The 70,000-nt window shown below is 45.7% G+C and overlaps 5 protein-coding genes across 7 annotated transcripts in view; 2 read left to right on the forward strand and 3 right to left on the reverse strand.

The window, feature by feature from the left end:
• The window catches only part of inpp5f (inositol polyphosphate-5-phosphatase F), a 17,542-nt gene extending 1,860 nt beyond the window's left edge, over positions 1-15,682 (reverse strand). Inside the window, exons 1-20 of the mRNA XM_080016958.1 lie at positions 15,370-15,682; positions 12,824-12,904; positions 11,959-12,095; positions 10,598-10,726; positions 10,212-10,379; positions 10,052-10,108; positions 9,307-9,505; positions 8,401-8,580; positions 8,209-8,276; positions 7,153-7,277; positions 6,964-7,041; positions 6,725-6,845; positions 6,388-6,516; positions 3,917-4,034; positions 3,593-3,791; positions 2,906-2,977; positions 2,743-2,816; positions 2,443-2,571; positions 2,227-2,314; positions 1-2,109 (exon numbers count right to left, since the gene is read on the reverse strand). The exon at positions 1-2,109 is cut by the window's left edge and continues 1,860 nt beyond it. Coding sequence (XP_079873084.1) covers positions 972-2,109; positions 2,227-2,314; positions 2,443-2,571; positions 2,743-2,816; positions 2,906-2,977; positions 3,593-3,791; positions 3,917-4,034; positions 6,388-6,516; positions 6,725-6,845; positions 6,964-7,041; positions 7,153-7,277; positions 8,209-8,276; positions 8,401-8,580; positions 9,307-9,505; positions 10,052-10,108; positions 10,212-10,379; positions 10,598-10,726; positions 11,959-12,095; positions 12,824-12,904; positions 15,370-15,466 — 3,387 coding nt within the window. The 5' untranslated portion in view covers positions 15,467-15,682 and the 3' untranslated portion in view covers positions 1-971. The remainder of the gene's footprint in view (positions 2,110-2,226; positions 2,315-2,442; positions 2,572-2,742; positions 2,817-2,905; positions 2,978-3,592; positions 3,792-3,916; positions 4,035-6,387; positions 6,517-6,724; positions 6,846-6,963; positions 7,042-7,152; positions 7,278-8,208; positions 8,277-8,400; positions 8,581-9,306; positions 9,506-10,051; positions 10,109-10,211; positions 10,380-10,597; positions 10,727-11,958; positions 12,096-12,823; positions 12,905-15,369) is intronic.
• A 1,686-nt stretch (positions 15,683-17,368) lies between these two features.
• bag3 (BCL2 associated athanogene 3) lies at positions 17,369-23,467 on the reverse strand. Its single transcript, XM_080016613.1, has 4 exons — positions 23,206-23,467; positions 20,509-20,853; positions 19,971-20,294; positions 17,369-19,633 (listed from the first exon to the last, which is right to left on the reverse strand). Exons 1-4 carry the CDS (start codon positions 23,425-23,427, stop codon positions 18,845-18,847), a joined length of 1,680 nt encoding a protein of 559 aa, XP_079872739.1. The 5' UTR covers positions 23,428-23,467; the 3' UTR covers positions 17,369-18,844.
• A 4,319-nt stretch (positions 23,468-27,786) lies between these two features.
• tial1 (TIA1 cytotoxic granule-associated RNA binding protein-like 1) lies at positions 27,787-38,427 on the forward strand. Of its 3 annotated transcripts, none has more exons than XM_080017259.1 (12): positions 27,787-27,988; positions 28,457-28,553; positions 29,764-29,862; positions 29,979-30,033; positions 30,156-30,243; positions 32,384-32,459; positions 32,732-32,840; positions 33,292-33,387; positions 33,567-33,651; positions 33,876-33,999; positions 34,161-34,306; positions 35,833-38,427. In XM_080017259.1, the coding sequence occupies exons 1-12, from the start codon at positions 27,960-27,962 to the stop codon at positions 35,948-35,950; spliced, it is 1,122 nt and encodes a 373-aa protein (XP_079873385.1). In that variant the 5' UTR covers positions 27,787-27,959; the 3' UTR covers positions 35,951-38,427. The 3 variants fall into 3 exon arrangements, with proteins under 3 accessions (XP_079873385.1, XP_079873386.1, XP_079873387.1); XM_080017260.1 differs by having other exon boundaries at positions 34,164-34,306; XM_080017261.1 differs by having other exon boundaries at positions 27,954-27,988; positions 28,457-28,521.
• A 1,598-nt stretch (positions 38,428-40,025) lies between these two features.
• pkd2l1 (polycystic kidney disease 2-like 1) lies at positions 40,026-46,251 on the reverse strand (the record flags this gene model as incomplete). Its single annotated transcript, XM_080016454.1, has 15 exons — positions 40,026-40,112; positions 40,204-40,312; positions 41,189-41,322; positions 41,429-41,546; positions 41,659-41,780; positions 41,889-41,987; positions 42,097-42,217; positions 42,338-42,519; positions 42,651-42,821; positions 42,958-43,186; positions 43,752-43,976; positions 44,097-44,350; positions 44,465-44,592; positions 45,608-45,721; positions 45,972-46,251. 15 exons carry the CDS (start codon positions 46,249-46,251, stop codon positions 40,026-40,028), a joined length of 2,373 nt encoding a protein of 790 aa, XP_079872580.1.
• Positions 46,252-50,183: 3,932 nt separating this feature from the next.
• On the forward strand, positions 50,184-55,075 carry dact2 (dishevelled-binding antagonist of beta-catenin 2; the record flags this gene model as incomplete). The annotated part of the gene is made up of 4 exons (XM_080016457.1): positions 50,184-50,441; positions 52,136-52,268; positions 52,639-52,935; positions 53,202-55,075. 4 exons carry the CDS (start codon positions 50,184-50,186, stop codon positions 55,073-55,075), a joined length of 2,562 nt encoding a protein of 853 aa, XP_079872583.1.
• Positions 55,076-70,000: the final 14,925 nt, after the last annotated feature.

The raw sequence follows: 70,000 nt of genomic DNA on the forward strand, positions 1-70,000 counted from the left end.
AATGGGATCGGGCGCGGAGCCGGTCTCGTGACAAACGGGTCGGGTGTTACGCCGGCCCTCAAACCCGTTCTCTAAATGCAGACGCGGCGAGAAATCCGTTCAAAGGAACTGCACACGAGGTACAAGGGATGCTGAGACGTTTACATGTACACCGGCGCTCCAGCCACGGCGGCTCTGAGAACCTGAGAAGAACCGCGATGTCCTCTCTGACGCGGAACACCGTGCCATCAGCTGCGTCACCTCCGTGACTTGTTATCCTTGTGTATTCATACCCAATACGACTAGAATGTGATCCGCTCCAATATCGGCAGGATTTCGGGAGCTTTTTTTTTTTTTTTTTTACACTTTGGATGCACGTTAAACCGAGTACGGCTGTCATTCCAAACACCATGAACTTATCCCGCCGTCCATGTTTTCCCCCAGATGAGATCATTTGAATTAGGTTCAAATATTTGTCTGGGTATTCATATTGGCCAACCTTTGATATATTAAAAAAATAATAAATAAATAAAAATATCTGTGCTTAAAGAAAAAAAACCATGACCCTGAACGGAAGGAAAACAGATGATAACTTATATCAACTTGGGCCTGTTAACAGAAGGAGAGTGACACGCTTAAAAAAAAATAAAAAATAAAAAACGATGCAATGTATATATGCCATAATGAATAAAAATGGGGCTATAAACTTAATGTTGCAAAACCTCTCGTGTAATTATTTTCACAGAAGCAGTAACTGCATCGCTGTTTACATGTAAACATCATCATCCTCATCGTTCCATTGGACTTATTTACCGCGACGCCTGTTCAAGTCGTCGTGAAAGGTCAGACGGATTGATTTGAGGGGCAAATTTAGAAGCAACGTTCCCAACAAAGACGTGGCTACCTGTGAGGTTATGCTACCGCTACCGTGCTGGAAGCCTTCACACGTGTTACCGCTGCAGCGTCCTGCTCCCGGCTGAGACCGCCGCCGGCTAGATCTGGATGATCCTGGTCTGGCACTGTGTGAACATCGCCCTCAGCTCGCTCTCCTGGGTTTCGTTGACGGCGTCCGGCTCGGGGCTCTTCTGGACCTTCGCCACGGCAAAGTTGATGCCCTGGGTGAGCCCCGCCTGGGTGAGGCTGGCCACCTGCACCATGGAGCTCTTTATCTTGGCGAAGGGCGACACCACGCGGCTGCCGTTGCTGTCGGCGGGCGAGGGCCCCAGGCTGCCCTCCACCTGAGAGGAAAGGCTCCTCTGGGAGCCCCCCGAGGCGGCGGAGCTGGGCTTCTGGACGCTGAGGAGGCTTGAGCCGGAGGTAGTGGACTGGACGTCCAGCTGGGACGGCCTGGGGAGCTGCGACCCCTGATGCTCTGACTGCTGGTCTGAGTCCGCGTGGCCCCCAGGGGGCCCGGATGGGTTCTGTGGGGGCACTGCGGCCGGCTTCTGCTCTCCGAAAACCTCGACGGGTTTCGTCTGCGCGTCCTGGATGAACTGGTGGCAGTAGGCGTCGATGGGGGTCCCGAAATCGATCAGGATGGCCTCTTCTGCCACGGAGGCGGCCCCCGGGGACTTGTCGTCGGCCGTTGGGGAGGGGTCCTCCTGCTGCTTGTCGTCGCAGCCAGTGACCCGGATAACAGAGGGGATGTTTAGCTCCACGCTGTTGATGGACTGCGAGCGACCGCCCAGCCGCGGGTTCGACGCCACGATGCCGCAGCTGGGCAACACGTAGTCCACGTTCTCCAAGGACCCGGAACACGGGTGCTCCGGGTCCGAGTTGTAGGAGTCCGAGTCCGAGGACATCCCCGAGTGATCGTCCCTGAGGTCCTTCAGCGCCCCGGCGCCGGGATTCCCGTCCGCCGTCTCCAAGCTGCTGTCCGACTTCCACAGATTGACGTGCATGGTGGGCTTCAGGAAGTTGACCTTGACGTCGGGCTTGGAGAAGTTGCCGAGCCTCCCGAGGGGCTTGAAGGGCCCCATGTTGGTTTTGGTCTGCTTCACTTTCTGATTGAGGGAGGAGAACTTGTTGAGGAGGAAGCTTTTGCCCTGCGCCAGGCCAGAGCCGACCTGCGCCTGGTCTGTCGCCTTGGCCTGGATGCCCATAATGTCCTCGTGGGGTTTACTCTGCCGCCTGAAACGGGGGAACAAAAAATAAAAAATAAAACTCAAAACACACATTTCACATCCTTTCAAGACGGATGTAAAAGAAAGTAAGGGGGGAGGTGATGAGTCACCGCCTAGCGCCTACCTCTCCAGCCTCTTTTCAACCACGAGCAGGTCGAGCCCCGTGGCCTGCTTCGTGATGCGGAGCATCTCCGCTATGCATTGCAACGTGTCTGAAAAAAATAAATAAATACAAATAAATCGGGGCGACGGCCGCCGCACTATACCACTTGGGCGTGTGCCGTGTTTGGGTTTCGAGAAAGATCCCTTTAAACATCTTTTTCAACGGCTGCGCCCTCACCTTTACCGTCATCCTCCGGATTGCGCGTCGCGGCTCGCAGCGTGTGGAAGTATCCGCCGGTCTCCTCGTTCCTATAATGCAGACGCATACAGCAGAACTTTGGCTTCCCGAAGAGAGTGGGCTCCGGACCTGCCGACAAAGCAAAAAACGCAGACACTTTACCGCGTTTGCCGCTCACTTTCTACGCGCGGCGCGACAAGGGGAGTGAAAATGCTGAGGGGGAAACTGAGAAGCTGCTTGGGGAAGTGTCGAGTGACTGATTGATTTCCACTTCTCCTTCCAGCGAAACTGGCTGCTCACCGATCTCAATCTTCTCCAAACCCTCCAGATTAAGGCGCTGGTACTGGTTGACTTTATCCGCCTCTTCATCGTAGCTGCCGGAAAATGGATTCAAACTTTAATCGGGCTCGAAAAACAAACACACCCAGAACAAATGCCTTACATTCCCAGAGGCTTTACTCACTATGCGATGTAGTAAGCGTTGTTTGACAGAAGCAGCAAGACGTCCACATCTTTGTTGGCAGCGTCTATGATGCTGGAGAGATGCAGCAGAATCATGAGGACCAGGCTGCTAGTTTTCAACCCAGACCTTAACACCTCGCTGATCGCTTACTAGTGAGAAACTTGTCCGTCTTAAATTGTTTTCGGAAATGGGAAACGCGCAATATAATCCACAGTGTCTTGGCAGATATTTTTTAAACCTGTATTGAACCACAGTGATATCACATTTTATTCCGATCTTTTATTTTTTTGCAATTACCACAGTTCATACAAAGCATAACTGTGCAAAATAACAACATAAAATCAAATCCTGAGAAAATGCAGTTTGCAAGCATTTTATATCTTAAAACGTATAAAGACTGCCTGACTATATGGTGAGCAATTTTCCAAAAGGAGTAGATTTAACGTTAAGTTTTTTTTTTCTTTTACTTTGGCCCGTTAGACTGCATTTAAACACTGTGACAAGCTGACGCAGAGTGGTAAGTTTCTCAATAGTAAAGTGGGAACCACCATTTTAATAAAGGCCTGTCTTGAAAAACGACACGCTCATCCTTCAATGTAAGCAGACCAGAATACATTACACCTCCCTGTCCCCGATGTAAAAACACAAACTCCACCATCGCGGCTCAGTCTGAAAGTCTCCACCAACCTCATGTCGCAGTTGATGAGGGCCCAGCCCCCGTGGAACTTCTCGTCGTCGGGCAGCAGCAGCTGCATGTAGGTCTGCAGCAGGAGGCTGACCTGCTCCTGGGCTCCCCGCTGGCTCTCCTTCTCCTGCTCCTCGTGCTCCTTCTCCTTGCTGAAAATGGAGTACAGGTCCTCCGTGACCGGCAGGCCCATCATGAGGTCTGCGAGGCAGAGAGAGCGAGAGAGGCATGAGGCAGCGTTGGCGTCAGCCCTGGCGAGGCCGTTTCTGCAGAGACGACCTGGCCTTTAATGGAAGTTTTGGCGGCAGAACGGTTTTCATCCTTACCGATGACCGCTTGTCTGTACGCGTCTCGGAAGCGGTTTAGGTAGTAGCGGTTGGCTGAGTTCACTCCGTCCTTCATCACGCCGGCGAGTTTTCTCTCCCCCGTCCGGGTGAAGTCTCCCTACGATTATTAAAACACTATGACTCCTGATGCACGACTGTTGATCCGTACCGGAAGTACCACAAGCCCGGTGAAGCGCGTTGCTATTTTCTTTTAGGTGGATGAGTTTACGTAAGTGATGCGGCAATGTGGGATTTTGGGAAATGATCGTTCTGTATTTTCACCAGTGTCAAAAGGGGTTCCACAGGGTTCAATATTGGGTCCTATCTTGTTCACAGTTTATATCAACAATATTGCGGGTGATACGGTTCTGTGTCGCTTCGCTGATACTGCACATTCAGCCACTGAAATCCTACAAGCCTTTGAAAAATTGCAAGACACACTTTTTCATTTTGAATTAGTCCTGAATTCAAACAAGACTAGTTATATGTTATCCATCTAGAGCCAGTAATATTGTGGACAATAGTTGCACATTACCATTCTGAATGGACACACTATTGGAAGGGCCCCGAAGTACAAATACCTTGGTATTTGGCTCGATCAAAAGGTAACTTTTAAATTTCACACTGAGACACTTGTCAGTAAGTGGACTGGATATCGGATATTTGTATAGAAACAAAGCGAATAATTGAGGCCGTCTCCCCTCTCCTCTCTTTCGCAGCTCCCCCATCTGGAATGAGCACTACATGTGGTCAAGGTTGATAAAAATAACATATAAATACAATATTTTAGTGGTGATGCACAACACACTTTAAGACAGCTCTTTGGAAAAACTTTTTTTTTTTTTTTTAGTTTTCATCACTTTCACATAAATGGCCAGAAAGTGAATGTTCTATAAAACATAGCCTCAAACAGGCCTTTGAATAAAAAAAGTACAATTATTAGTACAATTATATATCCAGTATCTTTCAACATTGAGGTAAATTGTACATTGTATAAGATATTCGGAAAACGTCATATAAACACCAATCACATCAACACAAGCCAGCAACCAACTGGTTCGATACAAATATAATAATAATAGTTTAATGAAGACGTCCGCCATCCTGTTGTTTTCCACGGAGTACCGTGTGGTGGGCGGCGCTTGTCTTCTGCGGTATGATGTCATCAACCGACCAATCAGGAACCTTAAGCGACTGAATCTCTCTCTCTCTCTCTCTCTCTCTCTCTCTCTCTCTCTCTCTCTCTCTCTCTCTCTCTCTCTCTCTCTCTCTCTCTCTCTCTCTCTCTCTCTCTCTCTCCTCTCTCTCTCTCTCTCTCTCTCTCTCTCTCTCTCTCTCTCTCTCTCTCTCTCTCTCTCTCTCTCTCTCTCTCTCTCTCTCTCTAGCTAAAAATAAAACAGCAAAATGTAGACTTGCAGTTGAGAGATACAAATAGAAATGAGTGAGAATTATAACTGTCTCTCTCCGTCTATTCCCAGCCTCCTCTGTCCCTTTTCTGCTGTTCGATCCATCCCTGTTTTTCCTCTTCTTTCTCATGTGTCATGCTGATTTTTTTTCCCCCCCTCTGTACTTTTCCTCTCCTCTGCTGTTTCTTCTCCAACCTCTATCCTCATGATGCCAATAATGTGTCGACTGTGTATCCTGTAATAGCCATTTTCAATTATTTTCAAAGGATATAATTGAAAATGCTATTATAATAAAATAAATGAGATACACACATCCACACTTGAGTCACGATGTTCAGGTCACATAAGAAGCAATAAAATAAAAATTTAATAAATACGCAAAAAATTGCAGTCGCAAATTAAGGGCATTCCTGATTGGTCTGCGTTGTTGTCACTTGTTGATGACGTCACACCGCAAAAGTTAAGCACCGTCCACCACACCTCCTTGGAAAACAATAGGATGGCGGACTCCGTCATTAAACTGGTTGTTGGCTGCTGGTTCCAACTTGTGTTGTTAGTGTTGTTTTATATAACGTTTTCAGAATATCTTTTACAATATATAATTTACTTCAATGTTGAAAGACACATATCTACGAAACGTATATTTACGAAAAGCATAGTAAACTGCACAGTCAGCTGCTAATAAATGCTGTTATTAACACTTATATCATTTCATAAACACATAATAAAAGCTTAGTTAACTGTTAATAAGTGCATAGTTAACAGCTTATAAATGCTATTATTAACACAATAATATTAATAAGCATCTTTAAGGACCTCATTGACAATTAACCAATGCTTATTATAAGCACCTTAATATAAAGGGTTACCTTTGAGGACCATGAGTGCAAACTGCTTCGCCCATGAATGTAACTGTTTTAACTGTGTTTGACTGTGTTCTTTTGATGTTTTTTTGTGTGTATTTATCCTGGTATTTATTCTGATGTACTCTCCTCATCAATGTAAACGAGGGCATGTCCCCAATGATTTTCTATAGTAAATAAAGGTTGAAAAGTAGGAGGATACCTTAAGGGCGGCCGTGCCGGCGTATTGTCTGCTGATGGTGTCCCCGTTGTTGGCCCACATGACTTGGTAGATCCTGTAACACTTTGGAGGAAGTGGCTGCTCCGGAGGCATCACACCGAGCTTCTTCAGCTGCAGGAGGAAGTGGAAAGTCACTGACCGCGGAACATTTGTTCTTACTTCTAGGATACTTTATCAGTTATTTTCCTAACTCTTTGAAACCATTTGAAATTTACCAATTCAGGACACAACTTCACCCTCCTATGATTGGGTCCGGCCGATATACTGTATCGCTAATATTGTAGTTATAAAACGGGGGTGCAACCGAGTTAAAACTCACCTGTTGCTCCATCACTGCCCGAGCAATGGCCGCCTGCACCACGTTGGTCCTGTCGAGGCAATCCATGCAGTTGACCCTGAAGATTCCCTCCTGCTTACAGATAACTCCGGCTTGGTCCACCCTGCAGAAGAGGAGGCGCGCGCTCAAGGTGAGTTTAATTTGATTGCGAGTGAGGAAGGAGAGGTAGAGAGTTATTGCGGCCCAACATCGAAACAAACGTCAGTCAGGAGGACACCCACCATCCCCATCTCATGTCGGTGATGATGTCAGAGATGGCATCCGTCAGCGTTTGCACGTTCTCAAATTTCATACCGCGACTGGGGAACGGAAAGAATTAAGAGGAAGTGAATAAAAACATGAAAGGCAGTGATGTGGACTTTATATTTTTTCACTCATTGTTACTCATTCGAGAGCAGAGTGTCTCCTACCAGTGCTCGTGGAAGTCAAATGAGACGTATGTGAGGTTTGGATTGTTGCACAGGAGGACTTGTTTCAGATATGCATCACCGATGATCTTCTCGCGTCCATTTTGGTCCACTAAATTGATGATGACCTGATGAAAATGACAGTGGATCCTTTGCTTAGTGGTTGCATTAAGCCACTTGCATGTGGCCCGCGGAAAGAAGACCAGTTTACCGCAAGCCTTCGGGTTCGTGCCGACTGTGCGCTTTGTGGGGCTGCATTGCTGCTAAATCAAAGATGGTTTGGAGACTCTCTACATGCTGGTTCATTCCAGTAATCAATAACACTACGACCACAATTGACCTTCTAGTGTATTCCCTAACCAAATAAACCTGACCTACTAAAATAGCCTGATTATCTGTCCAAAAGGAGGCAACAAATGGACCGAGAGTCAGTTATTAGAGACTGAACTTGAGTTTTGACAAATTAAAGTATAGGCTGGGCGATATTGACAAATCAAATATCACAATATTTTTGGAAGAATTCTTTCATATTTTGCAGCGGGGGCGCAACTACCAGCAATTACCGACACAGTTTCCCGGGTTCCTGTGAACGCAGCATCACTTCCTGCTTGGAGCGCTTTCACATCCACCTGAACCAGAGAGCCGTGTCCATGCCTTCCAACGCAATACCAGCGAACAAGTCCACAAGTTAATCGATCGCAGATGGCGTCGTTCTCTCGGACTGATAAAGAAATAATAAAATATGTATATATATTTTTTTTCAAATGCCTAAAATGAGTGGCAAAATATACTTTGGGAGCTGTCAATATACCTGGGGAGGAAACACGGCAACATTTAGCCTGCGCAAAATTGACGCGACACACCAGATAAACCTGGCCACTGCCATCGGTGAATGTCATCGTATTTGCAGATCGGTCGATGAAGTCAACAAGGGGAATATCGGTCGATACCGATGTACAGCCGATAAATCGGTGCATCCCTACTATTATTAAACAGTACTACACAGCAAGTGTATTTGTTTTGAATTCACAGACCTCGATTGGTAGTGTTCCATCTCACCTGTTTTGTGTAGAGTTTTAGCTGCTCTTCAAAGTGGGCGGCAAAATAAGGAACCGTCTCCTTCTCCCCTGAAATGACAGGAAGGTACACCATGAAAACGAACTCTACAGCAATTACAAAAAAAAATAAAGAGATGTCAAAGCTGTAGCAGCCTGTCGTGAGGACGGCGTGATCGGCAGGGCCCACACTGACCTTTCTCCAGCCGAGGCCGGGGGTTGTAGCGGTAGCCTGCCTGGCTCCAGAAGACGGGCACTGAGCCGCGGGTCTGCACAAAGGACAGTGTGTGGCTGTGCACGTGGATCAGCTGCTCCGTCTCCACATAGTTGGCAACGTGTCCGTCGGTGTCTGCTCCTCTGCGTTTATAGCGCATCCCTTTGGCAGGAAAGGAGGGGGTGTATATTACTCATTACCTAGACAGAGCTGACGTAACTGAGCAGGGTTCCAATAAAGACATTTGGAGGCTTTGTACAACGTTTCACTGCAGGTGCCTTGATATGTCCGTACTAACCCTCACCCACTTTTACCGGAAGCTTCTGGGACAGCTGTGGGGTTTTTTTTTGTTGTTGTTTTTTTTCTTTTTTTTTTTTCCTTCCTCCATCCTTTGACTTCCATCGCAAATCCGAGTGTTAAAAAACACTTCTGACTTGAATGTAAAGACGAGTCAAACGCCCCAGGCAAATATAACAAATGTAGGCAACCAATTAGCGATAAAGGGAATAACTTTTCCCTTACTGTAGTTCAACAGTGAGGTGGTTTCTAATCAGCCAAGCAGCTTTGTTTGCAGTCTGAGCAACACACCTTGAAAAATAGCCCTTTTATATTGACAAGCGATAGCCTACATTGTACTAGCCAGTCCTTTTTAGGTGTCCTTGCGAGGGAAGGTTACGATCCATTTTGCATAAACAGAAGTACATTAATGATACTGAAAGGGAAAGAGCATCCTTGTTCTCCACATAGCAGCCACAGCAACTACTGGTGAAAGTGTGAAAGAGTTGGGGTACATGCCCCCCCTTATTAATAAATTAAACAATAGAACCAGAACATTTTTGGGGCTTTATAGGTATTCATCTGAGAGTGTAGCCTTGCGTCGCGCCGTACCTGCCCGGTGGCGGCTGCGCCTGGAGATAAGGGCCACGGTGAAGCGAGGGTGGATGTCGTCCACGCAGGTCACCTCCTGTGGCGGGGTCTCGGGGCTGCTCCGCTCCTCGTCTGGGCTCTCGTTGTAGTTCACCACCAGCTCCTCCACCTGGACGAAGCCCTGGATGATGGGCGTCACCCAGAAGTCCACCTCCGGGACCTACGGCAATTAACAGGTAAGATGAGAGCGAGAACGTTTGCGCTGCGCCAAAAGAGGGACGAGAGGTGACGTTTTTCACCCGTCTGGACCTGCTGGCAGAGAGAACTGAGACGAAAAATGCTTTCCGTCTCATTTCCTCCTCTACTCTGTCTCCTGGCAATTCTCTTCTTTGGAATAAAAGTTAAATGGTGGGCGTACCGGTGTCAGTTCTTCTTCAAAAAAATAATAACCTGTGCTTTTTCATGAGGTTGAAAGCAAGCAATATACAACCCTCTAATGCAAAAGAAGTGACAAATGTCACCGCTGGGACATTACGCAAGACGAAGAGTGACTTTTAATATTTGTCCTGATAGAGCTCCAGGTATGGGGACGTGCCACTGCCTCGGCTGTCTGTGCTTCATGAGCATTAGAAAACTTTTAGATGTACATATCCCCGAATCTAGCAAACAGCTGTTAGGGCATTTGGGGATGGCCAACGGCAAGCTGAGTACATCGGAGAAGCAGGGAGGCGTGTGATTCATAGTTTCGTCCCTTCACAGAAATTACCTGGAGGTCGATGAGCTCCTGAATCATGTGCTTATTCCAGAAGAAACGGTCGTCAACCTTTAAAAAGGGAGTAAAAGACCCCGAGTCAGACAGTGTTTGGATTTTGTCATTTTGTGGATGACTAGTTTTTAAATGCTTTGTGCGACTAATGGCATCTGACCTGCTTCCACAGAGGCAGCGCAGACTTGTTGGAGTCTCCCTGCCGCTGCACAGTGTTCGTGAGGTCGTAGGTCATGCTGTAGTAGAAGGAGTCTGAGTCCATGAATATCTTGTATAACTCATCGAGGAGCCGCTTCTCCAGGCGTTCCTTCTCCTTGTTCTCCTTTACCTGAAAGGCAGGGGAATACTGGTTTTGGGAAGGTGGGTGGGTGGGTAGTGAAAGTAAAGAGCAGTCATGTGACAGGGGAAAAGGAAGGAAGGAAAACATTTTAAAAATATTCAAAAAGAAAAAAAAATTATATGTCAAACATAACCTAAACAAAAAATGAAAAACAAATTGGGGGAAAAAGAAAAATGAGCACTTTAAGAACTGCGTGACAATCCTACCTTTTTCTTGATGGGAACGGCCACATTAGATTTGATCTGGCTCAAAGTTTTCATCAGAAACTTGGAGTCGTCTGGAGACTGGGTCAGTTTCTCCGCTTTGTCGATGCCAAAATGATGCTTCTTGCACAGCTGATATTTAAAAAATAAAATAAAATTTGTTTTAGAAATAAAGAGATAGATCACATCACTGGCTGTATAGGTTTCTTACCCTGTTAATCCATATACTTTTACCGCTAGCTTCCCTCCGACTTTCATTTGTTATTGCTCATTGGGGGTTATCAATTATCAAGAAAGCGACAATAACAATGAAACCGGTTCTGGCTAGCTGGATTGCTTCATTCACAATCTCAGCACAACATAATCTTACAGTATTTGGACCAATCTGTCGTAGCCAATAAAAACGATTAGGCCAGACAAATAGTTTCCTTTTCATGGGACAGTTTGAACAACAGTGTGTTGGAAACCACAGAAGCTACCAGTAAAAGTGAGTGGCAGAATATGGACTTAGATGAAGGCAAGGAACGTATTTAGCCAAAACAATAAACATACACATGTCTATATCCAACTTTTAACCACCACAAACAATACATGACTATATAAAGACAATAGTAAATAGAATCCTCAACTAATGCGTTCAACAACATCTACTCATCACACTGAGCTACAGGACTCCTAGCCAGAGGGAGAGGAACAATCGTTGTACTGTACTAGGAGGATGTACGCTACAGAAGAACGGGGTCTAGAGTGGCAGCGAAGCAGCGATTATCCACCTCAGATATTACTCACTTGAAAGTATTCTGTCTCGTCATCCATGACGCTGCCCTGAAAGACTAAAACCTTAGCAAGAATACTTTCTCTTCAGAGGTCACTTGGTTACCCTTTTATCTAAATTCTACAGCAATCTTAGTGTGCGTGGGAAAGGGAGGGAGAGAGAGGGAAAGTGAGAGAGAGAGAGAGAGAGAGAGAAAGGGAAAGAGAAAGGAGAGAGAGAGGAACGAGAAAGGAGAGAGAGAAAGGAAGAGAGAGAAAGGGAGAGAGAGAGAGCGAGAGAGAGAGAGCGAGAGAAAGGGAAAGAGAGAGCAAGAGAAAGAGAAAGAGAAAGAGAGAAATAAAGAGAGAAAAAATAGAAAATGGGGGACCACAGAACTGTTTCATTTTACACTGTCAGCCCATCCTAAGAGATGACTCATACTGACTCATGCATTGCAAAGACAAATCTGATATAATAATAATATAGAATTATAATAATAATTTATTAATAATAATAAAAATAATAATAACAATAACAATCTGACAAGCGCAGGTCTGAAATATCAGGAGAGACGTTTTCACATGTGGAAGCACAACATTTGCACGCGCACCTCCAGCTCCAGCTCCTGAGACTCCTCCTCGGACAGAGGGATGACAGCTATCTTGGTGATCTTGAACACCTTGTGGTTTCCTGGCAAATGGCCGACCAGCGCTTTCTGACGGATGAGCACAAGGCCGAGCGGAAGATCTGCCGAGGGGAAAGTGCGGAGGGGGGTAAGAAAGACACGTCACGGGTGCCAAATTCCTCACATTCCGCAAGGTGTGACGAAACCAGCTGCCCGACTGCCTCGAACGGACAAGCTCTGTTCGTTAGGAAACATGTCCGACGTGGAGATTTGAATCACGAGAAACTACATGTTCTATACGGGAGAAAACCCTGAAGCTTCTGTATATCTGGGGCCACTGGCCTGGGATGATCGACTATTACAAGTCTTTAAATGCACTATTATTGATTTTTTTTTTTACTGAATAGAGTGTTCTACTTACTCTTTGATTCGTTCTTTTGTTGATTTTTTTTTTTTTAATCGCATGCTTTTTTTTGACAATGGTTTCCTATGTGAATAAAGGTTAACTTGGCGTGATATTACTGTATTGTCTTGTATTGGAGAGTATTATTGCTTAACATCAACGTCACACGACTGAAAGTCTGAACCATGTGTCGGAGCAAAACAAAACTCATAAATAAGTCATCCTCAACGGAATCCTCTTCCTTGAGTCATTGTTTCCAAGAGCTTTTCATTTAAGTGGCACGAATCAAAAGGGATGTATGATCAGACCCCTCAGCTATTCAGTGCAGAATGGCAGAACGAAGGTTGCGTCCAAAGTGGTTAGAATTTCTCTCTACAGTGCAAAGGTTACAAAATATTTAAGTATTAACTGTTAAAACGTTTTTTTTTCCCCAAATTGCTGACGAACCTGTGTGAAGTTGGATCTTTCCGATGACACCCTCCACCAGGCCCAAACACACGGGGTTCCAAGCCAACAGCAGGTCCGTCGCTGGAAAGAAAACAGAGATTTAACTTCAGTACGAAGGTGTGTAAAACATGAAGCCGAGCCTAAGATCTGTTACAAGCTCATTGTTTGTCATTGGAGTATGTGGCCATTTTGTCTTTAGAATTATCCCCCAGATTCCCCACAAGAAGGTCTAGCATGCAGGTGACTCCATCTAGTTACAAAAACTACATTTATTTTTGTTTTATTTTATTTAACTTAATTTTAGTATCTATCTGCAGGGGGGAGGAGCCAGCACAGAAAACTGGCAGTGGACGCAGCTGTCGGATATTGGGGTTATTAGCACAATAGCCCTCCGCCTGTTAAAAGCTGCTGGATCTTTGGGCTCTCCCTCCTGACAGCAAAACTGGGATCCCGTTGCAGAGCTGTCTGTCTTTATTTCCAGGTCAACAAAACGCCCGACAGTCTGGTTTTCTGCCCAAATTTCTGCCCAAGTTTTCACACGGGGCGCCACTTTGACAACTCTCTTGTCGTTGCTGGCTCCTCCCAACCTGCACATAGCGCCAAAACCACTCCCCCACAACCACAACGCCTGTTTCCATTTGCTAGCACTTTATAAATGATGTGTTCCACTTTGATTTCCGATGACAAAAAAGGAAGACTAGTGGGCCCGGCATGGATAAACCCATTTAACGGCATAATGTGGAACCTGGGGAAAAATGTGAAGGGTGTGTCGCTAGGCAGAAAAACCTGACACGAACACACAGTACAGGGTGGAGAGGATCTCCTGTACGCAGCCCTAGACAATGGCTCTTCTTGTTGCATTCAGCCAAAAAACAGGGTAGGAGGAAATTGTCTGTGAGGGCTAGGGCTCCACCGCGAGAGGAGTCTTGATATCTCATTTTTTAAAGCACTTAAACAACACCAGCGCTGTTCGGAACGGGTAATATCGTGGAACATGTTAACCGTGAGCTATAAGTGTCAACAGCCCCAATGCGAAGTGGAAACCCTTTTCCAATTAAATAATGGAGGAGAGGTGCAACCCAAACCTGTTCAGGCTGGCTGCACAAACATATACTGTTAAGAAAAACACAAGATAACTTTTGCAAGCTTTCGCTGTCGCTTTCGCTGTCGCTCCTCAACTGTTTCTAAGAGACAGCGATATTCAAATGTAATATCCAAATGCGCAGCAAGGACATTTTATGACACCGCTGTGCATGAGTTGCTCTTTAATAATAACTTGGAGTGTACGTGTGAGTTGACCTGGTGAGAAAATATTACGAACTGACGTTGGCAAAGACCGTAGGTTCGATTGAGTTTTCACAGTAAATGACACTAGGCCACCATTTGAAGCATGTGTGTGTGTGTGTTGGATGGCGTCACCGCATGTGTTGTGGCGTGTGACAAATAAAGATTCTTCTTCTAGATCTTTTTTTGACAGTTTTTTCTAACCCCCCCCTCCAAAAAAATTTTAATTTCCCAAAATCTGTTTGTAATTGGAAACTTGTGCCGCATTGGAGACAGTTAAAGCAAAGCTTATGATTGTAATTTGAGCAATGTAATCGTCGGGTATTAAGCACTGTAGTACTGTGACTGTGGGTTGAACAGCCCTTTAACATTAGACACTGGGCCTCAATAGAAAAGCTTTGCATAGAATTAAGTGAGATACTGCAAAATTCAGCACACAAGCCAAAGCAGCGGCTGATCAGTCAATCAACACTGTGTGTTCACTGTGTGAACACCCTTGTTTTCTGTCTTTATTTACTTTGCCCCTGTCTCTCTTGAGAAATGATGCAAAAAAAAAAAAAAAAAAAGCTGCATATCCAGTTCTCTGGCTCCAGACAACAGTTGAAAACTCAATTATTTGAACTATTTTATAAGAGCGGAAGTAAGGGTGTGACTTCATCGACTCGGAAAACAAAAGTCTTAATGGTACAACCGCCTTGGGTGCATGAGCATTTCCAATGACCTAACATGGTGTGTGTGTGTGTGTGGTGTAGTAGTGTTTCGGGATTTCACATATCGATGAATTAAAATATTAAAAGCATATAATCCACCTTTAGATTTTGACTTGGGGTATTAGAAACGGAATATGGGCAATGGTAGAAGAGAGGCTGAAATATTAGACACACCCCAACATATTTTGCTGTACCATGGTGATGCGTGCGTGTGTGTGTGTGTGTGTGTGTGTGTGTGTGTGTGTGTGTGTGTGTGTGTGTAGGAAAAACCAATAACTTCGGAGTTGAACAACGGGGTGTGGGCGAATACAAGCGGCTCACCCGATAGATCCCGAATCCTAGAGATCGCATATTTGATCGGAGAGCATCCATCTGTTATATGTCAATACTTTAAAAACAAAAACACACACCGAAGGGAGGGAGGGAGGGAGGGAGGGAGGGAGGATGTCTCCCCGTTACGGCGAATACAGATGTGGACCCACTATCCAGCAACATGCTGTAATAATAACAACAATAATACATCGTGACGTATAATATGAAGACACCGCTCACCGGGTTTGACGGTCATGGTCCCATCTTTTCGGCTACACCACAGAGCCCGGTCTCCGCTCTGGAGAATGTAATGGTCTTTGGCTTGGAACAGCTCCATCGCGTCCGCTCTCCCGGCTCCCAAAAACAGAAATCCCCAGACAAATGCCCGAATCCCCGAAGTGTGTCGGTCCGCTCGGAGACCGCCTCGCCTTTCACGGTGAGCGCCCCCGCGCCGCTCCTCACAGCGGCTGCTCGGCTAGCCGGCTAACGCTACCCAGCTAGCAGGCTAGTAGCTGGACGCACGACGAAGCCGCTCGCTTGACGGTGACACATGACGGCGACCCGGTGTCCTCTCACTAGACGCGGCATCGCGGCCTCAGATACGGGCACCGACAGGGAAAGGGCGAACGTGTCGGCGGTCCCCCGCCACCGAGGAAGGAAACGGTCCCCGCCGCCGGTTTTCCATTACGCTCACTACGAGACTGTCGGTTTCCTGCTCCAAACAATACCACGTGACCCTTTACCTGCCTCCCCGTACACACGTCGCCCCCCGCGCCATGTTTACGACGCTCTTCTAACGTTGGTATTAATACACATGTGACAACAATGATGTAGAATAATCATGAATATAGATATATAATCGTAATTACTATAGTGATGATGACGAAGACGAAGATGGTGATCATGATTATGATGATGATAATAATGATGATGACGACGACGATGATGATGATGATGATTATGAGTGTTACTGTTATAATTATTATTACATATTATGTGATATTTAGTCGTTTATTTTTTATATCATTGTAATATTGGTATTACTACAATTGTGACAATAATGATATAAAATAATATAAATATAATACTAATAATAAATATAATAGTTATTAATATAATGATTATGATGATGATGCTGATGATGATGATGATGATGATTATTATTATTATCATAATATATGATATAATATTTAGTAGTCTATTATTGTGATATTGGTATTACTTCAATTGTGACAATAATGATATAAGAAATATATATATAGTCGTAATTATTATAATAATGATGATCATCATGATGATGATGTTGATGATTGTAATTATTATTATGACTATTTTATTAAATTACATTTACTAGTCTGCTTTTTAATTAATATTATATTGGTATTACAATTAATATAGAAATTGTAAATTGTATAATATAATAAAATAGCATATAGTTATTATAATAATGTTGACTAATAATACTGATTAATAATAATAATCACAATCATTATCATAATACTCATAATAATTATTTATCAGTATTATTATGATTAGTATTTTTCCACTGCACCTCCCAAAATATTAGAGCCACACACATGTGAAATACATCAAAACAACCTTTAACAGTGATATAACTTTGTGGGGGGTTTCAGCAAGCGGTTTACAAAATATTCTACTTTTTGTGCCAGTTATGACATTTCAGGCAAGATGAAATAGAAAAATATTGCAGCAGATAAATCCAGTCTTTGTGACATCACACCCCTCAAACAGTGTGGGTATACGTTTTCAAAAACACAGTACTGTGCAAAAGTTTTAGGCACTTGAGAATAAATGCTGTTAAGTGAGGATGCTTTCAAAAATAATGCCATGGAGTCTTTATTGATCAATTTACAAAGTGGGGTAAACAGAAAAAAAACGTAATCAAACCAATATTTGGTGTGATCACCCTTCCTCCGAGGTCCAGTTTTAAGGTTCTCTTCAGGCGGGTTGTTCAAAGCATCTTTAGGGAACGTGCCACAGTTCTGCAGATCCAGGCTCAGGTCTCAATTGCACAAGCATGTTGTTGTGATCAGGGGTCTGTTGGGGCCCGACCATCTGTTGTCGAGACATTGACACACCGATGCAAAGATTTAAAATAACCGTCCAAGACAAATGTTGTGAAACATCAAAAGTGCCTACTTTTACTGTATATGTATGAATATATACCTGAACATATATAAGTTTATGCAAAGAGCATGATCAAAGAAATGACTTAAAATCAATGTCAGGTAGATTTTTATTTGCAACAAGAACAAAGTGACTTAATTCAACAATGCAATAACCTGCTACATTAAAGCTGTGGTTAATAGCTTGCCACAATCATTAATGCCTGAAAAATAAGCGATCTTAGGATCCTGTTAGAATAACTAGCGCCAAATTAATATTTTAGTATGAATAATTGTAACCTTATTTGCTTATAAGTCCTTCAACCCCGAACAGCCATCATTTTTATTAATTGGGTAATTCCCCTTGGCCTCAATCAAATTTCATGCCATTTTATTGTGGATTGTATTCCACATTGTGGCTCTGATTGCATTCATAAGTACACCATGTCTATCAAAGATTCTTAGCAACAAGTGCTGATTGTCCCTGTGTCTTCAATAAGACACACCATTGAACTGATATTATCTGCTTCAAAATATATCCATATAAGTTTTCCAAATTACAAGTAAGCCAGTTCACAGAAGAAAAAAAACCTCAAAACTCAAAACACAAAACAATATATCAATCAAAACACGTGTAATTGTAATGAAGTGATGCCGATCTCTCAGCAAATGGCAAAAGTGCAGACAGTAAAATAGGTAATGCATCTCAAGCAGCGTGTAATAAACCAATCCACTATACCCTTTGACAAAGCGACGCCAACAAACAGCCGTGCGGCAATGAAGGGGGGTGGGGGGGCGTTCCGCTTGTTGATTTTTACAGTTTTGTGCGGCTGCTTGAAATATCCCGATGCAAACTGGTGTGCACTGGTATTCCCGTTGGTGTTCCTCCAACTGAACACGTTAAAGTCTTCGCGTGTGTTTCACGAGACGAGACAAAAGGCAACTTCACACACAAATTTCAAATAAACTTTTTTTTTTCCCCAGATAGTGTTCATCAATAAAAGGCCTCTCATGTCATATTTATTTTTTTGACTTGGATTCATTGGCAACACTGTAATCGTGGTCACTTCAAGTCTCCACTGTGCTCAAGACACTGGGCGGTGCAGATTGGGTGTCGACGCGGGGTTCTCACGCAGTATAAAAAAAAGGACGTCAAGAGGCCAAATGTGTTTTCAAGAAAAATAAAGTTCATACTGAGGACGTCGTACAACAGATGTTTCAGCCGCGAGCTTTCGTGAGTCTAGTCGAGTAGAAAAATACATTGCAGAAAAAGCCAGGACCCCCGCGCGGGTGCAGCCAGTGACATTGGCCGAAACCCCTGTGCGACCACTGTGATTCTGACAACTTTCCTGCTCACATAACAATGGCACTACGAAGAAAGGCAGCAATGTTGGATTGAAAAATAAAAACAATCGATGTGAGCAACCATTACTTATGTGGTGAATGCCAGGAAATACCAACGCCGTGAAGTAATCACTACATGCAACTCAAAAAGTTTAACAATTGGGCCTAATCAACACAACACTATACAGCAAATTTGCTCTTCCTCCTCCATTCCCTGTTGTGTTTTTTTCAAAGCTGTGCAGTCCTTAAGATATCTCCCGCGATATCTCCACGTTTTCCTTTGTGATCATGCTGGGCTCTCCTTTCTGCGCTGGGCCGTCGCCCTCCGCCTGGGCCGGCGCGCTCGGGCGCTCATCCAACTGCTCCAGTGCCTCCAGTATGGTCTGCACCCGCCGGACCCCGTCACGCCTGGCCTGCCGCACGTCCGCGCGCCCCTCGGGGTCCACAGAGTCCAGCGCTAAAAGCTCTTTGGTTAGCATCTCCTCCAGCAGCAAGTACCTCTTATCGTTCTTCTTCCCGTCGAAGCCCCTGACCTCCTGCTCTAGTTTGGCGACTCGCGCTACTATCTGCTGCACCTTGGCCAAACCCGGGTGGCTTGAGCACTGGGCGCCCGGCTCGTCTTCGTCCTTCCCGGGCGGGGCGGCTGCCGAGTCCTGGGGCTCCGTTTTGGGAGGTATTTGGACTGTGATATTCGCCGTCTGCTGTGCCTGCGGCGGTTGCTCGGGCTGCTGGGGCTTCGGGGGTGGGGGCGGGGGCGGGGGCGGCTGTGACTGTGCCGGCTGCTCGGGCTGCTGCGGCTGTTGTTGGGGCTGAGGTGGGACCTGTTGAAGCTGCTGCGCCTGTTGCTGCGGCGGCGGCTGATGGAGCTGTTGCTGTGGCGGCGGCGGCGGCGGCTGATGGGGCTGTTGAGGCTTTGAGCTGTCAGTGTCCGTGTGGAAAGACTGTGGAGACTGGGCTTTCTCCGGCCTCTGCTGACTGTTTGGCGTCTCTTGCTCCACCTTCACAGGTACGTCTCTTGATACATGCTGCTGGACCTGTGAGAAGCGAGGGAAAATAAAAGAAAAAACCTTCAATACCACGATAGTACTGTTTAGCCTCGTCCCACAACCCCCCCCCAGGGCTCACGCCATTGCGATTGGCTTTCATTAATCGAATATTTACTGATCCGATTTACTTACTGATCCCATAAATATTTCCATTAAAAATCCCCAAGAGAAGTGCATCATTTGCATTTTGAGATTAAAAAAAAATCCCATTCCCCCCTTGGTAGCAACAGAATAAATGGACAGAATGAGCTCATTTGTTATAATTTTTCTTTACTTCTATGGATACAAATCCATGTTAAGGAAGCGACTCTGCGGTTCAATTTACCTGCGGCCTCTCTCCCATCACCTGCGCTATGATGGGAGACTGACTTCTCATTTGTGTCGGGAGGTGAACGGGAGCGGCGTCGCGATGCCGTGGGGGCTGCATGGGCGCACAGTGCCCCGCCCATTCCTCTGGCTGTAGGCGATGGTGGAAGGGCTGCTGGTGCTCCGGGTACGTGACGCGCTGGGAGTAGACAGTGGGGTTCAACTGGGCCTGAGGTTGCGCTTGGACCCCGCCGCCCTCGTGGATCACCGGGATGGGGATGTAACCCGCCTGGAGGCCAGTGCTGCCGGGTCTCTGGGGTTGGTGAAAAGGAGCACTGTGCACCTTCGAGAGAAAAAGACCAGATCACAGCGATCAATAACTACAAATAATTCATGTATTAAATTTAAAGATTTCAGAGCAGTGCCCTTCAGTGTCATGTCTGTCTACCAAGGCGTACACATTGTTGTACTCTGTATTATCGGTTATCGGTCATCCAGCCTGCCTAGGCAGCCTCTCCCTCTATTGCTAAAGGAAAGACAATAAACTGCGTTCTCACGTCGGTTGTTTGTGAAGTGGGTGAGCAGGACTTGCTCGCCTCAGGGGAGCTGCCGTCTGGATGTCCATGCAGCGGGGATCTCGGCCTGCAGTGGAGACCCGGTGTGGGGGAAGGTGTTCGTCCATCCGTGCGAATATTCTGCAAAGTGGCCGGCTGGATGTAGGAAAAAGACGGGTGGTGCTGCTGCTGCTGCTGCCAGTGGTCTGCGCCCTCGTGGAAGACGGGAATCGGGACGTAGCCCTGGCGGAGGGTCGGATGCTTCATCTCCCTCACGAAGCTCTTCTGCGCCTCCTGGGGGCTCGTGTCCGGCGGTATGCTCGGTCCATTGGGAGACACCTGGTTTACCTGGACAGACCAAGGAAATAAATACAATTAAACACACACGAATAACAATAATAATCAGAGTGTGAGTGTTTAAGTCCCTGCTAGTCTGTGGAGTTATCGCTCTGTTTTTTTTTGGTCTTTTTGGATTGACTTTGAAAGAGGAAGCGCAGGTTCACCGTGGCTTGAGAAAGATTTGTCCAGTTATTTTTTGCCTTGTTTTCTTTGGCTTCACTGCGCGTTTCAGATCAGTTGGCGTCAGCCAACGCCAGTGTGTCATAAAGGTTTTGGTTTCACTTTGTGAGGTCACAACGCGCGGCCTTTTAAATAAAGGCACACGTTTACTTTTATCTTCAGCTCGTCAATAACGCCTCTGAATCACTGGGTTTTAGGGCAGTTTTGGTTTAAAAACCTGCACAGTTTGCCTTGAAATAGAAATTTGAAATAAAGACGTTTGGATGAAGGGATCTGTTATTTGTTGTCAAGTAGATTGGAGAGGGTTACGAGCCAAATTCAACGCACATTCCAATAGACTTGAGATTCTGTCCAAAGCCTTTTGTAAACAAGACATATTGTCACGAAAAATTGGTTGTTATTTCTAAATGTCCCCATCAAGATGACAGTGTAATTACTGAGGTATTAAAAACCCGGAGGAAGGTATGAATAACGCATGTAAAAAGTATAAAGTCCATACGTGTGTCAAAGACATAGCCAGATTTGAATCCTTGTTTACACTTGTCATGGACTGTGTTGTAATAATGTGATAATTTATGAAGTCGGGCTACAGCTTTGAAGGTGGACTACCGAGTTAGAGTTTCTGTTCCTATTTTAGTCAGGGTACACAAAAGACTAAGTGGAGCATTTATAGCGTAATGACAACCAATCGAGTGCTAAGAAGACACCTGCCAGTGACAACCAGAAAGGAGTAGAAGCAACAGGTCTATTGATAGCGCACCACTCAATGTTCATGAAATGTCCGCGACACAAAGTATGCACGGTGAAAGATCTGGCCTCTCCGGTCGCGGAGGAAAACACAAGCAGGCGCGACAAAAACAAAATACACGACTGCGGCGGTAAAATGTTTTTTTTTTGTTGTTGTTTTTTGCAAAACGCCGGGAAAGAATCCCAACGACCCTTTTTTGCCCTCTGCCATTTCGCTGTGGGACGCCACATGCCGCCGCAGGCACCGCGCCGTCTTTATCCCCCGACAGCTGGGTCTTTCCAGCGGATTCTTCGCGACACTTGTAATTTAGCATGGCGGCGAGTGCTGCCCTCCCGGACAGACGCCCTGTGACAGCCCGGTGCCACCGCACTCTTTTCGACATCCCGGGTTCGCCCTCGTGTTCGGTTCTCCCGATCTACTGATTTGTGTTTGGGTTTTTCTTCTCGGCCACACGAGGAGGCGGGTGGGGGTGGGTGGGTATTTTTTCTATCTGAGGGTGGCGAGTGTCCCCCCATAGCGACAGTTAACTGACCCCGGCTAGAGCCACAACGGACTATGAAATTCTTGCGCGTTCTCGCCGGGATAGGGAACTTGACGTTTGGTGGTTGCTATGGGTTGCTATGGACTCCAGTCGCCATTTTTGGAGGATCGCTTCTGTTCAATTGCGTAGAGAAATAGCTTGAATATGCGGAATGTGCGAAAGGGGAGAAAATGAGTTGTCGGGGTTTCGGGCGAGGTGGTGGCAAGATTCCCTGTGGCAGTTTTTCACCGAGAAAGACTTCCAAACCGTCTTTTAACCCCAAAAACGCCGAACGACATTCACAGTCAATGCGAGCGATCCACCACATATGGCGGCTTGCTCCAGGAATGTGACGCCAGCTTCACATGCCGGCTGTTTCTTATGAAGTGCCAGCGTAATAAATACGGCAAAGACATGAAATATGGGATTTATTTTTATCTGGGTCGTCTTTGTTTTTTTTTGTTTTTGTTTTTTTTACAAAATAATCTCACGGATTGCCACTTTAAAATAAGGGTGCTCCACTCGCCTGGAGCCAACAGGCGGATTAGTCACTACCAGTGTAAACAATCCTTGTAGGGAAAAAAAGTTATTTCCAAAGCGCAACGTGAACATACATCCACTGGCACCCAGTTTGGGGGTTTTATCAGCAAAGACACACTTGAAAAGGGTGGTCTTTACTTTACATAGCGCAGGCTGCGTCATCGTGCAACCGTTCGCTGAGATCATGAGCCAGGAATAACGGGGGTTAAAGCGGCAGGGTCCGCCCGCACGGAGAGGCGGCGGGCGGCGGGCGGCGGGCGGCGGAGGGGGAGGCCCGCGACTCAGCCGCGGTGGGGGGGGGTCCGTCCCCGCCGTTTACGGACAACACGCCGCAGAAGTACGACCGCTGAAACGAGCACAGCCCCGCGCCTACCTTCCCGGCGTCGTGCCGCGGGTCGTTCCAGGTGGTCGTGCGGTTGTTGTGATCCACGAAGAACGGCCAGCCCGTCTGCGGGTCGATCTTGATCTCCCACCCGAGGGGCAGGGGGTCGGTCTGGGGGTGGTGGTGCTGGGGGTGGTGGTGGTGGTGGTGGTGGTGGTGGTTGTTGTTGTTCGCCATCGCCACGACCGGTGACTGTGTCCTCATGCCGTCCATGTGGCTGTCTGGCTGTCCGGCGGCTGAGGCGTTTCGGGGCCGCTTTAAAGGTTCCTAGAAATTACGCACGAAGGAGGAGGAGGAGGGAGGGAGAGTGGAGGGAGGGAGGGTGGAGGTTTCTGGAAATAGCTCGATCATCAGCTCCCTGCGCTCCAGCGTCTTTAATAATCCAGCGGACTATTGGTGCTTTACCAGATTGTTCTACCACCAACGGGTCTATTTACACCAATATAAGTTGAATCAATGAAGTCGCAAGATGTGGAGGCTGTTATTTTGAATATTATTATTAATATTACGAAGTGATTTTATTGTCGCCCCCTGGCGTGGAATTATTATATATTATACGTTCAAGATTTCAAGGTTTCAGGAGGTTGGCTCGTCACATACATATACATACGTTCATATAAATATGCAGTGAAATGTATTTCCAACGCACCCGGAGATTATGCACAATAAGTACTAAACCGAACATAACAGCTAACCTAATTCCTACCTAGATAACTAACTGATTCCTAAAACGTAATGCAGTAAGTGAATAAAATAAAATAAAATAAAATAAAATAAAATAAAATAAAACAATAAGACTCAAAAAAAAATGTATATTATATATATATATTCAAGATTCAAGAGGTTTATTTGTCTCACACACACACACACACACAAATATATATATATATATATATATATATATATATAATAATTATATATACTACTTACTATTATTGACATTATTACAAATGATATATGTTTGATTATGATTATGATTATTATTGGTAGTAGTAGTAGTAGTAGTCGTAGTAGTAATAATAATCATAATAATAATAACAATAATCATTATTATCATCATCATATTTTTTATCCCCTCCTATTAATGTAAAGCACTTTGAGTTGCATGTTGGGTAAGAAATGTGCTACACAGATCAAGGTTATCTTTATGAATATTATTGTTATAAAGTGATATTATATTGTCGCTCTCTGGTGTGAGATTATTATATAGTATATATATTATACTATATAATCTATATATAATAATTATATATACTGCTCAATTGTATTGACATTATTAGAAATAATATTTTTTAATTATTAATTATTATTATTAATATGATTTTTGTAATATATTATTAATATTCTATTAATGTAAAGAACTTTAAGTTGCATGTTGGGTATGAAAGGTGCTATACAAATCAAGATTATCTTTATAATAATAATAATAATTTCAAAATATATAAATTCTAATAATGTCCATATTATTACACATATTACACATAAACATTATTACAAATTATATTTGTGTCAATTATTTTGTTAATGTTGTTATTATTTTTATTAATACTATTTTTTGCCTTCTATTAATGTAAAGCACTTTGAGTTGCATGTTGGGTATGAAAGATACTATACAAATCAAGATCATCTTTATGGATGTTATTGGTATTAATATTATGCGGTGATATTTTTTTGCCGCCCTCTGGTGTGAGATAATTATAGATTATATAATTACTGCAATTACCATTATTATTATTATTATTATTATTATTTATTATTTATTTTTAGTCTTTTTGCCATTTTTCAGGCTCAAACTATCTGGAGCACGACAACACACATACATGGTTAAGGTCTCAATAGAACCAGGACGTTTCAAACCTCCTGTCGTTCAAGTTTGAACAATATCAATGTATATTTGGTGCAGAAATTAGTGAAAACTGTCTAAATTGTACCAGAAGGAGAAGAACGTTGGGGGGATTTGATTAGTTTCAGGAACCCCTGCTTTGTGACATCATCATCCAAAGTTATATAAGTCCAGGCTTCGTTTCTCGTAACACATTTCATCCAGCCACTTGCAACCTGCGGAGAGACAACTTGCGCCGATGCTGCATTTAAATGAAACTTGGAAAACTGTAACTTATGCTGCTTTTAACAAATCCGCAAAAACTATAATCAGTCCCAGAAGGCGTCTTCGCACCGCATGAAGTTCTAAGGAGGAACCATCCCTTTCTTTTGTGTTCGCACTGCATGATCCGGTCAAGATCATAATTGAGGATGTAACGGTATAGATATATATTTTAAGGTATACCACTGCATCAAACAACCACGGTTCTGAACCGTGAGCCTTTCCCTCGTTTAAACCGGTATGTCACAAGCATCTTGTGGTTTAAGTTTCATCCAAATTGAAACTTGAAAAAGTTAGACCAACCAACGAGCAGCAGGTATGCAGCCACTCACCCAATCACAGTGATCCAGGTCAGGTGTGGCTGCTCAACCAGACCATCCCTGCACGACATACCCACAACACCAAACTGAGGCCAGGGAATATCCCCCCCCGAAAAACTTGTGGCCACGTCAAGTCGAATTCACTTGAATGTACAACTGAGTGATGCGTTCAAGATCCAGCGAGGCGCTGGAAAATAGAAGCCGTGATAATTACTCACCAAAATACCACAATGTTTTTCATATTTCATGGAAACAAATCTTATTGCAAATGTAATTGAAATGTAATTAATGAAAAAAGTCACCAGTAAAACTACGTAAGTTGGACTACTGTCGTAAATCTACATAGATACGTAAACCTACGTAAATAAGCCATCACACGAGACCCAAAGTCACCTGCCGTCACTGAGACTGCACATGAACTTACATACAACAAAGTAAGCTATAACAATGACAAAGTTTGGTTTAAAGTAAAAAATAAACGGTTGTTTTAAATAAACTTCATGTATAAACAGTTTCCTACAGCTAAATGAAGCAGACTTAAATGAAAAGACGGAAAAGTATTGACAAGTTCTTCCATAATAATTCTAATGCCAAATAAATATTAGTTTCATAAATGTTGTTTGCACTACAGTAAAGACAAGTCATCTATTAAAGTGAATTTTACAATTGTAGATTATTACCAGAAAAAATACAATGAAGTAGTAATTACAACTAACGTTTATTTATTATGTTTATAAAATAACATGTTTTTACTTTTATTGTTATGCAAAGTAATTACAAAGTTTGTTGTTATTGTTATTGTTCCTGATGCTGAGAATTGGCTTAAAGTCTAAGACAATAAAGAAGAAATTGTTCAGCTGTTCAAAAATCTAGACATAAGTCCACAATGTTTGAAACTCTTGTAACTTGTGATGTGTTTCACAGAAACCAAAAAACTGTAACACGTATGTAAAAGGAATAAACTGGATCCTGTGTATTGCTGCTTGCGGCTATATTATCATTATTATTATTATTATTATTATAGCAAAAGCTTGCCACGATATTCCCCCCACAGTTCAGAATCAGTTCATTTGGCCCAATACATTTCCATATACAAGGAATTGGTCTCGATAAGGATTGGTGCATTGTTTTACAGACAATTTGCATAGAAATAACCTTAACTAAAAATATAAAAACGACATATTACGGAATATACAAAATGTGATTCTATGCACAGAATCAATTAATCAAAAGGCCCTAACAGAGGCTAGACACACTTTATATACTATATACACGACATATACCAAATACACTATACACACTATATACACAATATATACTATATACACAATATACCGTTCAGTCCCAGTCAGTCAGTTCAAATGGCCACGCCATCGTATTAATCTCATAAATTCATTGTTATTTTTTAAGTTGAAAGATTGGATTTAGCCCCGTTTTCAACCTCAATCGTTTCCTTCGGAGCTGCTCCGACCCGCCCCGCGGCGCTGCCCCGCCACGCTGAACGAACGAACCCCGTTGTTACGGTTCAAAACAAAGCTCCCGTCTGTTCTCAACTGTTACTGTTACGAGGAGCGCAAGAGGTCGTCCCCCGTCGCGCAGTTTCGTGTGTTGTTAACCTGCGACGATTGCGTACTTGGACGCGCTTTGTAAATGGCGCAGAAAACATTGACTTATCTTAGCGCCGAATCTCGGCACAACGCGCTCAACGCGCACCGGAAATGGGAGATTCGCGTCGTTCTTTTAGATTCGACTCCCGACGCGTTCGCTCGGGGAAAAGAGTCGTTCGTTTGATACGGTTGACGTTATGGATGCGCGGGCGGTGAACGGGGGGATCCTCACAGTTATTTAAAACGGTGAAAAATCATCAACAATCTCCGTGGAAGAAGCAAACTGGACGTCAGGAGGGACGGATTTTTTCTTAAGTTCTCAAAAAACGACGACGACGACGACGACAACAACAACAACAACAACAACAACAACATTTATTTCAGTAGATAAATGCAAAATGCATGTTATCTCTATTAATTTAGTCCTCGGTGGTTAACTGAAAATGATGTCACCCTCCCAGTAACTCTTTCGCCGGAGTGACTCCCGACGCCCGAGTCATTAAAAAAAAAAAAAAAGAGCGAAGCGATCTTAGCGAACGAATCTTTCGCGAGTCTTACATCACTTGTGTGACGTATGCCCCTAACACCCGGTTAGCTAGCTACTAAGCTAGTTAGCTGCTTATTTTTATCCAGCTCCGAGTGTATTGGGTTTAGGTTAGCGACGCAGTTGGTTAATTAACCAACACAGCGTAATATTAACCCGCGTTACCAGCCATGGACGACGACAGCCACCCCAGAACCTTGTGAGTAACACCGGCTGGCTAACGTTAAACGGCTCCAAGCGATAATGTCGTAACGCCGCGCTAGCCGGCTAACGGCAACACAGTTGACAAGCCCAGCCGGAGAAGCTCTTTTGTGTTGGTTTCGGTAGGAATCAAGTTGAATGTACCCTTACGCGTTATGTCATACGCGGAGATAACGGACGCGATGTGTTGGCTGCGGCTAAATGTTGAGTTGTATTCCTAACGCGGTTACTGCGTTACAAGATGGGTCGATACCGCCGTTCCCCCCCGGGGGCAGGGGGAGCGCAATTGCGTTATTACAAAGTCATCGCCACGACATTATCATGCCGCGATAATGTGATTAATATGTCGTCGCGCCGTGTTTTAATACACTGCCCTGCTAGAACCAAGTGACCTGACGACCGACACCTCGCGTTTCCATGCCCCCCCGGGGGGGTCCTCTAACCTCGTCCACTTCTCCTCTTCCAGGTATGTCGGTAATCTCTCCAGAGACGTCACGGAAATCTTGATTTTGGAACTCTTCTCCCAGATAGGTACTTGCAAAAGTTGTAAAATGATCACTGAGGTAAGTAGCCCGGAGTCAGCTGTGCCCTGCAACACACCTGCACATAAATATTTAATATTTTAGTATCACCCTGTCCCAATTGTCTCTCTACCTCTGGGAATGCTGCTTGGCATTACAGACATTGTGAATATGGTTTATTACAGATCCTACCTAGTTGGTGTAGATATTCTTCTTAAACTTTGCGTTAATGTTTTTCTACTTCTTTTTACACCATGTTCTGTCCGAACCGTGAGTACTTGAGTGAGTGAGTAGAAACCCAGCAGGGAAACTAAGCCGCAGTCATTACCACCCAAATCACATTAAGGTGAAATATAAAACGACGCCCGAGTCTCCACACGTCAATGCATGTATTTTGTTTCTCGGGTGCGGGGGTCTGGTTTGTATTTCAGTGTGTGTGGACGGTCGTGATGAATAGTTTATTATGATGATAATGACGATTTCACCGCGAAAACATTGATTTTGCAAGACTTTATTCAATAACCAATTGGCTGATTGGCAAAACATGCCGCCGGCCCACCTTTGTTGGCGTAAGTAATTCTAGTTATGAAGTAACGTGTTTGGGGATGTCTCTTGAAATTGGCCAATATGTGAAATTGAACAGCTTCTCCAATAGATGCTTGTATTTTTTCTATATGACGGAAAGGCGCGTTATGTCTTTGGACGGCCGTTTCAAGATGTCCGATTGGCATCAGATCACTTTTGATGAGGATGTCAAGTGGCTTTGCACAATATTTCCTTATTTTTCCTTTATTTTACTGTGTAAATGAATCACCGATATGATTAAAATGAACCAGAATAATCAGCAAATGTATTAAATCCTGATGGAGGTAATCATTTGTGGCAGTCATAATTGAATTGGAACAGCAATTGAATATCATGGCAGGATTTCGGCTGTCTTCACTCCTGGGTGTTGAAATCATCCGTGTTCTGTGTCTTGCTGTGAGATTGTTGACTCGATCCTTTGTCAGGAACTTGAGAACAGGTGGGCTGCGTTTTCTTTACTTTCAGTTGGCTGAAAGAATGACCATATTAATGACATTATTGCTTAGATTAGGTAACAGTATCGTGTTGGTTTGTCAGTTTTCTCACCCAAATATTAAAACTGCAAGCAACTTTCAAAGCAACAGTCTATATGGCACGACATATCACACACACACGGCTATAAATACGTTGTCAGCGCTCACACCCTGGTTTGGTTGTTCTCCGACAGCACACAAGCAATGACCCCTACTGCTTTGTGGAGTTCTTTGAACACAGAGACGCTGCTGCAGCCCTCGCAGCCATGAACGGGAGGAAGATATTGGGAAAGGTATTTGGAAAGCTCCTTTGACGCGTCATATGTTGTTATTACCAAGTGATTGGGGAGGCCTTGTCGCCAACAACACCTTTTTAAACCAAATCATGTGTACTTATTTTCGCCTCCAGGAGGTCAAAGTAAATTGGGCCACCACTCCAAGTAGCCAAAAGAAAGACACATCCAGTAAGTTCTACCTCCTTGACCTCCACGACTCCACACATTTATGTACGCGTTCCACAGAGAACAGAAAGTGTTCTTGTTTTTGGTTTTTTTTTTTTGTTTTTTCCTCCTTTTTTATTTTCCAGATCACTTCCATGTTTTTGTGGGTGATTTGAGCCCTGAGATTACCACGGAGGATGTCAAAGCTGCATTTGCCCCTTTCGGAAAGATCTCGTAAGTGTTCCGGCAAAGGGCGTCAGGTTGTTTCATCTTGAGGTTATAGGCAGCATCGTGGTTTTCTGTTGGTTCACGGCTTGCAAATACATGTACAAGTTTCTCTGACTGTGTTCACATGCAGACTGGAATTAGAATGTTGGATATTTTGCTTTATTTGTTTACATACGCAGTGAACGCGTTTCAACAAGACCTGTACTAAAAAGATTATCACCCGAGCTTATGAAATTACTTGGTGGAAGCAAATTTAGCTGCCATGTCAAAGTGTAGTAGTATTTGGGGATTTCACATGTTGATTAATTCAGTTATTAAATGCATATAATCCACCTTTAGACTTTGATGTGCAGTCACAGAAACGGAATACAGGCAATGGTAGAAGAAAGGCTGAAAGTGTATGCGTGTGTGTGTGTGTGTGTGGGGGGTGGGGGGTCTTCATTTGATAAGCTTGATATTTAACTTTTAGAAAAATGTGGATAATGTCAACCAGAATAAAAAATAAGCACATTTAACCTTTGACTTTTTATGTTGCTGTATGTGATCCAGTATTGAGTATTAACACGCATGGAAACATATTTGATGATAGATTAACTTTATTATAATTACTGCCTGAAAGTAAATCCCGAGCTGAAGTAAGCTAGTTAAGTGTGAATGATTGTTTGGCCGTGCTGAAATGAGCAAAATAATCATTCACAATAATTTTGCCAGGCCTTATCAAAATGTTGGTTCCCATCATGTCTGACTGCTCATAGCACAACCTCGCAGAGCACTTCACTTTTGAGAAACTTACCATTCTGCTGCATCCTGTCAATGTGTGCAAGCGCAATCCAATGAGCAAAAGTTTAAGTCCTAAAAAAAAAAATCACAGGTGTTATATTTTCTTAATTTATTTTTTTGGATGGGGGCGGGGGGTGCACAGTGAGATGCTGCAGCAGAGTGGTAAGTTTAATAAGCTATTTTGCAACCTGCTAAAAACACTTGTAAATTATGGGAGCCAACATCTTTATTGGGCCTTGGTTGGAAAAAAATAGTGAACGTATCCTACTCTAGTCATACGTTCCTACAGGATGGTCACTATTTTTCGATTGACCTGTTTACTTGTGCACCTTTTGTATTGCAAGGACTCATTGTCACCACAACTTAAGTGTCGAACTTTAGTCTGCTCTTCCGTTGACTTTACACATTTAGGTTGTGGTAAGTAACATGTCTTGAATGTCAACAACCAAATCTGATCATTGTATGAACCTGAATAGCTTTCAACGGACTTGTAGTTGTGGGTCACAGTGAAGTAATAGCACTTTGGTTATTTTACAGAAATGGACAGGAGCTTGAAGCTAACAGCAAGGAACTGTGCACTCGGAGACTCAGATGTAGTTTTTTTTTCTCTATTCTATTCTATTATTTCCATATGTATTTATTATAGATGGTGTGTATTAACATGACCTAGTTTAGATTAACCAACTTCACTTCTCAATGTACTCCTCTAAATCTTTGTGTGCCTTGTCTCATTTTGATTTGCATAGTACTGTTTGTAGTGTAATGCTCCTCTCCAAAACTTCTGAAAATGTCAATTTCTCAAAATTTGCAGCTTCCCCAAACTCCATATTGGTGGTAAAGAATTGACCAGGAAAAATAAAGAAATCTGTTAACAGGCCATGTATGCCGTTTAATTCCTTTTTTTCTCTTTGATATTTTTTGCTATAGTTCTATTAGTAGGAAGAGCACCAACAGCAGACTTTAGAAATGCATGGTAATCCGTTTAAGTGTTCCATTTTGTGAATTTAAATCCATAGCCTACTAGTGTGAAGATTGAACCAGATGGTGGTGCTCTAGTGGCCAGGAATCCTTTTTTTTTTTAATATATATATATATATAACAAAAATCTGAAAACATGTTAAACCAACAGCGTAGGCTGCATGTATCTGTACTTGTTATTTTGTTTTGTTTTTTGTTTTGTTCTAAGTGTTGCTTTGATATTAGTATTACGAGCCAGTGCTGAGTTCAGGGCTAAGATAGTAAATGTACAGTTACAATGTAGGACAATGTAGAAGATTGGCAGTTCAGTGTGTTTTGCGTGGCTCCTTCTTTAGACTTTTTTTCAAAATGAAGCGTACTGAACTCGCCTCCCTCTTTTGCTTTGCAGGGACGCTCGGGTTGTGAAGGACATGACAACGGGCAAATCTAAGGGGTATGGATTTGTGTCCTTCTACAACAAACTGGTAAGACTCCAGTGCAACAACACAAAATGAAGGTTATTTCTATTTTCTGTACTACTTCTCATACTATTAATCATGGAAACAAATACGAGCCTTATTAATTGTTATCGTCGTTGCTTGCTAATACCAAAAGTTGACAGTTTAACGTTACCTTAACGCGGTGGTGGGTTACGTCTATTCTTAAATGAGGTTGCATAGGCTGGGGAGGGGGAAAACCTCACGTGTACATTGAAGCTGGAGTAGAGGCTGTCGTTTTTTTTAATTTAAAATTGCAGGATGCAGAGAACGCCATCGGTCACATGGGGGGGCAGTGGTTGGGAGGACGCCAAATCCGGACCAACTGGGCCACGCGCAAGCCGCCAGCTCCAAAGAGCGTCCAAGACAGTAGGTGTTAAGTGTCATGGGACCCCCAGAAGAGAGAGTGTGTGTGTGTGTGTGTGTGTGTGTGTGTGTGTGTGTGTGTGTGTGTGTGTGTGTGTGTGTGTGTGTGTGTGTGTGTGTGTGTGTGTGTGTGTGTGTGTGTGTGTGTGTGTGTGTGTGTGCACACTACATAGCCAAAAGTAAGTGGACACGGCTTCTTATTGATGGTGTTGGCTATTTCAGCCACATCCATTACTAATCTCCTTGGACAAACATATTCAGTAGAATGTGTCCTACTAAAGAGCTCAGTGACGTTCAACGTGTCACCGTCATAGGATGCCAACCTTTCCAACAAATCAGTTTCTGCCCTGCTAGACCTTCCCCGGTCAACCGTGAGGCTGTTATTACCAAAGTCCCAGAACGGTTGTAGCTCCTCATTTTATTATACTTTTTTTTTTTTTTTTTTTTTTTACAGATGGCTCAAAGCAGCTGAGGTTTGAGGATGTAGTGACCCAGTCCAGTCCACAGAACTGCACAGTGTACTGTGGAGGGATCCAGGCGGGCTTAACAGGCAACTATTCACATAATTATTATTATTATTTTTTCCTTCTTTATTTTATTTTGTGAATTATATAAAAAAATAAAAAAAAAGGTCATAGCCATAGTGGACAGTTAACTATATAAACTAAAAGATTAGTGCTGCTTTTGCTTCTCTACACTAACAATCTGATCTTCTTTTAAATCTTTCAGATCACCTTATGCGACAGACCTTCTCGCCTTTTGGTCAAATAATGGAAATCCGGGTCTTCCCAGAGAAGGGCTATTCTTTTATCAGGTATTGTTTATTCGGGGACACAACACAGTGCAGCATTTCACCTCTGCTGTAGATGTCAACAGAAAACACACAGTCACCAACCAGTCAGCGCAGGGGGGTTCGCTCTGAAAAGCTTCTGCGGCGCTTTGTGTCGTCATTGGTTTCCCTCATCAAGAACACGGTCGGATCGCACCCGCCTTCCGTCGCCGCTCGTAATAAATTCACTTTCTTCTTTGGCTTCAAAGGTTCTCCTCCCACGAAAGCGCCGCCCACGCCATCGTCTCCGTCAACGGCACCGCCATTGAAGGTCACATCGTCAAGTGCTACTGGGGCAAAGAATCCCCCGACATGGCCAAAAGTCCACAGCAGGTAGGTTTTGGTCCGCTTTTGCGGAGCGCCGAGCGTGGTGCGCGCGCCCTCTTCGCGTTTTAAGCGCCTCTGCCGCTGACGCCAGACGAGGAGACCTCCTTTAGACCGCACGCAAAGACAAGAGTTTGTCTCATTCCTTCACCGCCGTGTCATATCCGCAGCAGATGGAGTACGGCCAGTGGGGGCAGCTGAACCAAGTCTACGGGAACCCCCAGCAGCAGTACGGGCAGTACATGACCAACGGCTGGCAGGTTCCCTCCTACAGCATGTACAGCCAGACGTGGAACCAGCAGGGATTTGGGGTGGAGTAAGTTCAACTCTGTTTCATGGCAGGACTGCACTTTAATTGTGGTTATTAAATAATCAGAAATCAGAAACAATTGATTCCACCAGGTGCGTTTACATATAGAAGATAGAATATAATAATAAATGAATAAATAAAAGCTACAATTAAATTATAATGAAATTGTCAAATATATACAAATAGCAATAAAACAGAAATTGCCGGATATATAAAAATACACAGAGATGGAAAATGCGATAATTAAGCAATTAATGAATCATTATTTAATTACTGTTTCTTATTTGGACACGTGAATAAAATGAAAATCAAACTAGTTGAGAGACAGAAACGTACAGTGTATGTACAGGAGAGCTAAGAAAGCCCAAAACCATACAGAGATCTCTCCTCCAACTCATTTAATTTGTCACGAGAACAAGCACAACAAAATTAATTGCTTGTAGTCGTGTGGTTAAGCACAGCTTTTGGGCATTTTGGGATAAAACTGTCAGATTTGGTACAGCTTCAGGCTTATATGTTATAAAACTTTTTTTTTTCCTTCAAATTTGGCACCGAATTGGCTTGGATGTTGTGGAAAACAAGTTTTATGGGTCTTTTCCGTTAACTCTCCTATTTCCAGAGTGCCTATCTTTTTTGACCGATCATTTTTCTTTATTATTTCCCCCCCTATTGTTCTGTGAACTATTTTCTTACATACACATCTTACAACACAGAGATAGGGATGATGAATGGATGATGGATGACTGGGTGGATGGATGGATGTGTATGTACTTTATTCATCCCCGGCGGGGAAATAGCACAGAGCTGTTGAGACAGGCAGCCAGTTGAGCCAGCGCCGAAAGTAGTTAAGTGAGCAACCTGTTTTTTTTCCCCTCTACAGCCACTTATCCCAGGACCAGGGCAAATACTTTTTTTTTTTTTCCCCTCGGAACCTGAAGTTTCTAGCTCAACCCTAAAGTTATCAAGCAAACCTGGTCTAGATTAGGAGGACTAGGTCACTTGCAACCAAGTACCGGTTGATCCAATCAGCCTGAACTCTGTTTTTCATCACGACATGTCAAACCTGTTTTCTGCTTTATCTGTTTACAACATTCGACCCGGTTTGATGCCTATCTTGTTTGGCCAGCCTTTTGAAAAATGACAGCCATGGCCCCCAGACGCCTTCCATCTTTTCATTACATATGAACCCACAGTACCCCTGTGCCAAATCTGCCGCTTTCATCGCAAAATACCCGATTGTGATGGCTATTTCTTTGCAGCCGCCCTGCTGTTCTGATGCATTTTATAATATTTTATTATTATTATATTCTATATATTTTATTATTTTATTATATACATTTTTATATTATTATTGTTTTATATATATTATATTATTATTCTATATTATTTTATAATTAGTGCATGTTTTGAGATGTTCATTTAAGTTGTCCGAGAGGAAGACGTGGTATCTTTATGCAAGTTCAACTGTAACCGATGCTTTCCATTGTCCTGCGCCAGACAATAATCTGTGACGGTTGTTCTTCGCCCTTCAGACAGTCCCAGTCGCCGGCCTGGGTGGGCGGGTTCGGCTCGGCGGCATCCCAGCCCCAGCCCGGCTCCGTCATGTCCAACCTGGCTAACTTCAGCATGGCCGGCTACCAAACGCAGTGAGCCGGCCCTCACCTCCGCACTGCCCTGGCGCCCGCAGGCCTCCACCTTAAAGGCCGCCGCACTACAGCGTTCAGCAGGCCCCGAGGCTCATAACACTGTATTTGCTCCTGTAAGGCCAGGTCTGGGGTAAATTCACTTCTAGACTTAATTCGAAAAACATTTTCCAAATTCTTTTGGTGGTGAAGTGCTTTTGGGGAATGTGGCGTCGAAGCCATTTGACTGCCATTTCACTTTTTTAATTATAATTAATTTTTTTTCCTCAAATAATTTGATACTTTTTAAGAATAATATTTTAAGTTTTACTTTGGACAGCGCAACATCCTTTTAATTTTTAAAAGAGTTTTTCAAATGACCAAAAAGCACATTGAGACAGAATAATACACTGAATTTTATTAGTAAAGATCACACTTTTGAATCCTTGAAATTTTATTAATGTATAATCATCACATTTGCCACACTTTAAACATGTTTTATTCAAGTTTTCCTTCTTAAAAAAATGTCAATGTTTCAAAAGGAATTTATTTTTATTTTATTTTATTTTATTATTATTTTTTTTTTTCTCTCTTCTCCTCCTTCCCGTCCTCCACCAACTATGAATTCAAAAGCTTGAATTTGACATTTTAACACAGACTTCCATTGTGGCTGAATCCCCCCCCCCCCCCAAAAAAATTGAAATTATAATAATACCATTAAACTTATGCATTTTAATTATTTAGGGTGTAGTAGGGCGGGGAATTCAGGAGGGAAACGCACATGTTAGTGTTTTGTCAATCTAAAACACACACATAACCACATAGTCAACACACACACCCCTGCTGCACTTAGCCACCAGAATGCCCACTTTCAAATCCCAAAATACTACATTTTAAAAATGCTTTGTGGATATAAGACCCAAGACCCAACTCTTCGTCGTACGGCGAAGCTCACTGTTATTCGTACACCACCCCCCCTCACCAAATGGCATCTTCACAGTGTACAAGGTTTCATGACTTTTTTGTTTCGTTCAAATTTTGCTTTTGTTTGTTCCGTCTATCTTATCTGGGGGCAAATATTTTCTAGTTTACAGTTTGGTCGCGTATAGGTTAGGCCACAATAATTTATAAGCCCAAGTGTCTCTGCAGAAAGGAAAGGCTTATAGCACACGCTTTGCTGTATAAAGGAAATGTTGTAAATAGCTGACATCCCAATTTAACCCTCCCCCCATACAGATGAATGGGCTGTGCTGATTCTGGGGCTGGTTTCCTAGATTATACTTAAATCGTAAAAGAGCTGTTTCCCTTTTTAATGTCTTACTTTATAAGATGTTGAGGCTTGTTTTTCTTTCACTGAGAGTGTTTTGTGAATAAACAACTGACCTTTTTAATATATATATATATATATATATATATATATATATATATATATATATATACACACACACACATATATAATTTTATTTTTATTTTTTTTTTAAACCAGCCCCTGATGACGTTTCATGTTTTTGTCAACCGAGGAGGAAGAAGAAAGGAAAAAAGATGTTGATTCATATCAATTTCTAGGAGTTGTTTTACCCCCTCCAGGAAGATGTTTCCTCTACCACGCTGATTCGGCCTTAATTGTCTTCAAACCTTTATTCCCGTTTCCTTTCTTTAATTTTTTAAGTCTTTGAGCTTTTGCTGAGCTCGGTCATTTCCACGCTGCCAGAATAAGGCGGTTGAGACAGCAACCCTTTCACCTGCCATCTGAAGATTTTTGTGCCATCATGTACAGTCTAGCAAACTATTATCTACCTATTTTGTGTTTAGCCTACATGATAACTAATTGTACATTTAAAAAATTGAACACTGTCATGTTGGTTTGTAAATATGAACCCTGTACCCTTTCATAAAACTTAAAAAAGCTGTACATAGGTAATGTGGTATACAATTTCCATTCTAAAATCTTAACAGTATAATTTATGGAGAAGCCTTAATTGTTGTAACGGTGACTGCAATTTCTCTTGTATAATTTAGAGGCTCCATTACCCATGTAAAACGATTTCCACTTTAAAAATCCAGTTTTGTTTTTTTTAGGTTTTCGTACCATTTTCAGTAAGTAGAAGGAAAAGTCATGTTTCTGTTTGAGTTGCACGCCTATCACATGTAATATATTTGTTGCTGAAAATATTGAATGTAATGGTTTTATTTTGTGACGATGCATTTAGGCCCGAGCGCAGATAAGCGGATTTCAAGAATTGATGTGAAATACTTCTTCCACGTTGCATTTAAAAGGAAGAACCAACAAATAAAACATTGAAATTAAAGAAAACGTCTGCGTGCCTCGCATATCAATGAAGGTTTGACGTAATTCTCTCAAAAATAAAACCTAACGGCTTTTAACACAATGTTTGTATATAAAATAAATACTTGAGTGAGGGTTTTGTTTTCATACAAATTAAAGTTAATTTTCTTGCTGTTGAATTGAAGATAAATGTGAATAAATATACATGCTGTTTTGGAGTATAGGTGCAAATTTGCCTCATGCTTTCCTCTCAAACAATTTTGTCCATAGCCACCTGTGAAACTCGGTATACACAAGGGTTGCCAGGTAAGTGAATGTTTTTGGGTTTTTTTGCAGGTAATGTTCTCAAAATTAAAGATTCAAGAGGTTTGTACTTGAGAACATTACCGCCAACAAAAATACACAAGGCATAGTAGTATGTATGTGGCAACGCCTGATTCACATCAAGCAGAACTTCACAGTTTATAGTCTCAACGAAGATCTTGTTTTCCGTATTGTTTGTATTCCGCCACTTTTTTCTGGTTTCCCATGTTCTACTTGGTGAAGTTTTTCTCCGCAATTTGGCAAATTGATGGATATTGATCCACAACAATCTAAATCTTGAGATTTTGGACCACTCAGATCGATACATCTAGCGCCACCATCAGGCCAAAGGTGCACGTTGTCTTCTGCCCCAATTCAGATTTTCCGCCATTTTCAGTTTTCTGTCAAACACATTTTGACATCTCCTCCTCGGCCTTTTGATTTCAGAAAGCCCAAACAATATGGCCACCGCACGAGCCGCCACCTAAACAGGAAGCGTGAGTGACTGTTCCGACAACTTGCATTTAATTTGAAAGGTGTTATATTTGAAGTTGTTGGCTACTAGATGACCGTCTTATACAACTTATCTGTGCTTTTGGCCGCACCATCGGGCCAAAGTCGACATTTTCAAACACGTGCAGATCGCACCTTTTGCTCAATGGTCTAACCTCTCCCTTACACACCCACCCTTGCAGCTGTATTGTTTTTATTTTTATTTGTCATAGAAACGCAGCTGCTATCGCTTAAATAACTCGGCTATTAAGACGCTGGGAGATGTGCTTCCCTTATTGAGGTAAGACGTTCTGCATGCATCTGGTTGCCGTCTTGTTGACTGTGAGTGGACACAAGGATGAAATTGCTTCCGACCTTCTCATCTGAATCTGGGTATGTAAAATAAGTGAAATATTCACTCGATTTAATGTGTTTTTGAGCAGGTGTGCTTGTACAGAACATGCAAGTTCGTTCCAAGAAATGCGACAAAAGCGGTTCCTCCACGCACCTTTTCTATCCATAATGTTTATTAAGTCCGATGAAAGTTGGAGCGTGTACTTACCTAACATAGGAATACAGTGTACATTTCACACATTCAACGTATCTACAGTTGAGATAACTCAAATATCAGGGGACTAATTGTACATTGAACAACTGCACATCACCAGTACAGCGACAACAATCTCGAGACATTTATTTTTGAATACGGAAGATACAGATTAAAATACAGTTTTATCGACATTTCTACAACTTGAATTCACTGACGTAGCTCAAGCAGCCGTCTATTCTGCGCAGAATTGATCTAAACGTACTGTACGTTCATATACCCTTCGATGAGGAAGTTAAAGTTACGCTGTCACGACCTGCTTAGAGAAGCTGCTCGTTGGATTCCTTTGAGCCCGACGCCGCTAAAATATAGCAAAAAAAAAAAAAAGCACAATATGCTGTTTGGCGTATGAGCCACCGTCTGCATCTTCGCCGGTGATTTATCTAAACGAGCCACAATCCTGTTTCTGTCACATCACATATCGCATCCGTCTGTGGAACTGCCGGGAGCGGCGGCGCTCCGGGACAACATCTCGGCCTTGAACCCCCTGTCCGAGTGCACCTACGGATACCCATTTGAGACCATTGTAATCATCCTGGATACGGATAAAATTCACACCTGTAGCTCCGTGGGTGATGGACAGCATTCTTACCGTTTCCTTTCCTTTCTTGCCGTCCAGCTCCAGCCTCCTCATTATCAGCTCGGTACGGGACAAGAGGGCCACCACGGAGCTTTCGAGTCGAATAACCTGTCTGGCCAACCTTCCATGGGGTGAAAGGCGATCCATATTAAACATATGCACACAACTCACAGTACAGTACATTGCAGTCAAGCAGGCGTGATACTACGTGTAAGTGTAAGGTTGGACACAAACTTTAACGGATATACTCAGGTTTTGCATTTCGGGAGCTTATCCAAATAGTGTTTAACCACTCATTTAGGTGTTGTACCATGAAGAAAACTGTGGTATGGGGATGGTGTGGTTCGAGCAGCCACACCTGTCCTGGGTCTTGGGAATTGGGCCCAGGATCAGGGTGGCTGTACGCCTGTTGCTCGTTTGAGTAATCAACGAGCAACAGGTAAAACCCCCATCCCCACACACGCACAGGAGAGGAGCCCTTGTCATGACATGTTTTACATCTGATCTGCTCCGGGCTTGTTCCACCTAGCCCACTCACCACAATAAAATGGGTGTGTTTCCACTCCATCACCTGTGTCTCTGTGCCGGAGGGCCCTGATAATGCCACTCCGGTGGCGTGTGGCAGACACTGCCACAAAACCCTTTCCTTATTAAAGGATGGGTTCGATATTTTTCATCCCTGGCCTTATTAAGAACGCGTTTCACTTTATTTATAACTGTCCATGGAACAACCTCACCGAGCGCTTTTCTATTGTTCCTTTTCCAATTTAAAAAAAAGAAGACAATGTCTTCATTGAGGCATAAATGTTTTCCCTATTGGGCTGCATTTGCTGCAGAGTGGTAAGTTTGTCAATAGTGAAGGGTTGAGGTGGTTGTGCTATGAACAGTTTTAAATGATGGGAGCCGACAATTTAATAAGGCTTGGGTTGAAAAATAGCCAAACCAATTATTTTAAGGAACAGGAGAGATGAGTTTTAGAAATCAATACTCCTCCCACCTTTGAAACTCCCCGTGCTCCACCGGGGTTTGACTGGGCTGTTTCTCCTGCTCTGCGGCCGTAAGCGAAGACTCGTCCTCCAAACCTTTACCGTAGTTTATCCCAAGAGTGTTGAGTTCGGCGCTAAGAGCATCCTGGGGGAATACGCAAAGGACAATATGAAAAAAACGCAGACTCTGAAAAGAGTCCTGCCGATTTAGTCAAGTGTTAAGCTGAAAATATGACGTCGGGTCCACAAACCCTCTTCTCCTTCAGCTCCATTTTCATTCTCTCTTGCTCTTCTTGGTCCAGAACTTGGTTGCCGTCGTGGTCGAATCGGGAGAAGGCTGCGGAAATTTCGTGATCGGCGTGCCCCATCCTGGGAGATCGCCAGAGAGGAGCCGGGTGAGTTTCACGGCAGAACTTCATGGTTGCACATACTTTGTGCAGCATCTGTTTTTTTGGGGGGGGGGGGGTTTGTAACAACTTACTCTTTCAGGGTCTCTCTGAAATCCTTGAATTCAATTTCTCCCGATCCAGAGCGCAAGGCTTTTTGAACGTCTGATATTTTCTCCTTTTTAAGCTTCAGCTTCGTAAATGTCTTGGTATAGCTCTGCGTTACAAAGAGATTACATTATAAATTGCAGTATTTATGGGGGTGGAAATGAATAATGAGGGGGGTTTTTTTGTCTACACTTAAGCAAGACACAAATGTTGTTACCTGTTTGATAATGTCGGTAATCTGAAGCTCATCTTTCTGCGACGAGAGCTCTTCCTTTACTTCCGAATACGTGTCATTTATAATGGCCAAAAACATGTTCTGGGGAAAAGCAAACAGAGACCAGAGAAAGAAAAAGACCTCAAATCCACTCGACTTTTCCCCTTCTCATTGGGAGGTAAGTGCGTACGGCGTACGGGCGGTGGCTCACCAGCAGAACAAAGAAGACAAAGAAGACATAGGTGACAAAGTAAATTGGCCCGAGAACCCTGTTGGCGCGCTCGATGGCGTCGTAGTCAAAGTCTCCGAGAATAATTCGGAACTGCGTGAAGCTGGGAAAGGAGAGCGGGGAAGGCGGAGAGAAAGAAGCAGCTCGGTTAGTTCCACCCTCATTGATCGAGTCGGGCGCCTTTCGGGGGGGCCGGGGCCCACCGCGCTTCGCCCGCGCTTACATGCACTTGGCAAAGGTGCTGAAGGAGTCGACCTCCGTCCCGAAGAGCAGGTATCCGAGCTGAGCGTAGGCGAAGAACACGATGAAGAACATGACGGCGAACCCCATGATGTCCTTGGCGCAGCGGCCCAGCGTGGAGGACAGCTGAGTCATGGTCTTGTTGAAGCTGATGTACTTGAAAACCTGCCGGCGTCGAAAGGAAGGAAGAAGGGGTGTGTTGGGGGTGGGAAAGCTGGCAACCGGGGATCGAGGGGGGCGGGGGGTTAAAAACGGTCGTCCACCAGGTGACGTTGGTCGGTGGCTCGGTGCTTTACCTTGATCCAGGCGAAGAACAAGTTGACCGCGTTCATGTTGTTGTACTGCATTTGCCAGAAGGCCAGGAATTCAAAATCGGCGTAGATGTCCGGTTGTCGCAGGAGCTTGCCAAGCAGCTTGTCCACTTTGATTGTCCGGAAAACGTTGAAGACGATCGCAACGATGGCAAGCTGTGGGGGGGGGGAGAGGGCGTCGCCGGATTATTTGACGGTTTCACTCGAGTCGAGCGTATATTTTCTCAATCGGGTTAGTGCAGAGCGCGAGCAGATCAATGGCATCAAATGAGCATTTCAGAAATTCTCTCACCAGTATCACAACAATGTCCAGTATGTTCCAGATGCTTTTCAAGTAGGAGAACTTGTGGATTCGCAGCTCGAGTATCTCCTCCACGACGTAGTAGAGGATAAACAGGCAGAAGAGCGACTCGCAGGCCAGGATGAAGTAATCCCAGTTGTTGATGTAGCGAATCAGTTTGACCGTTCTTATCTGGTAGGATGGGATGGCTCCACCGGTCGCGGGAAATTCAACCAGCAACCTGCAACAAAAAGGTGAACGCCATTTTGGTTTGAAAAGAGACCCCCAAATGATCTCGTTTGGGTAAGGCCACCTCCCGTGATTTCGCATTTTTCATGGCACTTCCTTTCCTCAATTTATTCCACAATCAATACCAAACATTTTTACAAATAACTGATTTTCAATGTCTCAGTGTCTTTCAGAGTCTACTTAAAATGGGACTTAAAAAGTGACATCGCTGTGAAATAAAACCATTCCTTTACGCGTGTTCTGCCTCTTTGCCAACGAGTGGCCACCGCCTAGACGTCTATTGAGGGAGTCAGAAATAAATGAAAAATCCTCCGCCTCAAGACTTTAGTTTTAGTGGTCGCCACGTTCACTTCTGCTCCCCATTATTGGCACTAGCAAGTTGCCAAATCTTGGCAAGAATCTGCAATGTTTGTCACCGGTCGCCATCGTTGCTAACGCGCGATGGTCAATGGCCGAGCGCACCACTGTTCGTCCAGTTGTACGACCTTCCAGTGGGGAGAGCAGGACGTGTAATTGGCTGGAGGTGGCCTTCAAGTAACGTGAATGTGCGCTCGGACCTAATGACGCAGAACATGTTGATGTTGGCGTTATAAGTGGAGAAGTCGAGGAACACTGCTCTGGTTCCCCGCGCCAACCACAGGTTGGTCACCAGCTCCGTCATGATGGCGGCGCTCCCCTGCCTGGTCCTGCTCAAATCCTGGTAGAAACCCGCGCCACTGTAGCTGGTCAGCAAACCCCAGTGGGCGGAACCCTTCACCTCTTTCTCGGTGTGGTACGTCCACCTGGAGATCAAACAGAGTCCGGGATACACCGTCATTTTTCCGTCGTTTCCCATGCATTGCGGTACAACTATGTAATGATGAACTCGAGATACAAGTTGAAGAATAGATGGCGAAACTCACGCGGAGCCATTGACGAGACCAAAGCTGAAGTCGTCCTCCTTCTTCTCGTTGTAGGCGTCGAAACATCCGCTGATTTCCTCTTGGAAGTCACTGTGGACCTTACAGGAGTTGTTTTTGATCTTGATCTGCCGCATCCTGGGGACCCCCAGCAACATGTTCTCGTAGTAGATGAAGGACTGGTCTCCGCTGTCCAGGGGTTTGTTGTTGTACCACTTGGTCCAGTAGAGGCCGTCCAGCAACGGGCCCTGGGCGTACTGTTGAGAAAAAAATCACAGTGTGAATTCTTGAATTTGTAGATGGCCGCGGGTAAAACCTGATCACTATTCACTAACCCTCACAATTTAACGTTTTTGATGGAGGCTACTCACAACCCAGAAGTCCGCCATGGTGCCGATGGATTGAAACGTAACACCGCCGTCACCGGCGGCGTTGACAAACAGGTCGGTCATGGCCTTGGTGTAGTAGTAGGTGCTTGAGCTTGTCATGCCGTATGTCACTGGAAGACAACATCATCACATTGTCACGCCGTTACGTGGATTCCTATCAGGCTTTGCTCAGGGCCCCCGTTGAAAGGGGCCACAGATAAGGAAATGTCACGCGGGCGGGCACGCACAGCCTCATTCAGGTTTGCGCCGCGTCCCTGTCACGGCGCTCGAAATGGCCTCAGATTGGAGGCGGTAATTTGTTTGAAGAGGGAGAGCGAGCGCACAATGCCCCCGACGCAGAGAGCCCCGTCGGACAATGTGAACCCGACCCACACAAAGCGTCAATGGCTCCGGCCGGAGCTCTTATCAGTGAAAGGCGAGGGAGCAGAGCCGCGTGTTCCTTTCATTTGCGCCGTTTAGCAGCACAATGGCTTCAACTGCAGGGGCGCGAGGGGATTTATCGAGGGCACTTAAGTAGGGGGGAAGCGTTTGATGATAAATCAACATTCCTAACAGGTGTACTACCGCCAGAACCTGCTGAGGTGAGGCCATCGCTTCAACAGACGGTGGCAATGCATTTGATGTAAAATGAGGTCAAAATCACTATCAAATTTATCCAGAGTCGAAAACCACCTCTTTCAAATCATGTTTGGCCCCGGAAGGCTTGTTTCTTTCGAGCCTCACTGGCTTTATTTGAGATTAGCGACTTCTCTCCTACCCTCTCCCTCCCCTCCTGTTGGTCATTTTCATGGCAATAAATGGCGTAGTGGACACTTTGTAATTTTTACAATTTTCAAGACCATTGTTTAATATTTTCCTGCGAATGCATCAAAATCCATACTTGACCTTTTACATGATCACAAAAAAAAGATAGTCAACTGTAAATCTGACTTGTTAACAGCCGGTGTGCTCATTTTTATTTATTTTATTATTATTTATTTTTAATCCTTTATTTCTTTGCGGGTCTCAAAACATGCCACGATGGATGGATATATTTATATACGGTGTATATATATATATATATATATATATTGATTTCACATTTCAACCATTTTCTCTGTTGAATGACATTGGCCGTGTACTCACAGAGGCATATGTCCACCAGGAAGACCAGGTAGACCATCAATTCCCTCAGGGTGGTCCGCACAAACAGTTCCCTGTTATCTGAGGTGTTCTCCGTCAGTGTTGTTCCCCACAGACCTGGAGGGAACGTGGTTGTTCCTCAACATAAGGTGATAACAACATGCACCCCTCCTCCCCCAGCATATAAAACACTTTGAATGCGCTGAAGAATTCCAACTTAGACAAAAATCATGGCTAAACCGATAGTGAAAAGATGCGGTTGCCGACGTATCAAAGTTTCACAGGCCAAGATAAGGTTCGAATCGAGGCAAAAGTTTTGATGTACGGCCCTTTTTATTTATTCATTTTCTTTTAAGCGTCTCCCTACCTTTGATGAAGGAGCAGCAGCGCGACCGCTCCTTCACCGGACCTCGCTCGGGGGCTTCCGGCTGGTCCGAGAACGGGCCGGGCGGGTCCTGCTTGCGCACGCTTTCCGCGGGGCCCCGAAAGAACGGGCGGGGGTCGTAGATGGTGCTGACCGCCCTCGGCAGGGGCGGAGGGGTGCCGCAGAAGCCCCTGTTCACCCAGGCCCCGTTGCCCGGGCTGCCCATCTCGCACTCCACCTGCCCGCTGAAGTGGCTGTTGGCCCGGTTGCTCAGGCACTTCATGCTCCCCGGGGGATTTTTCGCCTTATGGGGACCTGTCGGAGCGGGAGGGTCAAATGGAGCGGAGCGGTCCAGGCGGCTTTTCAACACCTGCCTGTGGGATGACGATCGAGGGTCGCTGACATCATCGCCGTTGGGGGTGGAGCTGCTGCTTTGTGCGGTGCTGTTGTCCTCTTAGAAGCCATGCCTGCGCTGACAGCCCTGTCATGACCGCCTGGGTGTCACCGCCCACGGTCATAACACAACGTCTCATCCCAACAGGTCTTGACATTTGGCAAACTGTCCTTGTTTTTTTTTCCAAACACCGGAATATCTTCCAGCGTCCACGAATTGCAAATGAATCGACTAGTTTCTGTAATGTTTCGTTTTTTATACTGACAAGCGTCTTGGTAATGATGCATAAACCCATTTTTTTTAATATGCCAAACCCGTTTGTTATGTACAAGATTAATTTCAAATTAAAAAGACAAGCTCGCACTGCACTGTACGTTGAGCCTAACTTTATTATTGTTATTATAAAGTTTGACCTTTTTTTTTAACGGATGCAATTCCAATTCTGTGTGATTTGCATGACGGCACATTCTTTGAGAATCACAAAGGTGGCGTGTTTCAAAACTGGGCTTTTCAGAAAAAGCCATTTTAGGAACACCCGGGGCGTGCGCCGCTGGTGCTCTGTGGCTCTGGACCACCACCGTTACGAGAAACAAGGTGAAGGGATGTCGGGAAACCCAAGACATCCCCTGCATCCACGGTCACATCCGGCACGACCTGGACAGGTGGGTCTCCACTACCTGCTCTTTTTTTGCTCCTTCATATTTGCATTCTCTGGCTTGAGCTGAATCACTCATTCTCTGCGTAGTTTTTCTTGATTATGAAAGATGATCAATATATTCACAAAGACAGGATAACACTTCGAAATTTACAGTTCAAGTAAAAAAATCGAATGTATATAATATTATTTATATTTATAATATTAATATACATCATATAGAAAATGTATCATATTATATAAATTATAGTTTATAGCAGTATAACATGCTGGTTTAATATAATATATGTAATATACTGTATATACAGCCATACATGTATAGTAACACACATATCTGTCACATGGTAAGATAGTAGTATAGTAGTGATAATGGCATTTTAATAATATGAACAGTCTTCTTCGTTTTCTTTCGGCTGCTCCCGTTGATAATATGAACAGTAAAGCTAATGATATTAATAATAAACGGTAATGGTTATAACTGAAATTTTTTTTTTATCTGAAATGAGAGCTAATGCCTATGTCTAGGGAATCACCATGGTATACTGTCATCGCCATGTCAATCCATTGTTGCATGTATTGCATACATGCAACAATGGATTACAAGGTTGTGACACTTCAAGTGCGTCTATTCTTTAAGTGTACTATTGATAACTTGTTGACAATCTTAACCCTCAGGTGTTAGAAGATTAAGATTGTCAACAAATTATGAATAGTACACTTCAACTATTCTTTGTAATGCTGCCGTTTCAAGAGCACACAAACTTTATTTGCGTAGCAAATTTCATGCAAAAAGTAAGGACCTCAAGGTCTTTTTTCAAAAAGTATGAATAAAAGATGTCATATGCAAACTAACTTAGTTTATGGTAAACCGACACAAGCAGTTGCATTCATTTGTGGATTTTACTGCCTCTTCACGCAGTAAATAAGAATAAGAGAGAACAAAATATATCTTTTTTTACACTTGCAATACCATATTTGGCAAGAGTCGAAAGTCATCGTAATAACCTTGCCTAAATAATATTCAGTCCATTGCAATTTATATCACCGGTTATAGAGTGTAAGTGTAAAGTTATAGAGTGTGATTGAGGTGAAATTGCAAACAAAGCTAAATTATGAATATGAAGCATTGAGTTGCGATTGGGGCAGGTTATTTTCTAGTAAAGGAAGGTAAAAGCAACAATTGACGTGATCATCAGTAGAATAAAAAAGAATAAACATCTGAACATAATTACACTGGATCAGCTTGAACTTGAACTTGAACATGAAATAATCATGAAATTTGTACCGAACAAGTATTTTCTATTATATATATTATTATATAATTTATTTTAATTATTATTATTTTTTTCTTACTGATGTTTACATTAACTACATCGTGCGTCACGGTCACAGTCACAACACAGGACATTCTTCATGTTTAAGTTAAAAATACCTCTCGCTATTTTTTCTTCATCAAATTAGCAGATAAAACACTGATAACATCTTTATCTTTGGTAACCGATCAAGCCAAGTGATTAAAACCCAGTAAAATGTTGGTTTATTGATCTACGGTTTACATTTAAATTGAAATGTATTATTATTGACAGACAAAAAAGACTTGGAAGCAGAACGTTATAATAATAATAATAATAATAATAATAATAATAATAATAATAATAACAATAATAATAATAATAATAATAATTAATAAAGTAAGATCAAATAAAAAAGCCAAATATACAGAAAGCATATATATATATAACAGAATAGCCATATGTAAAAATGTACACAGTGCGATTCTATATACAGAGTAAATTATTGTTATACATACATAGGGTGTAAATTAATACTATGTACTTAATTAAGTAGCACAGAGTCACTAAATGAGTAATATAGTAGATATATAACTTTATGCAGTAATTGAGTGTAGTACTGTAGTACACGTTGGTGCCACAAGATGTCGCCCCTCATCTACCATCCATGGGCGACGACCAGAAAGCGGCGGGGTGAGACAACGAGCACGTCCACACACCAAATACATCGACTGTACGTAAAACAAACAAATAACGAACAAATAGCAAACAAATAGCAAACAAATAGCAAACAAATAGCAAACAACGCCAACGAAATAAACAGCAGTGGCGGCGTCTTTCATACATATACATACTTTCATACATACACATACTTTCATACATATATGCAGTGAAATGTAATGCAACGCACCCGGTGATAGCACACACTATGTCCTAGGAAGAAATACAAATAAAAAATGTCTTTCTATTAGACCGACTAACTGACTCCTAAAACGTAATACAGTGAGTTGAATACTTATAGAATAAAATAAAAATTATATAGAATAGAATACAATAAAAATATCATGAAATAAAACGGAATAGATAGAGGGAATATGCCTATGTATGTACAGATATGTGCATTAAAGTGGCGTGTGAATGTGAATAGAGTGAGGTAGTGTTTGGGATAATACAGCACAGTATACAACAGTACGGCATCACGAACAACCCTGAACAGTGACACAGTATGCGGTACAGTATGCGGTACAGTATGCGGTACAGTATGCGGTACAGTATGCGGTACAGTACGCTACATACAGTACAGTAGGTAGTGGAGCCTAGTGCATGGCTCAGTTAGGACCCCTGGTGAGGTCAGCGTTGACAGTTCTTATGGCTTTTGGGAAAAAGCTCAGTCCCTCTGTTGTCGCTGTGTGGCTGCGGAGGCGCTTGACTGACCGCAGCGGGCGGAGAGTTGGAAAAGCGAACGACTCCTTTTTATTTGTTTGTTTTTTTGGGGTCACCCATCCCTCTCCACGTCACCCACCGACCCCGGAAGGCCTGGGGGAGCGGACGTGCCTTCCAGCCAATAGGAAGAGCCGCCGTCCCCGCGGGGGGTGGGGGGTGGGCGGGGCTTAAGTACCCTGGTCTACTTCAGCGCGTCGCCCCAGCAGGACGCCCGCAGACCGTCCGTGTCTGTGGGAGAGGAGCAACTTGTTTTACCTCTTCTTTTCTCCCCCCCCCCCCCCCCCCCATCTCACGGACATTTCACCGACATCCAACGGACATTTCTCAGCTCTTGATTTTGGACCCTGAATGTGTTCTGATCTGAAAACAACAACAACAACAACAACAACAACAACAGCAGCAGCAGCAGCAGCAGCATGCTGGGCAGCAGCATGCTGGGCAGGAAGCTTTCAGCGACCGGGCTGATGGGCGCCGGCGCCGACCGCGGCCGGGCGGGAGAGCGGCTGCAGGCGGCGCTGGCCGGGCTGCAGGAGCTGCGGCTGCTGCGGGAGAAGCAGGGGGACCTGGTGGACCGGGCGCTGCGGATGGAGCGCGTCGGGGCGCCGGCGGGCACGGCCGCCGGCGCCCCGACGCTGGAGACGGAGGAACAGCGGCTGGAGGCGACTCTGACGGCGCTGAAGCAGCAGCTGGTGAGAGAGGGGGAGAGAGGGAGAAAGAGAGGGGGAGAGAGAGAGAGAGATTCCTTTATTTTCAGTAAGTCAGGTCACAGCAGCAGAAACTTGGTCACGAAGGAACCAAAAAACAACAAAAATAGAGACAAACCACAGGAAAATCACGGGTCAGTAAGAGTATAGACAACTCAGAGATAACTAGGTACGCAGAGAAAGAGAAATAATTATAGCATGCAACTTTCATTTCACGTTTATGATATTGTCTAGGTTGTGAGTGTTATTTATCATTCATATAATATGTATTTAGTTTTTTGTTGTTCTTTACACCATCATGATGCTCTCTGCAGGGGGTAGGAAGTCAGATAGTTGTCATAAATCAAGGTTCACTGCAGAGACCACGGGACTCTGTGGTGCTGGGGGGGGGGTCACTGCTGTTCCTCAATTATTAACCATTTTAATACCAGTGGAAAAAACACTGTAATATAAGCTGATCTCTGGATTCACCTTGTCCCTTTTCGAAGCCAGGAGTTTGACCTCATCAACCCCCCCTCCCAGACATGACTCTGGCCACTGTTATTAAATGCACCGTGGTGGTGGTGGTGGTTCCTCTGGGAACAGGGAATGTTTGTGAAGTGGGAATGGAGCTGCCTCCCCCCCCTGGCAGACCTGTAAACCCCATTTAAAGAAATCTACAGTGGTGATCCTCCGCCCCGGCCCATCTGGCTGTTCTTAAAGATAGCCATCAGGGCAAATTTGAATTCACCTTTTAAAACATTTCTTGCTTATGTGACGCGGTCACATAAGCAACTACCCCCTACCTCCATCGTTATTATCTTGTCCCAGTTGTACCTGCCAGCATTCAGTCAATTCATAATTTCACTCTCTTTTTGCCTTTATGTCATATTTGGTCCATTTTTTCCCCTATCATTCCTCTCCCTTTTAAATAGTATTATTATTATTATTATTACTATTATTATTATTACCACCATTATACGCAAATGGCCTGTTTTTCGTAGTCAAAGCTCGTTCTCCTGAGATTGCCGGTTTCTGTCACAGAAGAACCCAACTTGAAATAAATTGTAAGTGGAGGGGAAAAGAGGGGATCATTTCCCACAGAAACCTTCACTTTGCCTGGGGCTTCCCTGCTGATCCCCTAAAAACCTCCCTTGTTGAGAGCCACCGCTGTAATCTATTGTAACAGCGCTGCCCAGCCCAAGCTGCTAAAGTAAACACAGCCCCTCCCCACCCCGACTCCATTGGCCCTTCCTGCTCTCGCAGTTTACACAATGGCCAAGCCCTCCCTGTGTGGGGGAGAAATGAGTTACCCATCACTGCGTCTTTCAGCGCGCTCCCCCTTGTCCTCTTGGGGTTAATGAACAGCCACAGTCTGTGTTGATGTTGTCATACAGCCGTCAGGGAAAAACAACAACATTAGAACATCACTGGTCTAAACGTGGCGAGGCTGACACGAATGCTACACCTCGATTTTTGTTGTCGATAAGTGCACTTAAAGCATTGGAAAACGTGCGTGCGTGTGCGTGTGCGTGCGTGTGCGTGCGTGCGTGCGTGTGTGTGTGCGCGCGCAGTAGACAATGTGGCAAAGCATTTATTTTTTTAATCCTTTTGAACATCCTACTGGGTAGCTGGCCTTAGCCAAACACGTTTCTGTGTGTGTGAATCTGACCGTGTGTGTGTGTTTTTCTTCTTTGCAGTCTCGTCTGCGGAGGCAGGATGTAGGCCTGAAAACCCATCTGCAGCAGCTGGATCAGCAGATTAGTGAGCTGAAGTTGGATGTGAACAAGGCCTCCACAGAGCAGCTGGAGTGTGACAGCAGGCCAAGCTCAGGTGAGAAGGCACGCCCACATACACTTATGGCACCAGAAATATAAGAAGTAGGCGGTTCCAATGCTATATAATGGGGTATAAAGATAGGTTATTTGCCAACTGTAAATGCAAATTAAAAGAAACATGATTACATGATGGCTTGCTCCATTATGGACGGTCTAACAGCCCACCCCTTTAAAGGTCAACACCGCCAAAGCTGGTTGCTATTGGTCGGTTGTCACAGTTCACCAAATACATTATAGTTTTCATAAAAGCTTGTGTGACTGGAGTGGCCCGCGGCGTTTTAAGCAGTTTCTTGATGAGTGCCCTCATCCCCAAATCTCATTCCATTTCGTAAAAGGTACGCTCTCTCTCTTCTACTCCCGTCCAGGCTTCTATGAGCTTAGCGATGGCGGCTCGTGCTCACTATCCAACTCCTGCACCTCGGTCTACAGCGAGTGCCTGTCGTCCTCCCAGACCAACCTTCTCCAGCCTCCCCAAAGCCCCGCCGTGGCTTCCTACAATGTTGGCCCCCTTGAGCCGGCGGACGTGTGCCGCCGGCGCTCTGCCGACGAGAGCTCCGCCCAGCCCAACCCGCTGCGTGCCACGGGCCTCCACCTGGGCAGCAGCAGGATCCGTGCCGGAGCTGCAGGTCTGGAGCGCCCAAGACCGAGACCCGTGTCTACTGGTAAGCAGCACCGTTCGTCTGACGTTTCGACCAATGTTCTCATCTGTCCGTCCCCCATTGTTTATTCCCTGCTTATAGCTGTATAGTATTACCAAGAAAAGGATACAAGTACATTTTTTTGTTGGGGAGGGAAAAAAAAATCTCTTCCCATTGACAGATGTTTTTGACTTTGAAGCCGCGGTACTGGATGAAATCACGTGTTAAGATTGATAGTCCTGACTCCTAATGCATTAAGCACATTATGAATTTTCTGTTTTATTCATCAGGTGATCTAGACAGGTTGATGCCTGGAGGACCTGGCAGTTACAAGTCTCTGGAGGGGAATAAATCCTCAGCGTGCCCCATTCCCAGGACCTCCACAATGGATCCCAGATTCCAGAGCAGTCTGATGTCACGCAGCGGGACCGAGGTGTACCACTACCCCAGCCCCCTGCATGCTGTGGCTCTCCAGAGCCCCATCTTCTCACTTGGTGAGCCAGCTGGTGCGGAATTAGCAGAGGGCCAAGGATCCCCGGCACACACCCTCCCCCATTCTGACAGCCTACAGAGGGTCTTGGGGACTGGACCTGAGCCCAGGCACCTGAGCTACATCGACAGGCTCCTGCAGCGCGGCTTAACTCTGAGCAGTGTCCAGAGAGAGGCAGGGCAAGATACTCTGCAGTCCTACAGTGATTATTACAGGGAAATTAGTGTTTCAGCGTGTCCTGATGTGTCCCAGATTGAGCCCACACTTCATTCAAGCCTCAATTCAAACATAATCATACCAGAGGCTGACTGGGCGAGAGAGAGAAGCCAAGAGCAAGTCGTTCACCCAGTCCGTAACCTGTCAGTCAAAGCCCTGGAGTCTTTACACCGTTACTCCTATCCGGCTGCTACCAGGGAATACAGTCCGAGTGAGACCATCACCTCCGCCACTGCAAACCACGACATCATACAAGCAGATCACACTGCTGTCGTGAGGAGCCATTCAGAGATCAAAATGACAATGGATGTCAGAGAGACCGGAGTGCCTGAGAGGAAGCGTCCTGGACAAAGACCCGCAATTCCCCACAGCTCCAGCACCGAAGAGAGTCAAATCTTTGACGTCTACGCGGGCCACATGACCCCGTCTGACTTCGTCCACGCCCAGTTTGTGCCTGCCGAGTCTCAGCAGGTCAAGGTGAGGCAGGGAGACCGCAAGACCAAGGCCGTGAAGCTCAGGAGAAAAAGCAGCGAGAAGCCCAGAGCAGTCAGGCAGCAGCAGCACGGCTGCTCCCAAGCCGACAGGACCAGAGACGCCGGCCGCGGATCCAAGGCCGAGAGAGAACTAAGAAGGGCAGCGAAGGCGAAGACCACTCCAAAAGCCAGGCCCTGTCTGGGACAAGAGCGCAGACTCTCTGGCTCAGACTCCAGCCTCTGTGGGCCCGGAGTCGTGTACACCCACAGGATTTATCCAGGGCCTAATCCACCCCCCGCCATTAACAAGCCAAGCAAAAACCACAGACCCCAGTGGTCAGAGCCGGAGCAGCCTGCCGAACAGAGGAAGAAGCGGCAGGGGCCCGAGGTTTTCCAGGGCCCCTGTGTTCAGCGTCACCGTTTGAGAGACCCTTACACAAATGCGGCGGGCAGCAGGCAGATGGTCCACAGCGGCAGGCCACACTCGAGCCAGTGGATAGGACCCCCTTTCACCCTCAAGCCCCCCGTGTCCTCCGCCTGTTTCTACAGCACCCTCAACGCCAGGTACCCGGCTCCGTTCCCCGTGTCCAGCCAGTACCCGCCCCGGTGTGAGTCCGAGTACTCGGCCGAGTGCGCGTCGCTGTTCCACTCCACCATCGCCGAGAGCAGCGAGGGCGAGCTGAGCGACGACACCACCAACCACTTCGGGGACAGCGAGTCGGGCCAGAGCTTCCGGTCCCGCTCCGACTCGGACAGCAGCCCGTACCCGGATGAGGGCGAGCAGCCGGACGGCTGTGGTGGGCAGGAGGAGGGGGGTTGTCTGGTGTGGGCCGAGGCGGCGCTGGGGCCCACCGCCGCAGGGCTGGCCCTCCAGAGGCTCCCCCACCCTGAGCCCCCGGCCTGCCGCATCAAGGCCTCCCGTGCCCTGAAGAAAAAGATCCGTAGGTTCCAACCTGCCTCTCTGAAGGTCATGACTCTGGTGTAATGGAAAGTTCCCTGAGGCAGCATGACAACATCTGCAAAAACACACAGGCCAACGGATTTGAGAATCGTGGGAAAGGCACTAAAGGTCGCTTGGCAATTTGTCACCTGTTTGTTTGTTTTTTAACTTTTTTTTATTTTTTTTTCTCTAATCACTCTTCATTTCAAGTTATTCGTCGGCAAGATGTTTCACTGCCCACGAGAACAAAAACTTTTAGGGGCTTCCTGGTGGTTCAACCAGATCAGCGTGCGTACCGTATAGGAAGAACGCCTGCAGCGACCCCCGGTTCAAGTCCAGCCTCTGGTCATTTGCCGCATTCTGTACAATAATAAAAAAAAAAAAACTTGCCCAAATAAAGACTTCTACATATTCACTCCATGGTATCATTATCTGTTTGTAAAAGATGAAACATTTGGTAGTGTGTTAAAGATTTAATCCAAAACTACTCTATGTATAACTTCACATTTGGTAAAAAAAACAAAAAACTTTTGCAACTATTGTTTAAAAGATCCTGTAATTTGTGTGTAATTAAAGTTGCCAGAAATTAGAAAGTAAGGCTGATATTACATTTTTCTATGTACAGTGAAAAATATAATTCCCTTTTCCATCTTATCATTTTGTGTGTCCTTTATTATCCTTCCTCTATTTAAATGTTTGTTTACCTTTTTTTGTCATTTTGATCTGCACGATGGGTTGAACTATGCATATCTTTCACTGTAAAATAAAATACTATTTAATGTCCATCGATGCCGTGATGTGTTTTTATCAGCCCGGCGAAGATTGACACACACGCACACACGCTGTAGGTTGACATCAGTGCAAAAACCAAAAGAAGAAAAGTACACAATACAAAGTCGCCTGACACATGGGCATACGGTTTTCCACTGAGGGGATGATGGCAAAAGCAGGGAGCTCAGGTTTCTGGGGGGAGAGCGCCGGCTTCAAAAGAATTGGGGGGCGGGGGGGCGTCGGGGTGGACGGGGGCAGGCACATGGGATTTAGTCGGAAGAGACGGATGATAAGTGGCTCCTCATTTCAGAGCTGTCATGGGGGAGATTAGACAGCGAGCAGCTGCGCGGAGAAATTCCTAATAATAATCTCATGGATAAAATCTGCGGCGTTACCGTTCCATTAAAATTCTTACGCGTTTCGGCAGCGGGCGAGTTGAGGTAAAGGTTACTGTGTGTGAAGGCAAGTGGTCAAGCCGCCGCACATCAAAACTCTCGCTCTCCCTCGCTCTCCCTCTACCCCCCATGGTTCGTTTGTAATAAGAGTCTCTCCCGTCAGGCAGTTGCCGTTGACCTTAATGTTCCCATCTAAGAGGCTTATGGGACTGAAAACATTTCCAGCATTTCATCAAATTTGACTTTGAAGCGACGTTTTCGGAGAGGCCGCCCTTCAAGTCTCGCGAATCTCTCGCGGCGGAACTTTTCCGTCTGCACCTTGGGTAGTTTGGGTTTACCTCGAGGAGGAGAAATAACCCCATAATTCTCCGGATGAAAGCGTCCCGCTAGCTACGACGTTAATCCCGCGCCCGTCTCGCTCAGGCCTTTCAAAGCGCGGCGGCCGTCGTTGACGTCAAGGGACGGTCGTCTTCGATTCGACGCCGCGGTTTTAAGGACTTGTACATCCAGCCCCACCTTTGACCTCGCTGCGATAGTGACACGGAGCGCTGGATGGGATTAGCGCCGGCTCAGAGGGATCGTAACGGGAGCCGGACTCGCCTTTGATGTAGAGCACGCCGGGGGCCGCGTCGGCTTGACCTTGGGTGTTTGCCGACGTCTCCAGCTGTGGGGTTCTGCTCATCTCGGAGGGGGCGGTCCGCCCCGGAGGGGAGAGGTCGCGGGGCGCCTTTTGTTCCGGACCCTTCGGAACAAAGAAACGGACGAGGGCTCGTCCCGCCACGCGACTCCCAGTCCAATCGACTTTTTTCATTGCGTTTCTGTGGTTCAGCAGATGAGGCTCCCCCCGTTCTTCCATTTGTAGGACATTGGCAGAATCAGCGCCAGCGAATCATCATAACAAATTTAAAAAATATTGCGTTTGTGGCCCTTAGCCTCGGCTGAGGTTAATTTGGCAGGGGAGCAGGAAACCCGCGGGACTTGGGGTGGAGGCGGAGACCTGTGGAGGAGCAGGTGCACACTTGCAAATGGGGTTTTGATCAGGGGGTATTGTTATAGGGGAGCATAGTATTTTAGAGGCAGTGAGGGTGGGTGGGTGGGTCGGGAGTGGAGGTAGGACGAGCACGGGGGCCGACATCTCATGGAAGAGGTCCCCTTGGGTGGCTGGCGGTCAAAGCGGACAGAAGCGTTGCAGATGTCGTGGGGGATCGCGTTACGCCGGATAATGGTCCCTGTGCTTCGACATCATAAACACGGGAACATATAGGCGAGCGACGGCTCCGCTTAAGGATCCCACAGACTGGTCTGTAATTGGGTCCTGTCAGAACTACGTGTTAACTATGTGCTTCAGAGCTGTGCGCTCACGTGTCGCAGTAAGGCGTTTGGCACGGACGCTACGAGTCTCCGGAACTCTACCTGGAAGATTGGAGCCTCATTTTTCTAAAATACATTCCCTCGTTCGGCGTTTTCGATGATGGCGTGGCGGGGGAGCCGTTGGCCCAAATTCTGCCGGAGGCTTTTTCCATCGGGTCGAGATCTGGTGACTCGTGAAAGGCCATCGCGTGTGATTTGCACCATTTTCACGACCGGCGACCCCCTGGTGCCCTGCGGGTGGGGGCAGAGACCGCTCCGCTCCCATCAGGATAGAAATGTTCCGTCATATGAGAACGGTGATCGCTCAGAGCAGCTCGGTATTGATCTGCAGTGACTCTTCCCTCTAAGGGGACGAGTTGACCCAAACCAGGGAAATGCCACAGAGCATGATAGGATGTTCATTGCTTGATTGTATCATGATGCACTGCACATGCATGGAAGAACCCACATTCGCTATGTTTCTCCACTCACTTACACAGGTTTTTCCTTTAATTTGTCACCCGTCCGTGTCTTTTGTCAAGCACTGCATTGGACCGGGACAAAGTAAGTGGCTTTATCCCAGAAGATTAACGCCCCGTCATCGGCCTCGTGCCACCGCCCGCCTCGCGATGTTCTATTTGAATTGTGGTGCGACACGACATATGTGTCAGCCCAGGTATAAATAGACGGGTGCTGCATGTCAAACTCCTCTGTGGCAGGTGAACACTGTGAGGTAATACGGCGAGAGAGCACGCCAGGAAGGTGCTTTTTTTGATCCTGTTAAACAGTCCACATTCGGCCACGGGCCGGTTCCATTTTCATTTGGCTGAAACGCAATTGTCACATTCGGTGATTATCACTTTTCAGAATTAGAATCAGAATCAGTTTTATCCACCAGGTACATTTGCACACACACACACACACACACACACACACACACACACACATATATACAGTATATATATATATATATATATATAAAAATAGTTTCACTACAAACAGATCATCGACATCTTAAAATAGAAAAGCTTAATAATCTGAAATAATGGAGAATAAAAATAATAAGAAAATTATATTTTTAATTAAATTGTCATACACACACAAATAGCAAAAAAAGAAGAAAAAAAACATACAAAAAATTCTATAACATATGTGTGTAACATGCAAAATGAATGTACTGTACTGTACTGTACTGTACTGCCGCTGATTCTCGTTCGAAGAGGCAGATTTTTTATGATAAAAAAAACCCAAAAAACTAGAGGAAATAATCAAAGCAATGTCTTTTTGGCAATTCTGTCAAGGCACAACGATCATTGGAAACTAACTAAAAAGGGAGAGAGGGCAGGCACATGCAGAAGTGAGGAGAAGAGAGGCAGACAGGTGCTAATTAAAGCTAGATTTGGATCACAGGTCACAGAGGCTGTGGGGCCGCGGGGCCACGGGGCCCGGGGGCTGGGGGGGGCCGGGGGGGGGTTGCTCTCCTCTTATGCCTGCATGAGGTAATCCCAATAGCCAAAAGTGACACGGGGCCCTCCCCATCACATTTTTTATTAATAATGCAAAATATCCACATTGTGTGACGATCACTTCCGCACGTTATCTTGAACACTGTTATTAAAAAAAAAAAAAAAAGAATCGTACTAAGCCTGAGAAAACGCCGTTTCCCCGTCCGTTCCGGAAGATCCGGTCCTCTATGTTTTCATATGGTTAATAATGCGCTTCACAGCCATGAAATGAAGGACTATGAGTAGCTGTAGACTGGAGCTGGTTTTTTTGTTGTTGTTGCAAAGACAGACCGGGGACACAATGTGGACGTGTGTTTCCAGTGCCCATGTCAGACGGGGCTATCCATACACTGGGGGAAGGGCGTTATACAAGTTGATGTGTGTATGTGTGTGTGTGTGTGTGTGTGTGTGTGTGTGTGTGTGTGTGTGTGTGTGTGTGTGTGTGTGTGTCGGTATTACGCAAGGTCATAAAGAATGCAATTGCATTAAAGTAAACTGTTATTTGTTATACGGTGTTGTTATTTGATGTGACAGAGAGAGGGCTACAATTGTGCAATTTACTTTTTTTAAGTAAAAAAAATAATAATTTGAAGGAGAGCTTTTTTTGTTATTTGCAAGACTAAACTATCATGTTGTAATTTCATGTTTTAAAAATATCTACATTTGGATTTTTTGGAAGCACTTCAGCTTTATGAATGTAAATGACTTTTTCCTTGTTAATCCTTGTTGAGTAACATGCAATAAATTTCCTCTCTCCATTCAGCAAGTCCTCTTATTGTGGAATAACGTATTGGATTGTAAGTGAATACATTTCAGATTTTGGTTGCAGGAACAGCTCGGTGGAGACTAAAGAATGAGGCTATGACACATTAAGCAGGGGGTCCTGGGGTCCCCCCCCCCCCCACCCAGGAAATTTAATTATCTTCATTTCCTGCATCTGGTGAATTTTTACGCACAAATTTGTGCCTTTTCTCCATCAATTTGTAGTGGAAATGTGTTTATGTAATTTCATGGTTCTAATGAAATTAGAAACATGCACGTTTTCTAAATATTGAGGGGGACGTATCCCCTGGGTCCACCCCGGAATTTACGCCTGTGTGTGTGTGTGTGTGTGTGTGTGTGTGTGTGTGTGGTGTCTTTTGTCCCTTTGCTAACTGTACATATGAATGGGGCTGGACCGGAATGTCCAACCTCATGAATGTCAATTGGCCGCAGCCTGGGTTTAGCGAGCAGGCTTCTTTGGCTTGATGTAAGACAATAGACAATGGAGATGAAGTGTAGAGAGAGAGAGAGAGAGAGGGAGGGAGAGAGAGAGAGAGCTGGGGAGGAACAGGGGGAAAGTTCGGAGACGAGGACGAGCGAGGACGAGCGGGAAAAGCGGTAAAGTAGCGGGGACAGGACTCTGCGGTGAGGGGTGGGAGCGGGAGAGACATTTTGTCCAGTGGGGATGGAGGGGACCAGCCCTTCCCTTCCTCTCACCCTAAACCAACCACCTGTTTCTCCTTTGGCGCATCCTGCCGTTTAATGCTTAATCCCTTCATTCACTCCCAGTGTATTGACTGACCATTGTCTCAAGCCCCCCCCCCCGCCTTCCCCTTCAAGCTGTGGTCAAGAGGTTGGTTCAAAAGTTCGCATCGTGTGTGTGTGTGTGTGTGTGTGTGTGTATATGTGTCCGTGTGTGTGTGTGTGTGTGTGTGCGTGTGTGTGTGCTCGCGACCTGTGAAGCGATTGTGCCGGGGACGCCGAGAGAAAGTCTCCCGCGCGGCCCCCCGGGCGTCGAGGAGCGGGTTCGGGTGTCAGCGTTTTTGGAGACCACGCCCGCCCCCTCGGTCAACAAGCCTACGTGCGTTTCTGCAGCCCCTCTTTCCTGAATTAATTCACGTCTAAGGACGGCGAGAGCCGGACGGCCTTGACTTCCCCGAGAAAAATGTTTTGCTCCCGCGCTTTTCGGTGTACGGGCGCGCAGGTGTGAACCGGAGGTCGTGTTTTATTCATTTTTTGACTGCAAAGCTGACTTCTTTGCTGATGTAGGGGAGAGAGAGCGAGGAAGGGGGAGAAACCTAGAGAGCGAAAGAGAGAGAGAGAGACTTTTAAGGTTGCTTTATTTTCGGTAAGTCATGTCACAACAGCAGAAACTTGATTACGAGAGAGAGAGAGAGAGAGAGGCAGATGGAGAGAGAGAGAGAGAGAGAGAGGCAGATGGAGAGACAGAGAGAGAGAGAGAGAGAGAGAGGCAGAGACAGAGAGACTTGACTTTTAAGGTTGCTTTATTTTCGGTAAGTCACAGCAGCAGAAACTTGATCACGAAGGAACCAAAAAAAACAAAAAACAAAACCGGAGACAAATCACGGGTCAGCGAGACATCCCTCTTCGGAGACAACCAGGTACGCAGGGATCTGTTGATGTCTTCACCAGGTTTGAGACAGCTGTTCACTATGAGGACGGCTCCCTTTGTAGCCCAGACTTCCTCCGTTGTACAGTTTACCTCCTTGGAGAGTGAGAGAGAGAGAGAGAGTTCCTTTATTTGCAGTAAGTCATGTCACATCAGCAGAAACTTGATTACGAGGAAACCCCCCAAAAAAACAAAAACAGAGACAAACCCCAGGTCAGTAAGAGATAGGAGAGAGAGAGAGAGAATGAGAGAGGGAGAGCGAGAGAGAGAGCGAGAGAGGCCCTTTTACCGGCCCCACAGCGGGGAATGCGGGGACACACTTCCTCCCCCACCCCCGTGTGTCCCCGTCCCCTGACCTGAAAACCAAACTTGTGGCAGCGGCGGCGACGCGTGCGCGCAGTAAACCCCTCAAAAAAAAAAAAAAAAAAAAAACAACCCCAACAACCCCAATTGACCCCGCAATGTCTCTGCGGCACCGCGAAATGAAAACTCCACCTCCTCTCAGCGTTCGTACAAGCCTCTCATTAAGGGGCAGACCCGACCCTGGGGGGGGTGGTGGAGGTGGTGTGCCCGTTTTGCAGGGATGCGCGGCGCTCCCCGTTCGGCGGCGTCCCTGCCGGCACCTCGGGGAGGTTATTATCCCGGCCTGTTTTATTAGCCGGGGCCTAATTTCGTCGAGCTTCGGGCTCCGGACAATTAGGCCGATCCGGGCGATCTGTCCCCAGGGGGGGGAGGGGCGCGAGTTTAACAACAACACTATTGTGGAGGTTTTTTGTTTTTTTTTTGTTGTTTTTTTTTGGGCGGGGGTGTTTATATATTTTTTGACTTCTTCTCTGCTCACCTACAAAACAAACCGGGTCCCGTCGCGGTCACGCAGGAGCCCCCGCAGCCCAGCCCTGAAGTGGAGTGTGGGGAGGGGGGCGGCGGACTTCAAAAGAGCGGTAAGAGTGACAGCTGGTCATCCTCTTGGTCCGGGCCCCCTGATAAGATCAGAGTGAGCGGACCCCCCAACAGGTACCACCCCCTGCCCTCCCCCTCCCCTCCCCTTTCTCTCTCTCTCTCTCTCTCTCTCTCTCTCTCTCTCTCTCTCTCTCTCTCTCTCTCTTCCCCTCTCCCTCCGTCACCTTCCCCGTTTGCTCCCACATGGCCGCTCGCGCGGCCGAAAAAAATCAGGCGGTTTATGACTGCGAACGAGGCCTGGGCGGGGCCCGGAGGGCGCTCCGCTCCGCCGCTTTCGGGCGTTCGGGCCTCTCCGTTGAGCTGAAGTGCCGTTTCGATGTCGGGTAGAGGGAAGAGGAAGCCGGACGGTGCGACGTCGTCTAACCCCACCCGTCTGCGTGCGTTGACGCCGGGGGAGTGCGTTCGGACACGGTGACCTCAGGCGGGGCGCTGTGGGGTTCCCTCCACGCGACGCCTCCTCGCCTTCACGCTCGACTGCTCTCTCTCTCTCTCTCTCTCTCTCTCTCTCTCTCTCTCCAGGACGCCATAAAATAAACACCGACAGCGGACCGCTTGAGAGCTCTGCGCTCTCTCAGCCCCGATCCCAATGAACTGCAGTCTTGCTGCCCGTAAAGAAATTTGGGCGCAGAGTCCACCCTTCTCTCTCTCTCTCTCTCTCTCTCTCTCTCTCTCTCTCTCTCTCTCTCCATTAAAAGAGGGGCTGTGGATGTTGACCGGGGGGGCCGGTCGCAGCTTTACGAGCAGGGACGGAGGCGGTCGTTTGTGTATCGCGGCTCGGGTCGGGCTCCCCTTTCCCACCCGTCGTTTGTTTTGTTCGATTTCGATTCAGTTTTTCTCTCGCCTCTCCAAGACGGCGGCCGGCGAACGCCTTTGTTGTGTATCAACACAGCCCCGGCCCGGGGGGGGGGGGGGGTAATCACCTGAGTTCGAATCGGGAGAGAGAAAAAAATAAATCGCGGCAGAGGCGCGTTCGTGACAGAGGGGGAAAATATCCAATTAAACCGCGTCTGGGGGAAACTGCTGCTCGTTACGGGGGAGGGGGCGCGTCCTTGGGGTCAGTCGCTCGCTCTTTGGTGTGAGTGTGTCTTCCTCTCTGAGGCATAGTTAGCCCCCCTAACCCCCACCGCCTCCGCTTTCTGGGACAGGCCTCAGCTCGCAGGTGTTGCAGAGAGGATCCAAAGAGAGTGAAATAATAAGCCCCCCCGCCCCCCCCCTCTCTCGTTTTTTTCCATTACGTGTTGCTTTTTGTTTTTTGTTTTTTTTTCCCCTTCCTTTTCTTCAAAAGGCGATTCGATTTCGGGCGGCTCCGCCGGCACGAGCACAAGGCACCCGGTTCTGCAGCGGGCCGGACGGGCTGCCCCCTCACTCGGGTTAGGCGGTTAGAGGTCAGGTAGAGAGCATATTGCCCCCCCCCATGCGGTATCAGCCTCTCCTCCTACACGACACATAATACTGACAGATTACACCATCGCCAGGATAATCAGCAGCGTCCCAAGGGGTTGTATTTGGATATTTGCTTGTTTGTCCTCTCGAAACCATTCGGCAGCTCCGGGGGGGGCGGGGGCGCCGTACAAATTGTCAAAATGCTCAAAGTTGATTTCATTAACTTTATCAAAACCTGATAACTTTCACAACTACTTTTCAGGCGGCTAACGAGGTCTTGAAAGGTTTCGAGCGAAGCGTGGTTTTGTCATTTGGGCTGTGTTGACACAGAGCATGTAACACAGATGAATGGTTCTTTGAAACGTGACACAAAGCAACCGACGGCGGTGGGGGGGGGGGCTCCTCAGTCCCTTTTGTCCCGGGGCATTAGGGAAAGTTGAAGAGGAAGGCTTACAGGTAATTAAAAGAACTGGAGCTTCTTTTTGTGTGTGTGTGTGTGTGTGTGTGTGTGTGTGTGTGTGTGTGTGTGAGCTGAAGTAAGAGATATGGGCATGCTGAGGAGATTTATGGAAAGGGAAGCATTCAGCGGAGCCTTTGTCCCCGTGATTCCGTTGAATCCGAAAAGGACGGACGCGGAGCTGCCACAGTGACGCTGAATGACAACATATGGCACCACTTCCTTGATCTGCCCTCGGCCATTTGCACCCTCGGCCTCTCTGGCACAAATATGCTAAATGGCTGGAAGCCGGGGTCCCCTTTACGGCTCTTTGGATAAACATGACACCTGACAGCGAAGGAGCCCAAAGATAAACTCAGATCAGTATTTGGATTTGGAGACCTGGCCGCGGCTATCGGGTCATTATTATCAACGGTGAAGGAGCTGATAAATCTGGACCATAACGCCGTTCAAAGCAGCTCAAAGGCCCGGATGATGTGTTTATGTGTGTGTGCGTGCGTGTGTGTGTGTGTGTGTGTGTGTGTGTGTGTGTGTGTGTGTGTGCGTGTGCGCGTGTGTGCGTGTGCGCATGTGTGCGTGAGTGTGTGTGTGTGTGTGTGTGTGTGTATGTGTATGTGTATGTGTAAGTGCGTGCGCGTGCGTGCGTGTGCGCATGTGTGCGTGAGTGTGTGTGTGTGTGTGTGTGTGTGTGTGTGTGTGCGTGTGCGCATGTGTGCGCATGTGTGCGTGTGCGCATGTGTGCGTGTATGTGTATGTGTATGTGTAAGTGCGTGCGCGTGCGTGCGTGCGTGTGTGTGTGTGTGTGTGTGTGTGTGTGTGTGTGCGTGCGTGCGTGCGTGCGTGCGTGCGTGCGTGTGTGTGTGTGTCCGTGTGCGTGCGTGTGCGTGTGTGTGTGTGTGGCGAGGTAGTAAATCACCAGAGAGCCAGACTGTAAGGAAGGACGACAGCCTTACCGGGGGCCCCATGTGTTTTGAGCTAAAACAGGGGGGTAGAGTGGGGGTAAACTGTCACTTTGAGGAAGGTTGACCCGTCAGGCTTGACCCCCGAAGCTCTTTGAACAGGACAATCCAGAGTGAGAGACACTCCGAAGGGAGGGGGGGGGGGGGGCGTTGCACAAGAAGGGGGCCGAAGGTTGAGGAGGTCTCTTAAGGAGTGGGCCTGTAAATGAGTTCCTTCATTTTATTCTCCTGTAGTATTTCCTGCATCGAAAAAGAAAAAGCGGGCGAGTGTTAAAAAATTCGGATAAATCCAAACTCCCTCGTGTGCGCGGCTGAGCTTACCTCAAAGCCTCCATCCATCTGAGATAACCTCCCTAACTGCGGGTATCACTATTAATGTTAAATCGTGTTTAGTTGATGGATAAAATCAGCAGCTGTAGAAGAGGTAAACAGGGTTTCTCACCCAGGAACGGACATTATGATAGTGATAGTGGATCTACAGAAGGCTGTAAAAGGGCCATAAAACGCCTCCCCACGGCATGTTATTGCCTGGCAGTAATTCATTTAAATGAGTGGGTGCTAAAGCACTTTAAACATATTGACAGAACTTGAGACCGATAGCAAAAGTACGGCGGTTAAAAAAAAAAAAAAAACAGGTTAATGCTCATGTTTGTGTGGTGGAGGCTGAAGTTACGAGGTAGCTCTTGTTTTCCCAAGGTATTCAGGCTTCTCTATTCACAACAACAATTATATGATTCGCGTGATGATCTTCTGCCTAACTCAGGCCCCAGTTGGGATTACAGAGCAAGAAATCTTGGCGCCGCTTTGCAAATGACATAATCTCCAAGCAAATAAAAGTCGCAAGACGGAGGGAGGGAGGCCGGGCGATCCCCTCCTCCGCCGCTGCCGCCGTCGCCGTCGCCGCTCGCTCGGCTCAGTTTGACGTCAGGGCATTGACCGTCCTGCAAACGATCGGTCCTATTGATCGGAGCAGGCCGTGCTCAAGCCCGATCAATACCACTCCTTTTTTTTTTTTTTCACTGCTCATCACTCTCGCCACCACCCGCTTACCCCAGCCCCCCAAAATCAATCTTAGAAGGCCCTGCTTCAACAGGGATGGTAGAGGAAGAAAAGGAATTGCAACCACCCTGGCTGTAGAAGGCATGATTATTATTATTATTATTATTGTTATTATTATTATTATTATTATTATTATTATTATTGTGAGTGGGAACACTCACTTATTAAGATTTCTGGTTGTAAGGGGTCCAGCCCCTAATAACTGTGAAGACCCCTGTTGTATTTGGTCATGAAAAATTGATGTCGGTAGTCTATGGATGTCATGGAACCGACGTACCCACGGACATGATGAATAAAATTTGGATTTGGGGCAGTTCCGACATGCCGTCCTCCGAGTTTGATCCAAATCTGTCCTTTTTTGTAGGAGAAGTTAGTAAAAAATCATCTCCGCAACGGTCACGTGACAGCGCTGCAGACCTCCGATTGGTCACAGACAAGCGCGTCACTGCGCAGCTCTCGTTATCGTTCTCGGGGTTTAAAAAAAAAGAAAAGAAAAAAAGAGGGAATTTAAGACACGGACTCCCGAAATACAGCTTAGTGACGCGTACCAACGCGTACCACACCGCTCCCCGCGCTGCGCCGGCAAACTCCGACTGCGTCCTGCTCCACCCGATCCCCCAAACATACAGGCAGAACGCCAAACTGCCGAAACCTGTTGTGAGGAGAACCAAGAAGTGGAGCAGCGAGGCAGCGGAGGACCCTGGGAGGGCCTGGACTAGTTAAGTCTTTATATAATTTACTCGGTGCAAGTCAATGTGATTGCAATGGAATCCATACAGACTTTTCATCTTACATAGTTTATAGGATTATTGTATTTGGGTGGGGGTGGGGGGATTATAGCATACTAAAAACACTAACAACAGTTCTGGGTTTAAACAGAGATCAGAGTGAGAACTACGCCTCTACGTCTATATTTACCTGCATATCCCAGCAGGAATTTGTGTTAGTACTTAGATATTAAGCCAAATTCCACGTGAATGGTACTGTAATATAAATGTTATACTTCATAGTGAAAGCCAGATGTGTTGCCATCATAACATAAAGGTGTATTGACAATCAGAAAGACTAAAACACTCCCTGAAACCTTGACAGAAGGAACTAGCCTTTATCAGGACACGAAAACGTCCGGTGTAATAAAAGCTGATGTTCGAGGAAGAGATTATATTTCAATAACAGAATTGCCAAGAAACCACACCTTCTGTAATACATCATTTGAATTTAGGTAGACAGGGCCCATTGCACTTTAACTAAGGGCCGACTACCCCGGCACTTTTTCTGGTTCACTATGTTCCGTACGGTTGATTAGTTTCGCAATTTGGAACACTGATGGATATTGATCCCGATGGTCGAAATCTAAACTTTTGGACCAGTTGGAACATGCGTCGAGCGCCACCATCACGCCAAAAGTTGCAGCTCCGCCTAATCAGATTTTCCAGCATTTTGAATTGTCTGATAATCAAAAGCTTGACGTCTCTCCTCCTCCTCCTCCCAGGCGGTTTGTCCAATTTTTAACCAAACCAACTTTGTTCGATTCCTCGCACTCCTGTGGTTCAAAGTCATCGAAAGAGAGCTGAGGGTCCTGACAACATGGCCGCCGCAGGTGCAAACACATCGCCGAACGCCGCTGCGTGAACAGAGCACTTGCACCCTTTGGACCCTTTAACTTCCCCCCGTTACCTTGACACCCGTTGATTTACTTCTATGGCTTTATTTAATCAGTGGGTCTCCTTTCCAAGCGAGCCAATCCTGTCATCCGATGTCACGGCTGCAGGTCTTAAACTCAATCTAAGATGTTCGATATCCAGGCGGCACTGATAGCACGGCCACGCAGTTTCCTTCTAGTCGCTAAAAATGACCATCTAGCCTTTTATATAACTCGCCACGGTGAATGCAACAGTTAATTAATGGAGCGGCAAGACGTAGTCAATACAAATACAAGGAGGGAGGGACAGAGCGAGACATTGTTTGGGAGTGGCAGAGAGGAAAGGATTCAGCCTTTTTTTTTTGTTCCCGGCTGTGGGCGGATCTGGGGTCCAGATGACCCGTGTTCACGGTGCAGATTAGCCTTGACAGTTGTTCCAGAGAGAGAGAGAGAGAGAGAGAGAGAGAGAGCGAGCGAGCGAGAGGCTAATCTGAAGCCGTCTGGAGATCCTCAGCCACGCACCGGCGCAGAGGGCCTCAACCCCCGGGCCCCCCCCCGTGCGGCCAGCCGCCAGAGCGGCCCCACCGGCCTCACCTCAAGACCGCGGAGTCACGATCCCCGAATGCAGGGCAGAGCGCTGTGCTTTGCCCTCATCGCCGGGTTTCTTTTTTGTTCCTCCTTTGGCCGAAAAAACGCGCAGCGTTCGTCCCGTCTCAGAGAGATTCGGCGAAACGACACCCGGCTGCGGTCGTGTGCCGTGGGAGACAGCGCAGGGGCCAAAAGCTGCGTTGCGTGGAAGAAGGGCAGCGCTTGGGCATATCTCAGTGTGTAGCCCCCCCTCCGCCCTGACAAACAGCCAGGCCCTCTGGGAGATCCACTGTGTTGTTGTCATGGCAGCCCTCCAAACACAGTAGGGATGTAGTTAAGAGCTTTGTACTTCCTGTGTTTACCGAATGTCTTTGGTGCCAGCCTGCGGTGAGGACAGGATGCGAGGCCCATACAATGAAGTCAGTAAAGCCGGCTCTGTGGAAGAACAAGCCCCGCGGACACGGGGCGGAAGATGGAAGCGGCGCGCGCGCTGGGGGGGGGGGGCTGTTATATCACCTCCCCCCGTCCTTACACGCCGGAAGTTCTAATGGCTCACTCTCCCTGCTCGCCCTCGCTGGAACGGCGTCCCCCATTTAGGGGGCAGCATCAATTGTTCGCGCTCAGCGTTTGGGAAAAGTGACATCCTTGAGCAGCGGTGAGGACATCTCTCAGCGGCGTAAGTGGATTTGTCCGCCAGGAAACCGGACGGTATTTATAGAAGGATCCAACTAAGGACCAGTAACAGCCGTAATCTCCCACCCCACCCCGCCCCCGCGCCTTTTCGGAGCTTGACATTTGCAAATAAAGACGGAGGGGGAACCTTAATTGGAGGCGTAAGTAGCTTTTCCAGGTGTGTGGCCAGCCGCCCGACGGGGCCGTGGCCCCAAAAGCCGGCAGGCATATGCGCACGTAACGGGCGCGGTAAATCCACAGCGCGGCGCCGAGACGGCAGCGGCGGCAGCGGAATCATTGTCATCACTCGGCTATTGTAAACATCAACTCAATTATCGCGGTAATGTTTGCCCCGTGATTACCATAATGAAAGGGTTTACTTTGGCCCTCCGCCGTTGAAAGGATCTGTTTCCCTCACGCCGTCGCAGATAAACGCGCCGGGGGCCGAGGGAATATACATCACAAATCACACCACTTTAGAGGAGACGCAATTTAGTTTCCGTCTGTTATTGTTGGAATCAGTTGGAACAGACACGTCTCACTGCGGTGACAGAAAGCGGTAGGGGCTAAATTGGTGAAAATTTGAAATAAAATTCAAAAAATTGTATTGACTTTTGTAATCACTTTTTGGTTTTACAATTTCTTATTGTAATTTATTTTGCTCAATGGCCTACATTTAATGTCAGGTTTACTGTACATCACCGTTTCTATCTTAATTCCACCCTTCTGGTTCACTGTTTATTTCATACGTTATTAGGACTGTATATTTCATTTTTCGCTTTGAACTTCTGTTTTTTAGGTCTTTTTCATTTTTATCTTTCTTTCTTTCTTTCTTTC

This window comes from Zeus faber (genome assembly GCF_960531495.2).
Source record: "Zeus faber genome assembly, chromosome: 16".
In the NCBI taxonomy this organism is placed as follows: domain Eukaryota; kingdom Metazoa; phylum Chordata; class Actinopteri; order Zeiformes; family Zeidae; genus Zeus; species Zeus faber.

Bases quoted from the DNA above. Each gene is read 5' to 3' on its own strand.
- tial1 (XM_080017259.1), top strand. From the start codon at position 27,960: ATGGACGACGACAGCCACCCCAGAACCTT. The intron at 27,989-28,456 runs GTGAGTAACACC...CTCCTCTTCCAG, and splicing joins GACAGCCACCCCAGAACCTT to GTATGTCGGTAATCTCTCCA. The intron at 33,652-33,875 runs GTATTGTTTATT...TTGGCTTCAAAG, and splicing joins AAGGGCTATTCTTTTATCAG to GTTCTCCTCCCACGAAAGCG.
- bag3 (XM_080016613.1), bottom strand. From the start codon at position 23,427: ATGGACGGCATGAGGACACAGTCACCGGTCGTGGCGATGGCGAACAAC. The intron at 20,854-23,205 runs GTAGGCGCGGGG...TGGTCTGTCCAG, and splicing joins CGCGGCACGACGCCGGGAAG to GTAAACCAGGTGTCTCCCAA. The intron at 19,634-19,970 runs GTAAATTGAACC...CGCTTCTCACAG, and splicing joins TGATGGGAGAGAGGCCGCAG to GTCCAGCAGCATGTATCAAG.